Here is a 72,089-nt window from a genome sequence, read left to right as displayed (position 1 = left end):
AAAGCCTGGCTCCATCCTCGTGACACTCCCCCTTTATATATTTATAGACACTTATAAGGTCAACCCTCAGTCTCCTCTTCTCCAAACTATAGAGACCCAGCTCCCTCAGTCTTTCCTCATAAGGGAGATGCTCCACTCCCTTAATCATCTTCGTTGCCCTGCACTGGACTCTCTCCAGCAGCTCCCTGTCCTTCTTGAACTGAGGGGCCCAGAACTGGACACAATATTCCAGATGGGGTCTCACCAGGGCAGAGTAGAGGGGAAGGAGGACCTCTCTCGACCTACTAACCACCCCCCTTCTAATACACCCCAGGATGCCATTGGCCTTCTTGGCCACAAGGGCACAGTGTTGGCTCATGGTCATCCTGTCGTCCACTAGGACCCCCAGGTCCCTCTCCCCTACACTGCTCTCTAACAGGTCGTTTCCCAACCTATACTGGAACCTGGGGTTGTTCCTGCCCAGATGCAGGACTCTACACTTTCCCTTGTTATATTTCATCAGGTTATTCCCTGCCCAACTCTACAGCCTGTCCAGGTCAAAGTAAGAGATAAGAAAGTACAGAGAGCAACAGAAAAGGTTTTCTCAATGGTACCTCCAAGAACAGTGAGCTGAATTCATAAATAATTGAACTGTGACAGCAGAGCTAAACTCAGCCCTGTTTTAATGCTGATGCCACAGCAACAGCTTACTAGTAAAGACAATATGCCCACATCATCCTGGCAACGCCAGGATTTCTTTAGGCCTCCAGATCAATATGACATTATTTATCAATATGACTGAATTTCTTTTTAAATTTGCCAAAACAGAAAAATGAGGCTATGATAGGTACACAAAATAGGCCACTTAGGTACAGATTCCTCAGTACATCCTTAATCTTATGGAGTGACCTGCTGTAAATGTACCTACATGTGTAAGATTTTGTCGAAGTGTCTAGAGAATTTGTGACCCATTAACCACTCTGTGCTCATATTAATTTCTCTTTCCTAGGTTAGAAGGCTGCATCCTTTACTGAGAGGTACCTTGTTGTTATTCAGCTTTACAATCACAATACTTAAGTACCTGAAGCATATGTAAAAGTTGAACTTTAATAAAAGCTTCTTTGTTAATGTCTTTATGCACTTCCCCAGGTAAATTATCTAGTACAAATGTTGGGTATGTTGTTCCAACATTGTATAAAAAAAATACTGTTTTCTTCTTTCAGTCTTGGAAGAAGGAGAAATGTGTATCAAGTTTAGTGAACAAGAAACTCTTCTGAAATGAAGTAGGTATTTTTTAATTTTCTAGAATTCATATTAGACTTCAAAGTTATTGTAATTGAAGTATTTAATATCTTCTTTATACAGGGATTACAGGGAAAAACCTTCTGGGGCTAATTTAACACAAACAAATCCCAATAACTAGCACTGAGAACTCTTTAACCTGCTGGATAAAGTGTCTGCATGAAATTGAAATGCAAATAACAAGGTTATATCCCAAGGATTACATTTTTACGAGAAATCTTTCATACCTTTTATTCCCTCAGTGCCTGTGGTGTTATTATATTCCAGTACAATTATTTTATTACCCTCAAATATAATTTATTTATTAAAATATTTAACAAAACATAATATGCAGCATAATTAAACTAGATTTTTCTGTGCCTAGGTCTCAATACATGCTATTAGGGTATTAACGTGGTTTGAAGTCTGTGCTTATAGGACCAAAATGCCCTTTCACTTTCCCTCTTGCAAATTAAATGAGCCAATATTCATTTCACCCTTCAAAAGCTCAGGAATTCATGCTGTCTGCATATTAGTAGAGTGCAGAGAGGCTGAGGACAGAATTACATTAACAGTCTTGGTTTAAAAAACAATCAGAAAACCAACCCATGAAGAACTGTGTCTATTTATTTGATTTGCCAGGTTTTTAATGCCACTGGGGCAGTTCATGGTAGGTCCCCATCATGCAGACCTGATGGGATGGGGAACTGCAGGTGGGGAACTTGTTAAAATAGCCTTGCTGCCAGAGAAGATGGTGTACCACCAGCACCCTGAGGATCTAAAATGCATCCTCTAAGGTATTTCCCTGCTGTATAGTAATTAGTAGTACATTTCTTTTGTTAACATAAGCAAACAGTAAGAATTAGGGCAGGGATCACCATTTTTTGCAGAGAACAGTGGTCCTGCAAAACTAAGGTGCCATGAGAAATGAACACTTCCGTGCATAAGGAAGCATGTGCATTTGGAGGATGGTGGCTTGCATTATCCAGGAAAATAACAACCCCCACAGGATCAGCTCTGACAATGAAAGGTAAATTAACTGTCTTCACAATATGCCATGTTCCATCTTGGACTGTTAAGTGACTACTTTGTTCTAATTTAAAGAAAACATATTTGAAGATATTCATTCTCTTTGACTTGTTTTTACTTGTAAAATGGTTTAGATTCAATAAATATTCAATACATATTTACTCAAGTGGAACTTCTTCTACTATTCTTGTCTACTGCATACATTTTATAAGTATTTTCAAAAGCTGCCTGAGTAAAAATAGGTATTCAATAGCAGAACCTTGTTCTCCTGCCTTCAAGGATGGCTGGTTAAGTGGCTTACACAGTTTTCTTGTTTTGTTTCAAGCCTTTAAAAAAAAACGTAGTTCTTGTAGACATTTTTATCTGGAATAAGAGATGCTTTTCAACTGAAATTAAGGTGCCAAATACAACCTAAATTTGAGTTAATCCCTATTGAACTGAATTCTGTAATCATAGGATTATACACATCAGAGGTGAGACAGCTTCTAGTTCTTTGTCTGGTTTAGTTTGAAATACTTAAAGAGGGCTTATATAAACTCTGAAACATAGTGCTCTCATGTTCTTGTATGAGACCATTCTGCCTCAGCTTTTGCACTTATGGTATGGTGTCAATTATTGCCCTACCCTTAACGTTCCCTTCTGGAAAACATTACAGCAAAAAAGATCTGGAAAGAGATTAAAAATCAATACTAAATGAAAGAAAGCTCATGTAAAACAAAGTGTATAGCAGATACTACATCTCCCTAAATACATGAAGGAATGCTCCCTCCTAAAACAACTCTTACTTCTTGTAACCTTACTGAACATAATTCTGCTCACTTGTTACCCACCAATGACTATCATACCCTGTATCATGACACCTGATGTCAAGACCTAGATGTTAGACTACATTAAGTACACTCAGATAGCAGGGCATTAAGCTATATAAAAAAAAACTGTGACACTAACATAAAGAGTCATGAACTGAACTTTGAGAGATAGATGGACAAAGAGAAGAAGTTAACATGAACAAGCTAGGGGGCTGGCGTCACATGTAAGGCGGAAATATAAGGCAATGTATGACCAAAGCAGTACAATATGTAAAACAGAAATGTTAACATTTAACAGAAATGTTAACAGTTCAGAGAGAGACAGGATGGTGCACTACCTGGGCAAGGCAACAGGAATTCTGTGCTAATATAGAGGCTCTGGGGAAGAGAAGAGCTCACTCCATCCTGGTGCTTATGTATTCTGACTGTAAAGCAGGAAAACTTTCCAAACTTGCTGGGGCAATGGAAAGGTTTATATTATTAAGAGCAATGGGCTAAAAAGTGTTCATTGTCAGTCTTGGCCAATCTAAGGCACCTCAGGCAGCCAGGTGGTATACTTAGATCAGATTGGGCAATTATGCTGGAAATATCCATGTCAAACCAAAGATGATTCAGAAGTTCCTTGGACTAATTCTGTCATTAACTGCAGAAGACCCTAGCTAATCATCTTATTATACTGGTTAAGCCTTAACTCATAATAGTTTTACTTTGTGGACAATTCTTGAAAAAATCATTTTACTCAGAAAACACTGTATAACTGTCATAGGGCCTTATGAATAAAATATTTGTTAGCAAAATCACTGAATACAACATCCTCAGAATCAGTAAGATAATCTCACCACTTTCCCACTCTTACAGGTGCTTAGAGTTATAAAAGCTGTTGCCAAGTGCGTTCTTGAAATGCAAAGCATGGTGAGGTGCTTACTGCCACCACGTGCTGACAGCACAGATTACCCACCTTGTGCAATAACCCCTTTCTGAGGAGCAGCAGTAGCATCTGGAGCTGGTGAGGGGCAGGAGCATAGCAGCTGGAGGCAGAAAAAGACATGTCATCACAGAATCATAGAACCATAGAATGGTTTGGGTTGGAAGTGAGCTTCAAGATGATCTAGTTCCAATCCCTGTCCAAGGTCTTATTCATATTTTGAATAAGATTGATTCAATTTCTATACAACCCAGGAAGTGTCTTCCTGTAAAACAGGTACAATACTCAAGTTTGCTGTGAAGCACTTGAAAACAGAATTGATTTCAACCTCCAGACAGAAAGAAGGTGCACAGAGCCACCAGGCTGTATTCTCATACTGACTCCTGAAAGGTGTCCTCTGCACACGAAGAGAACAAAGCTTCCCAGATGTTCCAAAACCTGGAAGGGTGAGGATATCCCCAGCTGCAGAAGCTGAATCCATATCTTGCATGCTGTTTGTTTTTTTTGCAGATGTTTTGATCCTCCTTTCTCACTCCTTTAGGGTTGGAACTAATACAGGCTGATGCCCTAATGCACCATATCTACAAAGTAGTTGCAAAGAAGTGCACCAGCATGTGCAGTATTAAATAAAACCACCAATTTCTTCAGTTTCAATGTAGAAAACCTATCCCCTAAGGAATCAACAGTTTGGCTCTGTTGATCATTGTGTTCTAGATGTTAGCAGCTGGGTTGATCTGGGACTGTTGGCTTTTAAAGCACATATTTTGCTGTTCTTTTAAAACATCAATATTCCTAAAACTATCAGATGAGAATGTCCTCATGGTGAAGCATTTGGGAGGATTTAAATGTCTCTAGGTTTGCTGGCTGTCCACTGCTCTAACAGAGATGACCTGTGCATGAGGAGCTGATGCCTGGCAGAGGGCACCACTTCTGCCTGTCTCCCCCAGGCACAGCTGCTGTGGGAGCTGAGGGCTGGACCTGGAGAAGGTCCAGGAATGGCGGGGAAGTTTTGGAAGGCACTCCACACTGCTCTGTCTCCATCGAAGTCTCTGCATTTCTCACATGAGTGACAGAAAGGACAAGTTAATTTGGAATCCTGAAGGAAGTCAGTACATCTGTTGTAGTCGTTGTACACCTGCAGAAATGATGCCCTGGTGCTGTGGAGTGATGGCTGTATGGAGAGCTGCCAGAGTGATAGCAGTGGTGCTGGCAGGAGTGGGGAGCACTGGGTGGCATGAGGAGTTGGGGGGTGCCCCAGCCAGGCAGCCAGGGGATGGGGACAGGGATGGAGACTGGGATGATCCAGCCCAGCCTGGTGTATAAGGCTAATCAGGGCTGTGCATCTGGGTGCAGGGGGCAGGTGCGTGCTGTGGGACCTCATACAGCAGCAGTTGTTTGAAAACTGGCAATCTCCATCTCGCTTCACCCCTACCAATACCCCCGTGCAAAGTCCTTGCATTTCCCAGCCTCCCCCTGTGGTACATCTCTGTGTCAAGAGGCAGCTGCCTCCACTGATCCAAGTTTTGAGTCAATGTGAGCAGCACAGCCTGTGTATCAGCTGGAGAAGCTGACTTGCACAGCTTATCCTTTATCTTTGCTGCAGAATCACTGTGGGCTCTTCCTCAGAAATGGCTGAGTTTCTGTGATTCCTCTGTTTGGTGTATGCAATTAATTAAAATCTCTGGGTGAAAAGCTGTTTTGACTGGGATGTCCTATATAAGTATGTTATTATCATTGCCAAAAATTATTTTGAAACCCTGCTTATCTCTATCTTGTTTTTCCCAGTTTGGTTCCCTCAGAAAAAGGCATAAGAATAATGAATAATGAAGATGATACTGTCTTTTTTATTGCTTTAATTTTCTAGATGTGTCATTATTATCTTTCTCAGTAGTTATCACTGCACTGAGTGGATATAAACTCTTGTTAGGAGGCTGCATTATGGCTTAAATTGCACAGAGCAATCACCTTGGATTTGCTTGTCTGTTCTTCAAGCATATTGTAAGCCAGAAAACTGTTAGCAATAGTTTAGTACTCCTGATGTACATCACCTTTACAAACAATTTAAGTGTTAGTAAATTAAGTTTATTCCAAGAAATAGTGTCCTCTGTTCTTGGAAATGAAACCACATCTTGTCATATGACCCTTTTCTAATAAAAGCTGGACAGACACTTGGTTCATGATTTGGAAACAGCCAGTAAAGGAACAATATGCTTTACTCACCTGCTCTTCACTTCTGAGACTAGTATCAGCTAGAAACTGCATATAAATATTCTGTGTTGTTCAATAAAGAAATGTCAATAGATGCATAGTGAAGGTGGTTCTTGATAAACAGTAATTTATGAAAGACTTCTTAAGAGAAGCTGTTACCAGCAGAAGAGAGTGGCCTCCTGTGTGTTTGTATTTGGTATGAGTTTCCAGTCCTAATTTGCGTAACTGCACATCAGCTTGAAGCTTTCTGGTAACTAATACCAGCAGTGTAACAACTATCTGTGTAAGTGAAGAAGCATGTGGTGGTCACTGTTGTTCTACACTATTGGAATTACAAAGATGTTGCAGTCTCTTAGTAAAACACACTGCAGGTTAGAAGACCAGGTATTTTGGATCTTAAAGCAGTGCTGCTAAAATCTATACGGAGCTTCAGGTGCAGTAACAATTCCTTGGAAATAGATTGAGCAAAATCATTTTTTTAAATTAAAAAAAAAAAAAAGTTGTTTGTTTCTTTAAATGTAGATATAGATCTCTGAACCACAGACGGTGCCTGGCAAATGCTAAAACAAAGACCAAAGGGCACTGGAGAGAAACATCCCTGTAATCTTTTCGCTACTCTTCCTCTCACTTTACCTGAGGCATTAGGCACAGAGGAATGTGCTGTGGGGCAGTACCCAGCAGCAGCTGTCTCTTTTTCTTCTTCAGTTATATTTCTCATCTTTCCTTTGTAAGTCCTGTTGGTTATCTTGTATTACTCATCAGAGGGAGATAACAAGAATAAACCCCTTTGTTCCAGCAGTTAGTTATAAAAGCATGAGAGGGAGGGATGACATCCTCCATCTTCCTTCAAATCAACAGAACTCTGTCTGAGAAAATGCCTTGTGGATGGAGTTGTGGATTAAGGGGGTGTGTTAAGCCAACGTAGGGCCTGAATATGCTGCCGGGATGGTTAGCTTCATCTTCCTGTCCAGCCAGCAGCAAAAGATATGCAGGAAAAAATTACTGCCTGCAACTATTCATATACATTTCTATCCAGAACATCTGTTTCTCAGTGGGAAGGGAAGCAGTGACAAATTTTTCAAAATCACAGAATCATAGAATAGTTTGGGCTGGAAGGGACCTTCAAAGATCATCTAGTTCAGCCCTTCTGCAATGAGCAAGGGCATCTTCAACTAGATCAGATTGCCCAGAACGACATCCAGCCTGGCCTTGGATGTCTCCAGGGATGGCACATCCACCACCTTTCTGGGAAACATGTTCCACTATTTTACCACCCTCATTGTAAAGAATTTTTTCCTCACATCCAGCCTGAAACTCCTCTCTTTTAGATTAAAACCATTACCCCCCGTCCTGCTAAAAAGTCTTTCCTCATCTTTCTTACAGGCCCCTTTTAAGTACTGAAAGGCCATAATAAGGTCTCCATGGAGTCTGCTCCAGGCTGGACAACCACAACTCTCTCAGCCTTTCCTCGTGTGAGAGGTGTTCCATAGGTAGTCAACTGTCCCTGATCCTGCAAGCTGCATACCTGAATCTCCTGTCAGCTTTGGGACCAGTTTGGAGTCAGCAGCTCTCCCAGGGTCCTAGCACTTCATTTTTGCAGGCTGAAGTTACACTGGGCAAGTTGATGACTGCAGCCTTAGCAGCACATTCTGGTTTGCTTTTTCCCATCATGGAGAATTCAAATAATACCCTCAGCGCTTTCTGACCCATGGCAGGGCCTGTCTCCTGCGTGAGGACTGCTATAGGCCCATGAGACAATGCAGATGAAGAGTTAAAAGGTGACCACTCCTGCTGTAGACAGCACTCTGAGCACAAAAATCTCAACTTTTGCTAAATATAGATTTTTCACAAAGAGATGTTTAACATGCAGAAATTAAAGTGAGTATAGGGCCCTTGGTGGTCTAGATCATGAGGCTGAAGTTCCTTCTCAAGAAAGGTATTTTTACCTTACTCGAAAACTAAAGTGACTACATTATCCAGTGTCAGAGTTCTATTTACACTTTAATTTTTCTACTTATAAAAATGTCTTTATAAAACATTGCGTTCTTACAAAGGTCTGCCCCAACCACTGCTCTGGATCAGTGGTGCCTGGGAGCAGCCTATATGGTGATCAACACACAGAAAGAGGGCAAGGTTCACATCCTCTTAAGTCAAGGAGATATCTGACATGAAGTCTTCCCCATCTTAGGTTGGGACATTTATTACCTGAGCATTGTTACCACCAGCACTAACGATTTTGTGAATCTAGTCTGTCACTTTCCATGTTTTTCCTTAAACAAACTTTCAGGAAAAAAATTCCAAACATTTCCTTGGTTACAGAATAAAATATGTGCAAAAACCTGAAAATATTTATTTTATGTCAATATCCCTTCTTGGGGTTTTGGTGGGATTGTTTTAGTTAAGCCACAAGAGAAGAAAGGATATTGTCACAGGCAATCTGCCAGGCAGCAGATTCGAACCTGGGGGTTTATTACCATGAGAGTGGGGGAATAGAGATCACTGGTAGCCCCGCTCCAGATAGCTGGGGTCCCTCTCAGTGAGACTCTTTGGCAGTACATTCAGCTGAATACCACAGATACCAGTTAATATGGGCCTTGCTACAAAGGGCAATTTTTGTTCCCTGAAAAAAAAAAGTCATGCATTTCCCTTACTTGGGAGTCTGTGCACATTCTTTTCCACATCATTTCAAAATACAATCTTTTCAAAACCATTGCCAAAAGCATAAAGAAACAAAATTATTTTTCCTTAAAGACAGCATATATTTTTTTTCTCATGATCTTGATTTGCAGTGGCTTTCTACAGATAATGCTGTACGTAGTACAGTATATGTAAGCAGTATTATTGAAAAGCCAAGCACAGGGGAAGAAAAAATATGAGGTTTATCTCATTATCTTTAGGAACCTCCAGATAAAATTGTAAATGGGTGTTTTCATAAAGCTTTCCAGTTCTCACCACCCAGTACTAATTAAAGCTTTGTATAAATTCTCCATCTTGTCACAGACTAAGCATGGGAAAATGAAAAATGCAATCTTTTCTGAGGTGCATGTGACCTCTTAATTTTGCATATTTTTGCTATCTTTGCTTTGAACAAGAGTTTTTTCTGGGGAACTTAATGCTGTCCTATTAAGAGAGCTCTTTCATATTTGTGTGTGTGTGTGTGTGTATATATATATATATGCACACATATATATGTGTATTACTGTATTAGCTCCAGCAGTACCTGCACTTGGAGCTGAGCTAATACAGACTCACAGAGGCATTCAGCCTCCTCTCAAGAGCCTTGCAATATGATTTAAAATAAGTTGCAAGTCTGAGCAGAAATAATCACTGGGAAGAATGAGGGGAGAGGACAGGATATCTCAGCACTGTGATGCACAAGCCATTGTAGATTTAGCTTTAAGCAGGGAGCATCTGGCTGGGTGGGTATTTCCGTCTGCCTCTGATATCAAAGCAGGGGCCTGCTCTGCCGGGAGCTGCACAGACAGATTTGTTCCTTGGGAGTTTTCGCCCTGCTCAAGGCCACTTAGTGTTTCCAAAGTGGCCCAAAGAAAAGCTTGTCTTCCTGAGAGCCAGGCTGCTTCTTGAACTTAGGGCAGCGCTGGGTTATCATGGTTTCCTGATTACTTGAAGTCTCTCTCTCCTCAGTCAGGGCTGTCTCTGAGTCAGGGAGCTGATGTGCTCTGCACTTCAAAACCTTGCAAAAGGCAGGTGATGTTCTCATTAAAGTAACTGCAAATCCCTTGGGAACATTCTGGCCTTCAAGAAACTCTATTGTTTGACTTGTTTCCTTCAGATACTGTGTTGGAGAAAGTGGAGGAAAGGTTTGACATACGAGACCCACACTGACACATCAGGCAGAATCACAGGAATATGTTATCTATGAACCATTCTATATTAACTCACCTACAGCTCTACAGAGAATATGACTTGTGGAATTCGGTCAGTGTTACCTGAGGTACTGCATAGCAAATCAGTTAATAATTAGTAATCCACTAATAGAGTAATTTTTACAATTTAATAGAGCTCTGTGCTGAATTTACGTGAAAGGTTGTTTCAAGTGGCTATAAATTTCACATATGGATGCATCTGATTTCTCACTGCCTTAGATTTTGCATAACCACATGCATATGTAAAAAATGCTGGAAAGCTCTGTCAAATCTGACTGGTTGGACCGCTTGGACAGTTGCTGATGATCAGGTTGGTAGAGAATCTGACCCTCTTCCGTGAAGACAGTGGTCAAAGACCCAGCCCCAAAGCTTCGTTTGGGCAGTAAAAGGGAAGAACGTGTTTTGTGGTGATTCATTAAGTAATAGTGCATTTATTCTCTATAGCACTTGCTGTAGAGTCTTCTGGATGTGTCATTTTAGCAGTCTTTTTTTTACCAACTCTCAACAGATCATGCAAAAAAATGAATTGTGACTTGGCAGTCACAACGTTAGTCTGCTGCACATTTAAACAGCCTGTTGAGAGAGAATTTTTTAACAGCTAAAATCCAAGCACCTGGCAAACAGAATGTTTTGCAAGATTGGTTTATTTCACTTGACAGTTTTATTAAACTTTAATCTTCTCAATGTATGCATTGTCTAGTACCTGCTGTTCCTGTAGCCTAAATTGGGGACTTTTAAAAAGATGAATGCTTATTTTTCTGATTCTCTAGCACAGTGCAGTTTTTCTGTCTTTCATTATTAACTGGAAACCAGAGACAGAAATTGGTGAGATATAATGAGGCAATAAAACAAAAATTAAAGTGCTGTAAAGACCAGATTTGTCAGGAAGTTAATGAGCTTTGCAATAAAGGGTGCTGATAATTGGTAATATTTCACAATACCATTCATCACTCAACAAAATAATATACTTTTAGGAGACAACTGTAACTGTGTTCTGCAATGATGGAGCTACTTACAGATGAGATTGGTGTGTGCTGTGAGCAGGTGCCATTGCTGCTAATGCTCCATTTAAAGGCTATGAGCATTGCATGAGGTTATTCATCTCTTACCCAGTGTTTGCTTTACAGAAAGCTTAAATAACAGTAACAGAACACTCCACTCAGCTCAAGCTGCCTCCTGCTAGCCACTCCTATGATTTTATGCAGATCCCATATTTCCCCCATTTCCCTCTGACCTCCACATCTTCTCCATGCTGCCGGAATGCATGTGGCATTTGCAGCTGAGGCATGTTCCGAGTCAGTAGCCAAAGGTGCAATGAGGAGGATACTTCACTGGCTGGCTACTGTGGATCTGCCAGCCCTGGTGACCAAACACCCATTAGCAGCCAGGCCTCATGGAGACAACCTTTATGGCAAGCACTACAGGATGTTTAAAGTTCCAGCATAGTGGGACACTTTAATTGCTTTGTCATTGCCCCTGGTGCCTGGGGCACTCCTCTGCCCTCCAGTTGTTTTCTAGGAACATGAAAAACCTGAAGAATTTACTGAAGAACTTAAAGGCAGATTTTTCAGCCTTTAAGATCTTTCATTTGCCTTCAATGCTTTTTTCTCAACTATAAATTTAGTTGTTTCCACAGATTACATTCACTTCACACTTGTTCAGATGAGAAAATGAGGCCAGTCAGATCTGCTAGGTGTCATCCTCTTTTTATTTGCTTTGGTATAATTTAAGGTAGTTGCTAAACTTGTAAAAACAAAAGAGGAATGTGGATCTATCAGCACAATGACTCACACCTGGTGATGTGTGCAAATAACATCAGAAGAGTCTTTGCTTGTCGGGGAACATGCTTGAAAACGGGTCCTTGGTGTCCACAAAGGGCTGTTTAGAAATGACAGTCTGAATAATGAAGCAGCTGACTTCAGTGTGGACACAGCTACTTAGACGTCCAAAGCTGGAAAGCATTTCAATTGCACATACACCTTTATGCTGTTTGTTATTTTTGGCTGCCATCACACAAAAAAAATATTGGCTGGCTTTCTTGTTAGCAGAGGCTCAGAAGATTGCATCAAAGCTAAGCAAAAAGGCAGTTTTAGAGCTGAAAGCTATGATACATCAGTCCAACCCCTAAAAATCCATATTGACCCTGGTGGGCTGTCTCACACAACCAGTTCCTCCTTGTTAGAGCCCTTTTGATCTGAGTTAGGAGAACCAGAGAGTGAGAAAATACGATCACATATTACTTGCAGCTGGCTCCATACATTAGTATTTCTGAAGCTAAGAAAGATGTCCTTTATATGCACTGAGATTTTAATTGGTACCCCAATCAGCAGTATTCAGTATTCCTCAAATATGTAGTCATTGCTTTATTTTAACCACATCTTGTCATTGATCCATGTGATACCAAGACATCAGGGCATGAAGAATGTAGGCCTGAGCCTACGGACTATCATGTGAAGCTATGCTAGATGTTCTGGGTAATTTGATATAGGCAGGGTTAAAAAAGCAAAGCCAACATTAGCTGTGACCATTATCAATTACACCTTACAGTGCACACAGCACTGGACTCAACATTGACAGTGAGTTACTTAGCAGTGAGTGGTCCAGGGCAAGCTTGGTAGCTGTAAATCTGGGACATTTTCTGTTACCCCTGTAAATGTCAGCCAAGGTGTATATAGTATTGCTTTGCTTTTTGATGCATGTAAAATCACTTTTGGATTGAGATTTGTGAAAGTAATCTTCATTCCTTTCTAGGGCCTTCTGGAAGATGCTGTCAAGGTTGTGAAAAAGGCTTACTAGCTCTTCAGTAAAGTCTTGACCAAATAAATGCTGGAGTAAATTGAAAACCTCATTTTGTCTCCAGTCATGGTTAGTTGAAGACACAAATCTCCTGGGATTCATTACAAAATGCAAACTGGTGCAGCCCAGTTCAATACCCAGTAGCCTGGACCAGACTCTGAGCAATAGCTGGGGAGCTTTTGGACTGTTTTTTCCCTTAGGATATTGATAGTGTGCAGACATGATCTTCTCTTTGATCTTTCTGCTGTTTCACAGGGATGAGACCCAAGCTCAGTGCCCACCATGGTACTTATAGCACAGGATACCTTCAGTCCAGTACCTGTGTCACCCCATGCTCCTCAGGACCAAGAGGGGAGCTATCTGCTAGCAGCCATGTTCCTCGGTAACTTCCCATTCTCAGACCACAGTTATTCAGAGCATTATGCCATTTGTTTCAGCCTGGTTTTATTGACTGGGTAAACAGCTCTCTTGATTACAGCAGTTACTGTTTTTCCTGTGGCTGTTTGGCAACAAGCTGCTCACCCTTCTTTAACTGCACTGTTAATTAGTAGGTCTATGTTTCCCTTCTTGTCAAAAGCAACTAAGCTCCCTGCCATTGGAATTCCTTCTCCTTCCTTTCCTAGGGTGAGAGAACAGTGATTGCTTGACTGGTTGCATTTCAAATCATCTGTATGCTTTTAATAAATCTGTAATTAGTATTTTGAGAGGTTTGGTTTGTGTTTGGTTTTTTTTTTCCTGTGGCTGAGGACATCTTGAGCACAACTTTTTAATGGCAGTAAACAAAAAGAAAGAATACTTGATTTTGCTGCCAGCACGACTGACATTCCTTGTAACAATGCAATAGCCTTTGGTGGCTTAATGTGAATGTCTAAAAGAAGTCAGTATTGTATTTGTAACAAGTAACCTGACTTCATTAATTAATCAAGCGTTAGAAGGAAAAATTTGCCCAAATACTGACAAATCTTTGGCGGTGTTAAAATGCAGGGACACTGGTCTTTCTGGGAACATGTGGCAAGCCATTAGTGCTCCTTGCCTAGGTTTTAGAAGAAAGCAGCAATAGTCTTTGACCTGTAAAAATGTATAAAGAGCATGAAAAACTTGAACAGACTCCAGCTGAAGCCAAAGACAAAACTAGACATGTCAATATAAGCAGAAATGAGCCCAAAAAATCAACACATGGGAAACTGATAACAGTATTATTTCTAAATACAGAGTATATATTGCTTATTGCCATCACATATCACAGACTGAGAATTTTAGCCTGTGAAAAAAATTAAACATTAATATGCTTCTAGATACAAAATAATTGCAAGGGAATGTGTTTATCTCACATAACTTGTTGAGATAGTTTCTGTATAAGCAGAGAAGGGCACCTCTTGAGATTGACTCAGCTTTTCAGTCTTTAGGCCTCAGTTTAAAATGATATATGCCCTTCTCTTGCAAGAGAACATAAATTTCAAATTTGCCTTCAAGAGAATAGAATTACAATGGCTTGGGACAGAAATCACAAGATGTGTATGAAAACTTGAGCATGGGAGAGGGTGATATCATACGCTATATTAATGCAGCTTTCAGCATCTATTGTGGAGATACAAGGAATGGCAACTCTATCACATTCAAAGTATGGATTAGAAAAAGTAACAGGGAGGTGGATTGAAAACTGGTTGAAATACCAGACTGAAAGGACTGTAGTCAGTGCCACAAAGTCCAGATGGAGGCAGGTCACTACCAGTGTACCCCAGGCGTCGATACTGGGTCCAAGTCTGTTTAACATCTTAATTAATGACCGGGATGATGGGAAAGAGTGCACCCTAATACAAACCTTGGAGGACTGACTGAAACACCATGTAGGTGTCCTGCCTTTCAGAGGGACCTCAGCAAGCAGGAGAATTGGGTTGGAACAAGCCCAGGCACTATCATGTGCTGGGGGCTGACCAGCTGGAAAGCAGCTCAGCAGAGAATAACCTTGGAGTCCTGGTAGACAACAAGCTGACCACAAACCAGCAATTCACTCTTGCTGCAAAGGTGGACACTGGCTTCCAGAGCTGCCTTAGGAAGAGCACTGCCAGCAGGTTGAGGGAGGTGATCCATCCTCTCCACACAGCCCTAGCGAGTCACACCTGGTCCAGTTCTTGTGCTGTATCAGTACAAGATACAGATTTAATGCAGTGAGTGCAGCACAGGGCCATGAAGATGATTAAGAAACTGAAGCGTCTGACAGATGAAGAGAGGCTGAGGGAGATGGGACTGGTCAGCCTGGAGAAAAGAAGGCCGAGGGGGATCTCAGCAAGGTATAAAACTGTGTGATGGGAGGAAATGAAAAGGAAATCAGGCTCTTCTCAGTGCTGCCCAGTGACAGGACAAGAGGCAATGGGCACAAACTGAAACACAGGAAATTCTGTCTAAACACAAGAAAGCACTTTTTTTGCTACGTGAGGGGTCAAACACTGGAACACATTGGTGAAAGAAGTGGAATCTCCATCTGTAGAGATTTTCAAACCCAAACAGGCATGATGCTGGACCAAACCTGCTGTAGCTGACTCTGCTTTAGCAAGGAGCTGCACTAGATGACATCAAGAGCTTCCTTCCAACCTAAATGATTGTGTGACTTTGTGATTCGTGATCCTTGAAAGTCCTGGTATTTGTAATAGCTTACTGTAAGTGCAGTGGACTGCAACTGCAGACTGAATAGCTCTTTGCACTGTCTTTGTAAAAAGTTTCCAGAAGTTTGGTTAAAACTGTTCCAAGCACATTTGTAGGGGTTGGGGTTTTTTCCCCACAAAATTCTATTACTGCAATGAAAATGACTATAAATATTTCTACATGTATTTTGTTTTGGAATATTTCATTTCAGAAAACTTTGGAACTCCTTTATGTTTGACTTTGTGCATTTTTATTTATTTTTATGTGCTTCATGACAGATCAGGAATGGTAATGCTGCATCATAGATGGAATATTTAATTCTTAGAATCAGTAAAAACAGTTTATACATTTTACTGATTGAAACATCTTAGATATTTTTGTAAGATTAATATCTTAGGTTGTTTCTTTTCAGTGCATAGGGAATCAGAGAAGGCATTCCATCAGCCACAAAGTAGTGATATATCTTCATGATTCTAGAGTAAAATTAAAATAGCAAGTGTATTTTCTCTATGCATATACAGTATGTTTGTTTGTGTTGCTGCATATTACATACTATAATAGGTATTTTATTAAATAAATCAACATTAAAAATACTTGAAACTACATTCTCGATTTTTAAAAGGTTTTTAATATTATTTATGTGAAAATCCCATTTATAGGAAGCTAAACTGTCTTCAGGCAAGAAGGGCAGTTAAAACTATAATAATTTCTAGCAAATTAAGAGTTCTGTTTCAACTCTCTCGGTTTCTCCAGATTCTGAGTGTTATACTAATCTGTTTCATAAGCAGCAACTGAAAAATAACATCCCATAAAAGGAGGAGGACCTGATCCCCCAGATGTTATATGTACATAAACCAGAGCGGAAAGTCTCCTAAAGTCAAATGAGAGCTTCTTGTGTCATGCCACTAAATATGAGAGAAGAATCAGGTGTAGAGGTAACCAGCTGGTTACTTAGATGCTAATTAACCTTTCCAAGACTTCAGTACATCGCTGTTTCACAGGCACACAGCAGGGAAGTCTTTCTGGGCATTTCCAGCTTCAGTTTCCCCAAAAGAGAGCTGTTTGCACACAGTAAAGATGCTTAGAGGCATCCAGGACTGAGTCCAGATTGTCTCTGGTGAAAGAGCTCATTGTGGGATTGCCAAATAACCACACTGGCAATGCGTGCTGGGAAGGGATCTGAGAGAAGGGCAACGGCTGTATGGTTCTTAAGCAGGACTGCTGCACAGAAGAGCTGGCCCTGCCTGCTGCAACTGATCTGACACGAGAGACACTGAGTCATCATTTGCAGGCAGAAATATCATTACCATGTTCCAAAAGGGATACTGAGATTAAATGGACAACAAGAAAATAGTAATTACAGGAGAAGGGGAAAACAGTGACATTTATGTCCTGTTTTGGCATATCTGGCACCAAAGGCTTCCTTATTTGCCCTAAAACAGTGGGATCCCATGTCTCCATGAACCTAGTGCTGAGAGAAATGCAAGAATCAGTCCTGAGATCAATGCAGTAAAGCTGTCGGCAGTGCACACCTACATGCTGGAAAAGGACCACCAGTAAAATTCTTAGTGGTCTTATGGGATATCAGGCATTGCTGTCTGAAAGTAAAATCTGAAACTTGGAAAAGCTGGTGAAAACGTAAAAGCTCTCTACTCTCTTGCTACTAAGCAAGTATAAAAGATAAAAGAAAGTCTGAATATATATGCTAGACATTAAAAATAAATCTAAATTCAGGAAATGAAACACTTCTGTCTGTGCTGTCTCTGATAGTATATTCTATTTTGAGAAAGGCATTTATTTCTCACTATCTTATCAGTACCACAGTGGTAGTCTGTAAGCTAGAGATAAACAGAAATATTTTTTTTTGGCTAACAAATGAATACTCAGGCCTGGGCTGTTTTACAGATAGGGACTCTTCTAAAATGCCTACAGTTCATTCACCTGGATGATTATTAACTACATGAGAATAGAACACAGTTGGCTTCTGGGGTGGAAAGTAGGAAATGATGAAAACAGGGAGAAAGCAGCATCTGGAGGACAGAAGAACATGACACCAATCTCTTGACTATCCAGGCTAAAAAGGGAGGAAGAAGTTTGCAGCTCTTTTACTGTGTTTTCTGAGGAACGAGCTGCTTCCAGTTTAGGGAATTAGGTAAATATAAACATGCAAGTGAAAGCTTATGGGGTCATCTAGTCGCTGATGCTATAGCTCAAATACAGCTCTACAGGAACTCATTTTCAGATAAGAGTTGTTTTGATCTTGGAGGTCAAAAAGTCTGTTAGATCATGTCATTGAGCTTTCTATTAGCATGCCATAAAGCTTTTCCCCTGTTATTCCAGTACATCCTCCAGTAGCATGTATACTTTTTAGATAATGTATATCTCAAGTAAAGGCATACTGAAAACACTGAAAGACATCCTGTTTCCCCCTGGAGGTTTGATGTAATGGGTAATCAATCTCATTGTTACAAACATTAGCTTTATGTCTAATTGAACGCTGACTGTTTTCAGGTACCTGTCATTGAATTGTATTATCTCAGTGTCTACTAGAATAAATGGGCTTTTCAAGCTTGGTACCTTCTTCCCATGGGAGTCCTGATGCAATCCTGTTATCTTTCAGTCTTCTGATGAGATATTTAAATTTCTTCCTGTGAGGCCTTTTTTTTTTTAATAAAAACATCCAGATTTTTTTATTAGTAGTATTTATTTATTCTGTCTTGCATCCCTTGCTACATTTTCAACATCTTTTTTAAAAGCAGTCATTGGTTTTCCATATTAAAATCATAATTCTGTTTTCTACACGATGGAGTCCTTATTCTCTACCACAATGAATATGGAAATTCAAATTCTGTAATCTCAGAGTTTCTCAGCTTTCCAAGATGAATGTTAGTAAGCCAGACATCACAGATTACTACATGAACAGAGCTTTTTAATTTTTAAACAATGTAAAATAGATGTGGTGAATTTTCCAGTCCTCTATTTTCCCCTCCTAATTACCCATCTCTACTGCATACATACAGATTTACTCTCCATTTAGTAACTGCATTATCCTATTGTTTGGATTTCTTTATTCATGCTGTTAGGATTTCTTTTATTCACGCTGGACTTCTAATATCTCTCCCTCCCACAAAGTCATTTTTTCTGGCTATGCACTGCATTTCCATGAGGTATACACTTGTAATTACAGGTGCTCTATAAGTCATCATCACTGTGAATCACAGACATAAATAAACATGGTTGATGAAAGACCTGTTACTGCTATCAGTCATAACATAAAACGGGTTACACAGACAAGCTGTGACCTGTGAGATCAGATTGGTATCTAGAGTTTTAATCTCTCTTCTTGGCTGCAGTAAGGAAAAATGTCTATAATTTATCACTAGCAAAGCATGCAGTAACCAATAAGAATGTATGAGTTCAACTACAGGAACTTCTGTGTATGTACATAAGCAGTGTTGTACCATACATCTAGTACAAACATTTATTAGCAATATGCTGTAATTATGAGCACAGATTCATTATAGACAACTTGATACACCAAAATTCAGATAATTGCAATGGGAAAGTGTAATTGCAATGAGAAATATCATTAACTAATTTACTCAGATAATCAAGGGCCAACTAAAATTACATTGTGGAGAAACGACACAGCATTCCAATTAAAACACATAAACCAAAGAAAAAAGGCAGGGGAACTCTCCATGGAATGGAAGAGTTTGGCTACTTCTATTTCTTCTTTTAGTACACTTTCCTGGCCATAAGGTTAATCTGTTTAACAGTTTGTGATGAATTATGCATTGTTGCAAGCAGGCAAGTATTTGTATTTTTATTTAGTTTGAAAACAGTGAGGTTGCAGTGCTCCAGGGATGATCAGTACAACCTGTTTGCTTCACAGGTTATGAAAGCTACACTAATGGCTTGATATCTGAGGAGCTCATCAACAGTTTTGACAAATATTGTTACTGACTTCTGTATGTAGAAGGGGAAAGACCACCATGAAGACAAAACAACTGGTCAGTGGCTCTGTCTAAGCACGTACCATTCCCTTCATCCATGCATGGTGGAACAAAGTCATGTGCTTACTATGTAAGGCACAGAATTCAGAAGACAGCCTCTTTTCCAGTTTAGTTAAAAACATTGCCAGGCTCCAGCGATGCCAGATTTTTATGCAGAGCTAACTGATAAACAAAGTTGCTTGTCATGCTGCATTCTGATAAATAATTGTAATTCTGATCATTTCCTCCAAAAACAAAACATGCATTGTTTTTCTTCAGAGATTGCTTATGCCTTTACCAGAGATTTTCAATTTAATTTGAAATAAATGCTTGTAATCTCAAAAAGTCAAATTACTGAAAGATAAGATCTGAAAGATTTCTTCCTATTTTAGGTCAAGAAGGAAATCCCATATCAAAATGCCATTATATTAAAAAAAAAAAAAAAAAAAAATGGTTTCAGACAGTTATAGTTACCACATCCCAGTCTGCTCACATCCTTTAGTTTAGCTGTAGCAAAGTTTTATGATATGAATTTTAGCATATGAAAAATACCAAAGAATCACCACCCTGTGAACATTTATTATATAGCACTTCAGACCTCTGCTGAGCTGAAGCCTTCATGAATAGCGTTTTCCCTCACAACACTATAGATGTTGATCATTGCACCTACTTTTCAGAGAAACAAAGATAAACTATTTTCCAAGATTACTGTTGCTATAAATTTTGCTTCCATTTTTGTTATAGTTAGTTGATCTCAATTAGTAATGCGTAAGAAAGTATCTTGTTCAAATGTATACAAGCCACTCCATTTGAATTACTAACACAGTAGAACTGATAGCAACAAATAATAACTTTTCTTTTAATGTCCCGATGCTGCACTACGGGAATTTGTCTATGATTTGTAACCTGCAAAACAGAGCCCAAGAGTTAGCTTCCCTAGGATTATCAAGTCAAAACATTAATTTCTTTTGAAACATTTCAGCCATCAGCTTCTGTGTAGAAATGAACAGCAGCTGTCAAAAGCAGCGGAGCAGCAGACACTGTGAATATAGGGATCATAAATTAGGGGCCTGATTAAGAAAAGATCTACTATACAGTAAGGGCATTTTAGCATGAACTTCAGCAAGACCTGGTAGAAGGCCCTTGCAGTGGAGCTAGACAGTTTAAGGGTGACTTGAACAGTGCAGAAACAGCTCTTTCTGGATTATGCAGAGCTGTTTCAAGGTTCTGTCAAAGTTATGGGTGTTTTCCTGCCTTGTTCTGAAGTGAAAAGCATAGTTGAGAATCAATGTTCTGTGAAGGACATTCATTAAAACATGCACAGTGTTCAAGTATGCTATCAGCTGCTCTGTGATACAGAGAAGGGAATAAAGTAAGCACAGCAGAAATGTTTGATTTTAAGCTTGGTAGCTTCCCTTCACATGCAGCACTAAAGGGTAGTTTACATTCTATGATTGCTTTGATACTGAAAAAGCTAATTTTCTTGTGCTTCTGGGTGAAATGGGAGTAACTACAGTGGTTATGGGCAACCCATATAGTCACAAAGCTAGCAGGAGCAGCCCTAGACTGCTGTGGAGAAGCAGCCCCAATGCTGTAAATGTTTGGAGCTGTATTTGTCACCTGTCACACCACTTGATACAGGAACATCTTTGGGGTCAGCTTCAGACTATTTTGGTGATACCCTATAATGCAAGGCACTAGGACTAGCGTACACTATGATTCCAGTAAGAAAAGCACTCAGACTCCATAAGCTATTGCTTAAAATACCATTTTCTGGAGCTAACACAAGAAAGAGAAAGAATACAGATAATCTCATGTCCCTTCAGGTGCTGGGAACCCCGTGCTGTGCAGTGCCAGACAAACCTCTGCTCAGGGCACGTGGTACAGATCCCACCTATGGAAAGCTTCACTGACATTTTCTTTTGAGACCTCTGACAGAATTTTCTCACACAAAACACATTGTATTTGTCATTTCTGCTGTATGTTCACATGAAAACTTGCTGCTCCACTTTAAGATAAAGACAAGGCCACGCAGGTGGTGTAATCAACAGCACCAAGGGGGAGCTGCCTGCGGGCTCCACTGTTACTAACACCCAGCTGGGTTTATACTGGAGCCAAGAATCCTGTACAGCCCAGCACAGGCCTGAAGCACAAGCTGTAGGTGCAGCACAGTGCAGCACAGCACCAGCCTGTGACTACTCAGGTTTGTTTTCTCATTATTTACAACCTCTTTCAGTTATGGCCTCTTTTTGAGTTTCTGGATGGTGATGAACAAGCACAGCTCTTCAGCTCAGACCACTTCTCCTATGTTTAGGAAGGCTTAGAAAAGCTTAGAGTATTAGGTTGTCTTGTCTGTCAAAGCAAGGAGTCTACATGCCTCCTGCCAATGGGGACTGGTCCCTGGCCATGCCAGCCTTTGGATTATGCTCCTGAACAGTTGAAAAGCACAATCTGCCATGAGCCTCAACTGCATCAAGGACCATGTCAGAGCTATACTAACAATTGTACAGTATAGATGACTGAACTACATAGTAGTATACATTTTTTGGCCCTTTTTAATGCACTATCATAAGCCAAGCAAAACAGACTATGTCTGTGACTGCCTGTGCTTTCAGCAAGATACAGTCCTGATCTCTTAGGCTTCTGGGTACAAACAGCTTTCTCTCATTGGGCTACAGAGTTGTCCAAACTCACTGTTCACTGTGGGGTTTCATACAGAGGAATATTAGGTAAGCTTGGACCTGAGTGGTGTTTTGGGCCTCTGCTAATTGTCCAGTGCAGATTAAGAAAGTGATCTAGCTAATGTGGTGGAGTTGGTAGCTCAACCAAGGCTGTGTCCAACTTCTGATCCCTGGACGCATGTTTTAATTGTTGGCTATTTTTCTGATTTTGGTAGTTCAGAAAAACACTGAAACTCAAGATAAAATCTATGTATTCCTAAATAATAGGAGATCAATTTACTGTTATGATAATCAGAGCACACTGCAGACAGGAGACTATTCACAACTCTAGGAATTATAGCCATATGAAAGAAGAGAGGTCATGTTCTTCACTGCTTTGTCACTGTAAGACCATACAACAAGGTCCTGATGGGACCTTGCAGGTCAGTGAGTCCAGGCAGAGCTCTTGCTGTCATGGAGATTTCATAAACCTTTTTAGAAACTTTCTGAACTCAAAGACTGCTCCCGCAACACATTTTACAGGGTTTTATGCAGCTGTGCATTAAATTTGCTATACATTGGACTTCCAGATTGCTCTGCAGTTAGCTGACCTAAGAGAAGTCTGTGGCACATGTGAACTTTCTGTGTGATTGCTCAGTACATGGGTCTGAGAAAACTTGCCAAATGTTGAATGCGACCTGGCCAAAGTCATAAGAACTCGCACCTAACCTGCCCGAATAGATTTTCCTATATGAACATTGTGTTGTAATTCAACATAAGACTTAGAGACACAAGGCTGAAAAGTTGCAACAGTCTTGCATTAACTGCTTCTCATCTTATGCTTACACAAACAATGGGTGATTTATTACCCATGAAGATGCTACCCCCAGGCTGCAGGCCAAACAGGTGTTTAGGCCAAGCTGAAAACCTAGGGAATAAACCCAGGGACCAAAAAACACTTCAAAGGGTGAAGAGAGAAGGGGACAGTTCACAGTAGTCTGATTTGTGCATAGAGAGAGCTGCTGGGAGCTTCTGAAGCAGCTGTGTCCTTCTCAAGCTGATGAGCGGAAGAAATATGCAGAAAAATACCTTGGGTGAAAATATGCTATGATTTACTTTCAAAAGGCAGTTTTGCTCCATGTGTGCTTATAGGTAGAGTAGGAGTGAATCGTGGTTTTGTTACCATAAAAGTCTGTCAAAGAAACTCTCTAAGACTCAATTTGGAGATTTAGAAAGCAGGCATTCTTTATTGCAGCACTAAGCACACATGCGAATCGTTTCGCAAAGGTGAGCGCACCCAATACTTGCTGACAGCGGCTGTATATTTAGCATAGTCATAAATATTCATAGCTTTTCCCAGGAGCTAATTATAATATTTGCATCCTAATTACGCATGTGCTTTCTTGCTGAATGGGGGTCTTTGGTGGTTGTCTTCCTCAGTCTTACTCACTGTGTTTACTGAATGACCTCAGTGCTTGTGCATGCTTGCAAGGTCCTAGTGCTGAGTTAGCAGTTGGTATGTCCTTGCTTCTGTTCTGTTCCAGTCTTGCTCCATGCTGGGTGCCATTCTGCTACCTTGAAGGTGTTATTTACTATCTCCTTAGTTGTTATCAGTCCCATAATGTTCCTTTGCCCATCAGCCGGGCATTCCTTTCCTTCTACATGTTAGTAAGTTAGAACAGTTTGGCCTATTCTACTATGTTAAAGGCACACACAGTATTGTTAGTTTAAGATTTAAGGTTACAGTTTCAAACTACAGAGATAAAGGATGCTCCTTACAACAGTGACATGATGCTTCATCTCTCCTCCTGCTCCCAGGCACAGACATCTGCATTTGCACAGACAACATTTCTCTCTCTTGTAAGCAAAACTTGCAAAAAGGTTGATAGTGTAAAATATAATTGGCAGATATTTCTGTTGGGATATTTAAAAATAAAATCCAGCTCCCCAGTCTCTGAAGAAGCCTTCTGTGGCACTTCTGGGAGGCTAGACACTGGGGAAGAACTGGAGGCCAGGACAGTCACTCTCCATGCCCCAGATCATGAGCTGAAGTGTGTGAAGAACTCACTGTGTAAAAGCTGGGACTGTCCTCAGAGAGGAAAGTAGGAGCCTATGCCTGGTCCCACAGCATAGAAGAAGGGAAATCCCTTTAATTGAAAAAGGCACTAAATCTGGAAATTTCAACATTCAAAGCAAAAATCTGCAAAAAGGAGAAAGAGCTAAGGAGATAGGAAAGATTCACGAGACAGAGATGAGTCCAAACCAGTCCTTTCATGCCATCTTTTGCAGAGCCGCAAAGGAAGCATCCTTTGCAAAGTCAGGAGTTGCTCTGAATTCTCTTCCTTCATAGAAATCATAAGACAGTAATTACTGCAAGACACTCTAAGAAACCCTCTCAGGAAGGCTTCAGTCTCCTCTCAAGCACGCACAGGGAAGTGCAGAAGCAAATGATTAATGGCCCAAAGCTTTATTTGATCTGCTGCTACAATTAAGTAGTGGCTGGAAAAGCTCACTGGCCTCCCTCAGGTACTAATCCATATTGGGCTGTTTCAAAGAGTTCCTGGGAAAATGGAGCTTAGATAACCTCGTTAAAAGCTATCTGAGAGGCATTTCAGTTACATTAATGTACTATATGACTACTGAGGATATCCGTATGCTGCTCATACATAAAAATATGAATAAGTCATCTGCTGGGTAGCTCAGTTTCTTCAGTTATGTTTAAATGGTATATGGATGTGATGAGTGTTTGGAGATGAAGGATATTCACTGACTGAAAATGAGTTTAGTAAATAATCTCCATCTATATATTTGGGTAGGAGTGACACATGATCTTTGTATGACTGTGAGCTATGTGTTACACCTAATTACAGCATAAGACCTTGCTTGATGTATCCAGTTTTTGGATGATAGCTTTTACATTCAGTCACTTTGGATTGCATCTTGAGAAGTACCACAGCCGCCAAGGCACAGACGTTTTTAACAGCAGTTTCTTTAATGTGCTCTTACAGAACTGCAAAGGAGGGAAATCCCCCAATTTCCCATGCTGTCTGTTCTGGGGCATTATAATGCTAATACCTCACCTACATCTCATGCTGAGGTTTAAGCTGTTACTCTGCTTGCTCCTTTGCCTTCTCTATGGACTTTCAGAGGGCTTGTGTGCCACACAGGCTATATTATGGTTTGTCCGTGCAGGAACAGCCATGAGCATGGCAACTTAAACTCGGTCTGAGGTTCATGATAACCTTCTGGATTTTTTTTTCACAGACCTGCAATCTACCTGGCTGTTCCCCACCCTGCAGTGCTGCAGCTGTTGATTCTGTCTGAGCTTGCCCTCGTGCCTTGGGTGCATCCCACTTTTCCAGAACACTCTTCCAGTTTGTCAAGTTAATTTCACAAACCTAATCTTGCTTCTCAGCACAGTCACAGCCCTTCCCAGCACCACTGGTGGTGTTACCCTAAAATTTAGTAAGTGTGCTCTCTGTGTCATTATCCACACCACTGGTGAAAATCTTTGATGGCACAGGATAAACCGCTTCTTCAATCCTATTACAGGGCTCTGTATTTCCACCGCTCACAGCCGAGAGCCGCTCTCTTATGCAGCCGTGCAACCAGCTCTGCATCTGTCCCCTAGCTTAAGATTTACAAGGTGCTACAGCAGTCAAACCCACGCTTAAATCGACTAGAATCCCGTTGTTTTAACTTTACCGAGGAGCGCAGTCAAACCCTTGTGCCGCAGCTGTGCGCATCACTCCGCAGCTCTCCCTGCGCGCCCTCTCCCCACGTTTCGGATGTCTGGGACGGGCAGCGCGGGAGAGGGCGACGGCGGGGTCTCGGCTCTCGGCCCCACCACTCGTACCCGCCACCCGGGGCGGGTGGTGCTGTGCGCGGGGCAGCGCGGCCGGGCCCGCGGGGGGTGGCCCCCGCCGGGGTCTCCATGACGACCCGCCGCCGCTTGTGTTGTCAGGGCGGCGGCGCCGGGGGTTGCGACCAACAGCCGCCGCCACCGCCTCCATCGGCCGCCGCCTATATAGGGGCGGCGGGCGGGTACCTGGCGTGCTGGTTGCTTCCTCTCTGCGTTCTCGGACGTGCAGCGTTCTCGGTGGGCTAGTGGCGAGGGGGGCGAGCGTGCCCACCCGCCATCCTGCGGAGCGGGAGGGGCTGCCCGAGGGGGTTTATTTTATTGCAGCTTTATTTTGGTGCGTGGTTGTTTTTTGGTTGTAGTTGCCTCCGAAAGGTACCGACTTCTGGGCGATGCGCCGCACCGGGGAGAAGAGCCGGGCGGGGCGGCGGGAGCCCTGCCCCGCTGCCCCCCGCAGCTGCGGGCGGGCCGTGCTGGGGGTGCTGGCGGAGAACGGGCAGCAGCGGCCCAGCGCCCAGGTGAGCCTCGCAGCCCCGCTGGGCGCTTCGCGGGCCGGGGGCAGCTCCCCTGCGGCGGGCATGAGCGGTGTCCGCGCCTTCTCTCGAGGCTGTAGGTAAACGCCCGAGGCGGCGGGGTAAGGAGCTGCGTCCGGCTCCAGCTAATGAGCGTGAGTTGCCGAGAAACCCGCTAGTAACTGTTCGATCCTAATCTCCAGCTGCTTCCCCGTAGATATACTTCGAACAAGTAATCCACCCTGGAGGGAAGGGAGACGTGGTGGGGCTTTATGTGGGCGCATACCCTCTAAAGTGCAGGGCATAGATTAGGAAAAGTACATTCGCTGGTGCTTACCCAGAGGTCCCCTTGCCTTGAAGCTGGCCATGCTCCCTTCAACCTGTCAGAGTCTTCAAGGAGCTAAATCTCACAACAGAGTGTCTGCCTGCATTTCTATTCCTGCAGCCCTCCTGGGGTCTGCTGGTGTGGCAGGAAAAGGGTTACAGTGATGATTTACAGGACCTAAAATAACTACTGTTATATGTACACAATCTCTTCATGGTTGTGACTGTGCAAAGCCCCTAGCTCACTTGGTGGCTTACTGATAGCAGATGATGTAAAGGATTGCAGCCTGGTCACACATTGTAGTCCAAGAGGTTGTAATGTTTGAGCTCAAAAGTTCAAACTTGGATTTGTAAGTCAGCATTAGACGCTGCCTTGCAGGTGAAGTCCTTCATAAATCTGTGACAGTGCCTGAGCACTTCTGTTGTTACTTTAACCTGCTGCACTGGAAAGCAGCTGCTGTTTGCCAGAGCTGAATGTGGAGCAGATACTGCACTTGCCAGCCCCTTAGGAACTGAGCACCACCTTCTCCTCTCTCCCCTTGATGGTGGACACTGGGGATGAGGCTGCTCTCTTGGGTCCTGATTTTCACTACACCTCGCTCTTTTGGTGAGGACTTTGTTGCAGCAAGACTGCAGCAAGCTGAAGCACCAGCTGTAGCTGGTGTTTTTTTCCAGTGGGGTTTTATTATTGGTGTCTGTTAGGCAAGGAGAGTGATTTTTCTCTGCTAAAACAAATGATACTTACTGTTGTTTTCTTCCTGAGTTGCCCTCCCACAGCCTGTGTGCTCTGTTTCAGGATGTTACTGTTATCAGACGCTTCTCTGGCTCTGAAAACACTGTCGCTTCATCTGGAAAAGATGAATTACCCAAGCAAATGGTCAGTGCTGTGTCAAAGCAAGCATTTGCTATCTATGAGGATGAACCAGAAGAGAAAGAAAACTACAGCTGCCAAGTAGCCGAAGAGCTGGAATCAAGCCTGTGTGAACTGGATACTAGTGCAATGACTTCCAGTATTCACCTGCTGCTGGATCTGAGTACAGGTAACTCCTATAACAACTTAGATGGTACCCACAGCACGTGTAGGGTAGTTCTGAATTGTGATGCTGGTAACTTAGTGAGTAGCTTGTTATAAATAAATAACACTCAAGGTAACTTGGCATGTGTCTAGATGAGGCAAATAACTTAATCTTAGACATGGCAGGAGAAGGTGAAGAGGCTAATTACACAAATGTCTTGCTGCTTCCTGTTACCTGTTAGGATCTCCAATGGTAGTCGATACATCCTTCCAGTCCCAGCCTGAGGATCACATGGTAGATCCTGTAACTCTGACTGTGGGAGAGTATGCAGAAGACATTCATGAATACCTCCGGGAGGCTGAAGTGAGTGCTTTGGAACAAGCTTATAGGAATTTGTGGTCTCTGTGATGGGCCACAATACTGCAAAGAGGTATGGCTGTTCCAGGATAACCCAAGGCTGGACTACGGAGGAGAGAAATCAAGCAGTAAAAGCCGTCTCTGAAGGCAGCATGTAGACAAGTGATATTTTTCATGGTTATTCTTGTCCCTGAAAATCCCTACCATTAGAGCATCTCTTGACTCCTTGGGATGGAGAATTCATTCTTACAGATGGGAGTTTAATGCTGCAAAAGTACTAAAGCAGCCAGATGTGATGTCACTGACAGCTGTTTTGCTATAGTGTTTTTCTTCCTACCTTTCTGTATTGGAGCATTAAAGGGTATTCTCCCAGTAAGAAAGGGTGGGGGTGGAGGAGGGGAAATGTGATTTGTTCAGTCTCAGGTCCCTTTGAATGGCTCATATGTGCTTGATGGCAAAGGCTTTCCATAGTTCAAGTTTTTACTATTCTGCTACTAACACCATAGCTCCTATCTCTTCAGTGTAGGACTACTACTTTCTAGAGATTCTACTAGTTTTTAATACTATTAGCACTGTAGTTGTAGTTAGTAATAATGAGTAATTAATAGTGGAACAACTCATGCTCCTTTTGGTATAAGTATGAAGAATGTTAATCAGCTCAGCCATCAATAGCTCTCTTCAGGGTGAGCATTCTGATTCTCCAACTCTCTCCAAACAGGTACGATTCAGGCCCAAGCCCTGCTACATGAAGAAACAACCAGATATCACAACAGGAATGCGTGCCATCTTGGTAGACTGGCTGGTGGAAGTAGGGGAAGAATATAAACTTCGCACAGAGACTCTGTACTTGGCAGTGAACTTCCTGGACAGGTTTCTTTCCTGTATGTCTGTTCTCAGAGGGAAGTTGCAGCTTGTAGGAACAGCAGCAATGCTTCTGGCTGCGTAAGTTTATCTCCTTATCTGGGACCTAAAACTTATTTTTTGGATGAGTCTTCAGTTTAATTTGAAGGACTAAAGTTTGCAGTGGTAGGTAGCTTCTTGTGATATCTCAAGATTAGCAAGTTTGCGGACTTTGATGCTAGCAAAATTAAACATTTAATGTTTATGATGTGAAGAACTGTAGTGGGGAAAAGCATAGCAGCAGTAGCAAAACCACTGTTATGTTAGGCTGCTAGTCTGAAAGGCTAAAGTAGGTTCACAGCTGCAATCTGCAATTAGACTTCAACTGCTTTAAGTAGACAGGTTACCCAACATAGCCTAGGAGCACATGAAGATTTGTCTAGAGCTCATTGTTACTGAGGTGCACTCTGAGATCTTGCTATTAGTAAAGAACCAACAATGTAGTGTGTTTCTATCTAGACTGGCGAGTTAGAGTTGCTCTAAACATCTTTGCCCGAACTTGAAATTAAATTGAACTAGGCTGGAAGGACTAAAATAAGAGTTCTACACAAATTTTAGTGGTGTCATGTGCCCATCCTGATATGGGTTGAGCAGAAAGCTTTCTCTTACCATAACTTTCAAGCTGGCAAATGTCTTCTATATTCCTCCTACAGGAAGTATGAAGAGATCTACCCACCAGAAGTGGATGAATTTGTGTATATAACAGATGATACCTACACAAAGAGGCAGCTGCTAAGAATGGAACACCTGCTTCTCAAAGTGTTGACTTTTGACCTAACAGCCCCAACCATCAACCAGTTCCTCCTTCAGTATATTCAGAGGCATGAAGTCTGTATGAAGACAGAGAACTTTGCAAGGGTATGAGTTATTCTCCTTTTAGGGCAGTGAGAGAAGTGATCTGAAAAGCAGACCCACTTGTCTGCTCAGATACCTTTGTTAAATACAGGTTCTGCTACTGTATTATGCTCTGTGAGAAGATACGCTTTTTCTCATGTCAAGTCTTACCTCGGACTGTGCAGGCCTAAAACTGAATGTTTTGCAGCCTAGTGTCTTCAGTAGAAGGCTTGTGTGATTGCTTGATAAATGTCTCATAAGCCTAATTGAAGATTTCTGTCTGTCTAGTAAAGGGTAATGCATTGACCAAGCAGCTGGGTGGTGGAAATCTGGTGGTTTTTTGAAGAGTGCCTGCATGGCAAGTCTACCTTGGACATGGTGGTACTGTGTATTGCTACACAATGACACAGTATATACCTGTATAGGCAATCCTGCTCAGAAACTGGTTAACCCAAGCTTATGGCGTGTATCTGACCTGCTGCTTATCTGCAAGGTTTATAGGATTATACAATGGCTTTACTTCAGAAGAGCTCATGTTCCGTTTCTTAGAGTTGTCTGTTTATCCCTGATCTCTGAGTGAGATCAACCTGTATAAACAAGAGCCCTGAAGGATGAGAACATACATTTTCTAAGTATCTATCTGTAGAATTACATCAGAGCTGTTGATGGAAACAGAACCTCATATTAGTGTAGATTGTTTAGGCTTTAACAAGCTGTAGTCTTTCTATTTCCACTGAAATATGCTAAAGGGTCTTCTGTAAGATTGACAGGACTAGGATGCTATTTCTACCCATCTGATGTGCAGCTCATGTTTTTTACATGAAACTGAGACCACTGACAATTTTCAGTGCTTGCTGTATTGAACTGATTGCACCAGCTAGGCTCATGCTGTTTGAAAAACTTGTGGGTTTTTTGTTCAGTATCTTGCAGAGCTGAGTCTGCTTGAAGCTGATCCATTTCTGAAGTACCTTCCTTCGCAAACTGCTGCAGCAGCCTACTGTCTAGCAAACTATACGATGAACAGGTCTTTCTGGGTAAGAATAACAACTGCATGTTAATGAGTAGCTCACGCATTTTATGTTACTAGAATTAGGCTGAAAAGCAAAAGTAGTAGCTTCAATGTATGTTATGAAGGCTGAAATCCTAGGATGAGTAGCTTTTCCTGATCTAATGGAAATAACCTGATAAGTTAATATTAAACCAACCTGAAATATCCTGTCTCGTTTCTCAAATAAGAGACCCTGCTGTCTTGCTCAATTTCACTGAGTCTTTATGTAAGACCTTGTTAGTCTTTAACCTCCAAAACTTCTCCCCCAGATACCATTCAGGGGCTTCCTAGGAGGGAGGGGAAGCCTTAATGTGTCCAATGAAGTGATTATATGGAGTGGCAGCTTTACTGCAGGCCTTGATAGCTCTCTCAGCTGAGTAACAGCTTTGGAAGAGGACAGGACCCCAAAGAGATGTAATGGATTCCACATGCTTAGAGCAGAAGGAACTTCTGGTCAGATCTGGCACCAAGAAAGACCTAGAGTGAAACTGATGGCAGAATACACTTGAATTCTTTTCAAGCCTAAAAAAAAAAAAAACTAGCGTGAGCACTGATGTAGTGAAAATGGTTTATGCTTTTGTAGAAAATGCATCTCTTAGATGCATGATAGCTACACTAGAATAACACTGTTTTTTTCTCTTCTGGCCAGCCAGAAACACTTGCTGCATTCACTGGGTATTCATTAAGTGATATAGCGCCTTGCCTGACTGATCTGCATAAAGCATGCCTTGATGCTCCCCATTGCCAACTGCAAGCAATTAAGGAGAAGTATAAGCACTCAAAGTGAGTAACCAGGAAGACAATGTTTTGTAACTTGGAGGCTATAAGCACAGGATAACTCTGGTTTAGCAGCTTAGGCTACAGCTTCTATAGCTGACTGACTTCTCACAGTGGTCCACTTTTATTCCTGAAACAGAAGCCTCTGTCATGGCCTCTTTAGGGGAAAACTTTTGTATCAGGAGAGTTGTTCATACATAAGTATACACATGTAGGGAATAACAGTTCTGCAATGTTGCAGGATGATTCTTTCCTTCCCCAATGTCAATTTCCACTCCAGTGTAAAATGGTATCATTAAATTTGTCAGCTAAACTACTATCTTTAGTGATTGCATTTCTATTCCAGGTACCTGCAGGTGTCTCTTCTGGAGCCCCCAGCAGTTCTTCCTCTACAGTAGAGACTGGATTCTGGACTTGAAGGTTACTTTGTCCCAGTCAGTCCCATAACATTATATAGAGCATTGCAGGTTGTGTATCTAACCATAATGATCAGAATGGTTTTTAGCTAGCATTTTTAAATTGGATACCCCTTTAAAAAGGGAGTATTAGACTGTAGCTCTTAATAAACTGACAGCACTTTTAATAAATATCTTATTACACTGTTCTTCTGTCAGTCTTTCTGGCTCCAGTTAATATCTGCAATGACAGTGAGTGGAAAGGGTTATGGTTTTCTACACAAAAGGGCTTTTACAGTAGCTGGAGTGGATTGTGTGGCTGAAACCAAACTAAAACAACCTGACATCTCCATAGACACAAGTGACTTGATGCACTATCTTCTGATTATTTCTCTTCTGAGACAAGCTCATGTGGTTGTGAACAGAACCTGTTTTCTGCAGCTTGTTTACCATATCACAGCAAAAGCCTCCAGATGCACAGTGTCTGTGAATACTGAATTTATGTGTAGGAGACACCAATGTTGACTAAGAGACAAGCTTCCATTCATGGAGGTGAATAGGAGGATTGTTCTGCAGAGAGCTGGAGGAAGGGGAGATTGTGTCTGGCAGAGCCTTAGGAACCCTTCAAACAACTGGTGAACAAACTGCAGTAGAGAAGAGTGCTGAAAGTTGTGAGGTACTAGAGCAGTGGAGTTGACCTAGATGGCTGTTGTGTCATACTTGTGGTACTGAGTAGTCTTAAGGCATAGCTGTCTGAGATGACCTTTCCAGCCACTACAGCACTGCTCAACATGTCTGCTCTGCGGTGTAGAGAAACCTCACTCTTAGTAGGAAGGAGGGGGAGTGATAGGACAGGACTATCTTATCCTGAGCTGCTATGCTTGTCTTGTGCCCCCAGTTGCTCATGACCTAGTGTTTTTAAAAAAACAAATGAAAAGCTACCTTGAGTACTCTTAAATACAACCCCTGTCCAAAGTTGTTAGGTTGGTCAAAAAGTAGAGAGCAATATTCAACTCATCTAAATGGCAAGGTAAGTCTGAGGCATTTTCTTACTGTAAGAGTTTAAAACCTTCAGTGTTTACTGCTTCCTAAGGGAGTTATCTGTATGGGACATGTGCTTCCAAGCAAAAATATGCTTAACACTTGACATAATATGCAGTTCACCAGACTTAGTTAAGTACCAGCTAAGAAGCCTGTCACTTTAATTTTAAAACCTGGTTATACCAGTGTGTGCCATAAGGCTTTTCTTAGCTTCAGAGGTTTCACTTCCTTCTATGTGTAAGTTTTTACTTCCTCCTGCCTGCTCCCTGTTGCAGATGGTGAATCCTCTTAGTAATGCATACCCTTGTATTTCTCCAGAATGGAGTAATGCTAATGACTGATTAACCTGTCTCAAAATAAATATCCTTTAAGGGAAGGAAGCATTCAGTTTCAGTCTAGCCTATGCCCGTCTTGATCTCTTGCTTCAAACACTTCATAGTCCAGTAAATGAATTTGTTTTGGGTTTTAATGTAATGATGTATGATCAGATACCCCAGATGTACCAGCTCATTTATGGTGTTTCAGGCTGAGCATAAGGTTTCCTGAAATGCCATGTTAATAAGCCTTACTCTACTGAAGTAATAGTGCTTACTGATCTGCAATTTCTGTAGTGTTGAGTATTTGGGAAGCAGTAATCTATCTCACATACATAACTGTTCTCCTAGTGTTAGAGCAGTTTGACTTGCATCACAGTAATAATGGGGAAGAGATGAGTTTTGGTCGTACGAACAGTCTATGACCACAGTTGTGTCTGTTCCTGTACCAAGAGATTTGGTGCATCTAATGGAGTAGGAGGTGTCCAGGTCTGAATTTACTAAATGTTTTACCATGTGATGTCTTCCTAGAGGCCGAACTTCTGTTGTACTTTTTTTAGTCTACCTAGCTGCAAAACGGAAAATAGTTGCCTTTACCTTCCCTGAAGCTTTTATTTTCTGACATACAAAATTTCCTGATACTATTTTTTTTTCAACTACAGTATCTGAAGATGACTGCTTCATCTGCTTTCTTGTTTTGTCATTATTTTGCAACTGAGCTAGTGACTTAAATCTTTTTTTAGATTAAAGGCTAAAAAGGGAAAATGAAAAAAAAACTAGTTAAGGTGAAGAATTGCATAATGCTGCAGTTTGAATGCTGCTAAGTTTGTGCAATATGGATTAAACTTTAATTTGTGAGACAGAAGAAACTGATCTTGAAATGATTTCATCTGAGATCTGTGGGTAATAATGGCATTTTGAATGTTCCTGTTGGGTTCTCGCTTCGTTTTGTTGTATTTGTCTTACTTGGAGCAAGGAAATGTCTTGCTGCTTTTCTGACTGAGCCTTGACTCTTGCAAAGTAAAAACTGGGTTCTATATCCTCTCTCATTCTATGTAAGTCACTGCACTTACCACACGAGGGGTAGGCTAGAGTTATCTCCTCTGTAGCTGGTACTTGACATCAAGGAATAAGAGATGGTTCAGTTGGGCATATTGTGATAATGAAGGTGAAATAATGCTGCTGTAAAAGATTAAAAGCTTAAATGCAGATGCAAACCCACTTAAGAGCACTTAAAAATGATGTACTGAAGATGATCCAGTATATAAAAACATGGATTTATAAGAAGGGAGATGAAAGCAACCCAAAGAAGTTTTAAGCTTTCACTGATCTTTCTGCCTTTGCTATACAGAAAAACTAAGACCTATAAAGCTCACAGCCTTATGTGGTGTTTGAAACAAACAGAACCAGATGTCTTGAAGACAGCCATATATCCTGGAAAAGAAATAAAGGGGAGTCAATATGAAGATTAAACAGAGGTAGTTGCAGTTCTTGACCATCCCATTTGTAGATCACAACCACAAAATATGAAAATTTATTCTGTGGTTTTTTGTTTTGTTTTTTTTTTTTTAGGTCAGGCAATATTTAAACAGTTGCAGTTCCAGAAATGTCAAGCCTGGTCTTGCTCACTTAGATCTGCTGTGAAGATCAGTCTGACTTTCAGCATATGTATTTCAAAGGGGAATAGGTGAATACTGAGTTCTATGTAGGTCACACTGTCTTCCCCCTATTAAAATGTATTTGGACAACACACTGGGAGTAAAGCCTACTGGTGAGACAGCAGGATGAGCACATCCAAGTTGCTTTGAGTAATCATTCAGTTTTCTGGAGTGGGTTGGAACTGAAAAGTGTTGAAGATTAAGTTTGATGTTCAGTTCCAGAGCTCGTTAACACTGGTATTAGAAAGCAACACTAGCTCCCTAATCTTATTCTAGCAGTTTCCATACTATCATGCTGTGACTCAAATGACTCAAATGTGCTGTGGTTACATGATCCCATTTTTTCTATGTTGTAATTTTTGTTTTTTTTTTTATCAATAACTTCTAAAATTAAATATTGTAACTGCATCTGGTGACCTGAGAAAGCTGTTCTTTATAGCTGTGGATGTATTGTGGATCCATTGTTCACTTAAGACTAAAATGGACAAGCAGAGCTCAATCCTCTAGGAAGGTACTGATTTAGCACTTATCATCTGCCTTTGTTTTCCTCTTCTCTGGAGGTGAGTTAAAGACGTCTGAGAGGCAATTGGGTAATTGGAGAGAATGATTTAACTGTGGTCAGGATAGTTGAGCTGTTAATTTAGGACTGATGTCTGCCTTACTGAGAAACCTGGCTGTGTGAATAGTCTGTGTACATCCTGCCTGTTGTAATTTCTACAAATGACTAAAATTAGCTCTGATCACTGAGGTTGGTACTTATTTTAGCCAGTGACCTTGAAGCAGCTTGTGGGACTGCTCTTAAGGATGAGAAACAGGCCAGCAGCATCTGTGATTTCTTCCTGGAATCAAGCTTTTTGTCTTGCAATTTTCCTCAGCACTCACTGCCCCAGGGCAAGATCATCTTGGTGTACTGAAGAGCTGGGCAGGCTCTACTAAGTGGATGTGGCCTGGAGGAGGTACAACCCATCCACTACTACTCAGATGTTCTAAAACACTGTCTGAGTCTTGCAAATGTTGTTAGGTCCTCTGCTGGTTACAGTGGATGTATAAATTTTCCCATTGCGTCAGATAATGCAGAGTCTCACAGAATACTTATTTTTGGCTCTTGTCTGCTTCATAATTATTCTCTTGTATCCTAATCTCAGACTTTCTCTTGGATGTTTGTTCTGATTGCATCCACTTACTGTAAAAAATGCTACAAACCTCTGCATGATGAGGTGCCCGTAATGAACGCACCTGGCAACACATTTATGGAGGATGTGCACTTTATCTGGTGTTCCTGCAGAGACAGAGAAACATTAGCTTAGAAAGCATGTGTGATGAGTAGCTAAGAGAGCCAGTCCCAGCTCTTCTTGTGCCATGCTTGGGGTTTGTTAACATAGATGGCAGCAGCAGTGCAAATATTGAAGAGAATTAGCACAGACAAACTTCCAGGACAATTTAGAGAAAGATACTGAACATACATGGTTAATCCTAAAGAACATGCCTACATTCATCAAATTAACTTCTGTCTAAACTAAGCCAAGACAAGGAAGACCAGCCAGTCCTGGCACTATTTTTCCTGAAGATGCTAAAATTATGGCTCTGTCCTGGAGTTTGTACAGTGCTTGTCTGGCTAGGCTGTGCTGGTACTGAAAAACAATAGTGGGCTGAGCAAGTACTGGTTCCTGGCCAAATGTCTGTCTCTGTTTGGCTTGCTTCCATGATGCTTAGGGCTAGTTCCTTTTCCAAGCAGATTTATCCTGGGGAGAGCTTGTTGGAGCAGGACAAAATTGTTTGTGTGAGCTAAGAGGCTGTGTGGTTGGTTGTGTCCAGTGCTTGTGCTTGCTGTCTGACCCGCTTTTGTCTTAGTAATGTGCTCAGAATGACCAAGTGTCACAGACACTGATACAAGTGAATACCTAGCTAAATTGAAAGAAGTTCTCAGTCCTTGTCTTTCAGACCCTCTTTATTTGAACACAGAGGACTATTACAGAACTTAAGTGCTGTGAAGATCAGGCTAATGATAAAGCATAGAGTTCTGGCAAGAATAGCCTTCTCCTTCCGCCATGTGCAGCCAAGTTGCCTTTTGTATTTCTTTATTATTGTTTGTGTTTTGATGTGGAAATAACTTGGAAAAAGAAGGTAAGAGAGCCCTAGATCTCACAGTATGCAACAGATTAGGCATTTGGTAATAATTAGTGGGCTGCTTACAGCAGAATACTGTAAATGCTATCCTTGTCTGGGTAGAAACTGAAGTGCAACGTACATCTCGATCAACTTACATTTAGTTTTTTTGTTTCTCAGAAAGAGGATAAAAGTATCTGGAAATTAACAAAATGGATGGCAAAACAGACTGCAGATGAGCAGTAACAGTAGCGCTGTTTTCCAATCTGGTAATGGAGTGAGATGTCTAGGGGGCAAACCAGGTTCACTCCAAGCTATATTTGCATAGTACATGCTTAGGAGCAAGATGCCTGTCCCAGTGCTGTGATGTATTGTCACCTCTAGTTACCAAAGAGGCACATAAAAATATTCTCAGTTTCAGCCGTGCAAAGAAATACCTGGAGATTTTAATTGTGTTAAACCAGAAGAGTGAATCGACTTAGTATCACCGGTATTTTTTACTGTATTCTGCTGATCTCCGAAGAATACAGCCAGAAGAGGGCACCAGCGTCCTTGGTTCGTGGCTTGAGGGGACAGTCAGCCTCAGCCTTTCCCAAAAGGATGTTGGGTCAGAGTTCAAGAAGGTTATCTGCTCTTGGATTCATATTTACATGGTTTTTGGGTGCTAGCAACATGTGAGATCCCTGCAACATACGGGTATGTTCAGGTATTTTCTCGTTAAATGTAACCAGAATTTAGTGAAGCTGCAATAAAAGGTGGTCAGCCATGCTGTCTAGCACTCATACATGGTGCTTCAGGGATACTTGAAGAAAATAAATGCAACTTTTCAGAATATCTGTAGTATTGTACTGTGAAGTTTGACTTTTGCACTAGTTTATCCAAGGCTTTCAGTTAGATCTTCTTCCTGGCTATACAAATCAGGCTATCAGATGTTGGCTTACCCTGTCTTAAACAGATTTTAAGTTTAAAACCATGATGGAAGTTGTTAATGTTCATGATGTAAGTGTTCTGTTGAAGCAGGTCTGATGGAGAAGCATCTCTTTATATTATAGGTTGGGCAGATGAAGCTTTTGTAGTATTACAGAGCTTGTATAATGTCCTGGGTTCAGCAGTAGCAGTCATTTTTCCCCTTCTTGGTAGCTGGTGCAGTGCAATGTTTTGACTTTCAGCTCAGGAACAGAGCTGATAACAACGATGTTTTGGTTTGGCCAAGGACTTTGTGAGCCTCATGCTCTGCCAGGGAGGAGGGGAAGCCAGGAGGAAGCAGAGACAGGACACCTGACCCAAACTGACCAAAGAGGTATTCCATACCACAGCACGTCATGCCCAGGATGTAACTGGGAGTTAGCCGGAAGGGCTGGGAGACTGCAGGGTTGGAGGAGGTATCGGTCAGAGCTTGGTCGGGCTGGGGGGGCGAGTTATCGGTCGGCTGGTGGTGAGGTGTTGTATTCTCTTCCCTTGTTATTTCTCTTTATCATTATTATTATTGGTGGTAGCAGTAGTGATTTGTGTTATACCTTAGTTACTAAACTGTTCTTATCTCAACCCGTGGGAGTTGCATTCTTTTCGATTCTCCTCTCCATCCCTCCGAGAGCAGGGGGAGGGCAAGAAAAGGGGGGGAAGTGAGTGAACAAGTTACCGGACTGGGTTTAAACCACGACATATAGCTTGTGCAGGAGAGAGGGGAATTCCTGTCAGATGATTCAGCCCTCTTTGGAGAAAGGGAGAAAATCTATGACTCTTGCTCATTGAAAACTTTATTGTTAGTTCTTGTTCCAGGCTAATCTAGCTAGATGGAGAACGGTTGCTTATGACAATTATTGCCCAGTTTATGGTGTTCAAGTGTAATTTTTCTTAGTCATGTTTTCCTTGTCCTGTTCAAAACTTAAATTGAGTTTTACTTTCACAAGCTTCTCATATATTCAAATATATAGTCTCTTTTTTTTTTTCTTTTTTCCAAAATGTATTTTCTCTTATCTCTAGCCTTTAAAGGGAAGGCAGGAGGTGTGCTGGTAGAGTCAGTAGAAAGCTTGTATCCAGAGCAGTCAACTGAGTGCTGCAGCAATGATCAAAATAATTTAATGCAAAACTTGTCAGTAAAGCATTTTAGTCAAATGGAAATATTTTCTCCTTGGACATATATGTTGCTGAGCTGTGACTGACCCTAGGTGCCTTACACTTTTTGAGCTTTTGGGGTTATCTGTACAGATGTTTGTAAGACAGCTGCTGAACCAGTTGTTGTGCACAGAGGCAAGGGGTGCCTGAGGTGCTCCGTAGACGAGAGGAAAACAGATATTCTGGCTAATAGTAGCACTTTTGGGAGGTGTTGCTGTAAAGGTATGGGGTTCAGCAGAGCATGTTCACATCATGCATACAACCATAGAATGGTTTGGGCTGGAAGGGACCTTGAAGATCATCTAGCTCTAATTGCCCTGCCATGGGCAGGGACACCTTCCACTAGAGCAGGTTGCTTCAAGCCCTGTCTGATCTGGCCCTGAACACTTCCGAGGGTGGGGCAGCTACATGCACATCTTCAGTAGGCACTTGAACATCCATAAACAAATGCAGTTCTCCACAAATGCCTGTACATCTGATAGCTGAGTATTGTACACCTTCCTCTGTCTTTTCATTCGGTGACTACTCATGACTTTTCAGATGATGCAGAATGAGGATGTGGCTCTGCAGAGGCTGCAAGATAACACTGTGCAGGGCTCCTGGCCCAGAGCCAGCAAAAAAATGAATCTCCCATCATGCAGGACTGACACACTAGTGCTGAACAGAGCACACCCACTTTTAAAACCATCTCCCTGCACCAAGTTTTAACTGTGAAGCTGGGTCCTAATCTTCTTTAGCTGGTTATCCTGCATCACCTGGTGAAAGAACAAGCCCAGCAGGGAGTAATCAAGCTCTGATAGCTCTGGTTTGTTTGGTTTTCTTTTAGCAAGTAATCAGGGCAGAAAGCTGTGCTGCAGTTTGCCAGACTATGCCTCATAAAACTGTACTTTCTGTAAATACCTTCTTGTCTTAGTACACGAACACTAGGCCATCATAAAAGTCACAGCACAAGCACTGCCAGTGCTCCCAGACCACTGATCAGGGCAGTATATAGGGGATGTACGAGTAGGTTCTACTTTTTAATACTGTTCTCTGGGTCAATTCAGAGGTTACTGCCTGGGAACTGCTGATCTCTGTAACTTCCACTTGTGTTAAAGCAAATGCTGACTGCATTTGAATGGCAAAATCCTTTATTGTCAGCTGAAATCTCCAGAACCTCTCATAGCTAACTTGTAAAGCCAAAAGCTTATTTTTTTTTTTCTTTTAAACAAGCAAGACCAAAAAATCCGCACAGCAAACTTAAATTGACTAACCTAATTACCAAGAAGACCACATCCTCAATATTGTCAATATTGTATTGTCAATATTGTATCAATACTGTACTGAATTGTTGCTAGAAGAACACAATATTTATTTAACTTAATTAAATAAACATTGATATTAATTAAAAATCTTTGTTCAACATCTTTGTTGGTGACATGGGCAGTGGGAGTGAGTGTGCCCTCAGCAAGTTTGCCGATGACACCAAGCTGTGTGGTTCAGTTGGTACACTGGAGGCAAGGAATGCCATCCAGAGGGACCTTGACACGCTTGTGAGGTGGGCTGATGCCAACCTCATGAAGTTTAACCGTGCCAAGTGCCAGGTCCTACACCTGGGTCGGAGCAATCCCAGGCACAGCTACAGGGTGGGCAGAGAAGAGATTCAGAGCAGCCCTGAGGAAGAAGGACTTGGGGGTGTTGGTCAATGAGAAAATGAACATGAGCCAGCTTCAGTGTGCACTTGCAGCCCAGAAAGCCAACTGTATCCTGAGCTGCATCAAAAGGAGTGTGACCAGCAGGTCGAAGGAGGTGATCCTGCCCCTCTACTCTGCTCTCGTGAGACCTCCCCTGGAGTATTGTGTGCAGTTCTGGTGTCCTCAACATAAAAAGGATCATGGAACTGTTGGAACAAGTCCAGAGGAGGGCCACGAGGATGATCAGGGGACTGGAGCACCTCCCCTATGAAGACAGGCTGAGAAAGTTGGGGCTGTTCAGCCTGGAGAAGAGAAGGCTGTGTGGAGACCTCATAGCAGCATTTTAGTATCTGAAGGGGGCCTATAGGGATGCTGGGGAGGGACTCTTCATTAGGGACTGTAGTGACAGGACAAGGGGTAATGGGTTAAAACTTAAACCGGAGAAGTTTAGATTGGATATAAGGAAGAAATTCTTTCCTATTAGGGTGGTGAGGCACTGGAATGTGTTGCCCAGGGAGGTTGTGAATGCTCCATCCCTGGCAGCGTTCAAGGCCCGGTTGGACAAAGCCTTGGGTGGCATGGTTTAGTGTGAGGTGTCCCTGCCCATGGCAGGGGGATTGGAACTAGATGAACTTAAGGTCCTTTCCAACCCTCACTATTCTATGATTCTAAAAAGTTGCTGTTTCTTCCATCTGTAGAAGAGAAACTTGTGGATGTTTTGGGTAGGGAAAAGCCTCCACAGGTGGTTGGTGAGTGTCTGAAAACACAGTGTTTTTAGAATCCTTGTTTGGTGGGGTTTTGTATGGTGTGACATGAGTCATCACTCCAAGGATGCTCAAAGAGTTTTTGGGAATTTCTTTGTGCTAGTTCATGTTAAGGATACTGAAAAATTCAAGAGTAACATCAAGTGTAATGGTACAAAATTCAATGTAACATTAAAGTTAAAAAGCTCATTATAGTATTAAATGTAATGAATCTGTCTGTCCTTGATCTATAAGTGACTTTGCTAAAGGATTAAAGGCCATTACTGGACTTTGTTTACTACACTTGTCAAGTGGCACTATCCTGAACTAGTGAAGTCTTTGCTAAATCTCATACTGTCTTCAAATGGGGCCTGCATTTCACCTGGAATGTGAATGACCTGAAGTCAGCAGCTTATTGCCTTTTTCTAGAAACCTGGGAAGGCTATTATGAATACTGGACCCAACAGCAAATGTCAAAGAAATATTTAATATAGTGCAACTAGCTTATGATTATTATTGTCTATAGAGAGTTGATTCTGTATCAGCTCATAAAATGTTAACTACAGCTTGTTTACCCCATGGTCAAGGTTTAAGATAGGAATAGGATTTACAGATATTTTACTATCTGTGCTCTGTGTCCAGGACTGATGTGGAAATCTCTGAAAGCCCATCAACAAAAGAAGTGTTGGCATGTGAGTCTGCTTTGTTTGGTAAAAAGCTTAGCTCCTTGTGTTTTTCTCTAAGGAAAGCTTTATATGTCACTCTGGAGAACCAAACAAACACAGAAGCTTGCTCCAGTGTTCGCTGTTAAGCACTTGAAGCGAAATGAGTGGGTGGCCTTATTGTGGCTGATCCTGTTGTGCAGGGGCTGAACAGGAGCATGGCTTCCTCTAGTTCAGGGAGCTCCTAACATTGATCTCTCTTTTGCTTGATTCACTGAGTCTCATTTGTGCTAATGCTGGTTCTAATAAATGTGTTGTAGTGTCCTGTTGAACAGAATGCCTTTCATTTGTTCTGCCAGTGGTTCTGCTCTCTACGTTTTAAATTACTCTGGGTATGCACAGTCTCACAATGTATTTCAGCTATAAAAGAAATAAATATATATATATGAAATTTGAAACAAGTAGCATGTTAGGATAGTTGTGGGCAATGGTTAACTAGAAGGCCTGTTGCAGTTCATACTTTGCCAACAAAAAGTGATTAATTTTTTGCTAAATATAGTCAGCGTATAGAAGCCTTAATTGACACTGTCCGTAGAAGCATAGATTTTTAAAGTCAAAAGACATTGTCAGGTTCTGATATTTTCTAAACCTGTTTAAAACCACATTTGCTGCTAAATCACCCTTGATACTAAAACTCTCTATTTTCACGTCTACATGTCTCAGTCTAATTTCAAGTCCTTTAGTTTTAATTTTTCCCAACTAGGCTAAAGAGGCCTTCAGTAACTACATTTTCTTTTCATATGAAAATGTAACTACAATGATTAAGTTACCTTTTTTTTTCTTTTTCTTTTTTCTCTTGTAAACAAAAGGGAGCTGAGATTTTTGTTACTATGCTCTTTATGGTAATAAATTATTTCTAGATCGTGTTTATAGCACTCCAGTTGCTTATCCTCTTAAAATACGGGCACTGGAGGATGGGGTGAAGCTCTCATTGTGGTCAGTAGGTGTAAGACACAGGACTGCAAGGCCCATGGTCACTGAGGAAAGTAACTTTCTAATTAGTATTGAGGTTAAGTGCTGGCACTTACATGCTGCTGAGGATAAGTCTTGCTGAATCTTGCTAGAAATGGAAGCTGATACACCAGTAATTTTTTTGCCAGTGTATACAAATCAAAGGCAGTCTCTCTGCCTCCTGGCAAGTTACCAAAGCATCATTTAGGCTAGCAGTTAGCCAGATGTCTTCTACGCACGAAAGCACTGCTAATATATACTAAGTGCAATTATTATGTCAGTATTAAATATCACCATCTGGGTTTTTTTCATTTTAAGTCAATGCCATGAAAGGACTTCAAGTTCTTCAGGTATTTCTTCACATTTCAAAGGTGACAGCATGGATTTTTAGTCCCTATTTTGTTTCTAGTAATGCTGATCTTGGTGGTTCTTGGGTGATCAGACGTGGCTGGGACTTCTTAACATTTAGCTGGCAAATGAAGTTGCTAAGCCGCTGGCCATCATATTTGAAAAATCATGGCAGTCAGGTGAAGCTCCCGACAACTGGAAAAAGGGAAATATAACCCCATTTTCAAGAAGGGGAAAATGGATGACAGAGGGAATTACAGACCAGTCAGTCTCACCTCTGTGCCTGGCAAAATCTTGGAGCAGATTCTCCTGGAAGGCATGCTAAGGCACATGAAAAACAACAGGGTGGTTGGTGACAGCCAGCATGGCTTCACTAAGGGGAAATCCTGCCTGACCAATCTGGTGGCCTTCTATGATGGGGCTACAGAGCTGATGGACAGGGGTAGAGCAGTTGATGTCATCTACCTGGACTAGTGCAAAGCATTTGACACTGTCCCACATGACATCCTTGTCTCTAAATTGGAGCGACATCAGTTTGATGGATGGACCACTCGGTGGATAAAGAACTGGCTGGATGGCCGCACACAAAGAGTTGTGGTCAATGGCTCAATGTCCGGCTTGAGACCAGTAACGAGTGGTGTCCCTCAGCGACTGGTGTTGGGACCGGTCTTGTTTAACATCTTTGTCGCTGACATGGACAGTGGGATTGAGTGTGCCCTCAGCAAGTTTGCCGATGACACCAAGCTGTGTGGCTTGGTTGATATGCTGGAGGGAAGGAATGCCATCCAGAGGGACCTTGACACGCTTGTGAGGTGGGCTGATGCCAACCTTATGAAGTGTAACCATGTCAAGTGCAAGGCCCTACACCTGGGTCAGAGCAATCCCAGACGCAGATACAGGCTGGGCAGAGAAGAGATTCAGAGCAGCCCTGAGGAAGAAGGACTTGGGGGTGTTGGTCAATGAGAAAATGAACATGAGCCAGCTTCAGTGTGTGCTTGCAGCCCAGAAAGCCAACTGCATCCCAGGCTGCATCAAAAGGAGTGTGACCAGCAGGTTGAAGGAGGTGATCCTGCCCCTCTACTCTGCTCTTGTGAGACCTCACCTGGAGTATTGTGTGCAGTTCTGGTGTCCTCAACATAAAAAGGACATGGAACTGTTGGATCAAGTCCAGAGGAGGGCCACGAGGATGATCAGGGGACTTGAGCACCTCCCGTATGAAGACAGGCTGAGGAAGTTGGGGCTGTTCAGCCTGGAGAAGAGAAGGCTGCGTGAAGACCTCATAGCAGCCTTCCAGTATCTGAAGGGGGCCTATAGGGATGCTGGGGAGGGACTCTTCATTAGAGACTGTAGTGACAGGACAAGGGGTAATGGGTTCAAACTTAAACAGGGGAAGTTTAGATTGGATATAAGGAAAAAATTCTTTCCTGTTAGGGTGGTGAGGCACTGGAATGGGTTGCCCAGGGAAGTTGTGAATGCTCCATCCCTGGCAGTGTTCAAGGCCCGGTTGGACGAAGCCTTGGGTGACATGGTTTAGTGTGAGGTGTCCCTGCTCATGGCAGGGGGGTTGGAACTAGATGATCTTAAGGTCCTTTCCAACCCTAACTATTCTATTCTATGATTTCTTTTCTGTAAGTCTACTGGAAGCAAATAATTATGGTAAAGGAGGATAAACAGTTTATGCATGTAACACTGAAGGGGACGGGCAACTTACTGATGAAGGACACAGCCAAGCCCATGGTGTGCAATGGTGTTTTTCCCCTTAGCCTTTCCTGGCAGGATTGTGCTGAAACCTTCCATGTCTCAGAGGGCTGGGGGAATGGAGGGCCTGCAGTAGAAGAGGACTGAGTTGGGGACCATCTGATTACATGGCTATCTATATAGGGTGTTTGGGACAAGGTGTTAGCAGTGAGGGATCTACAGACAGTCTCTGTGAGGGGAGGCTAGGGCTGGACACAGCTGTTCCAGCTGGCTTCAACAGACCCACTGCTGAGCCTCTCAGGCAAGATGGTGCATCTCTGGGAAAGCGTATTTAAGAAAGGGAGGAAAATACCAGACAGAGGAAGCTGAGGGAAGATCAAGGTTTTAGGAAGCGGATGTGCTCTGTGGCCCTAGAGCAGATCCTCTCCTGCAGCCCATGCAAAAGATCTACACAAGAGCAGGGGGAAGCGTGAGGACGGTAGAGCAGCAGAGGGACCGTTACAGACTGACTACAGCCCCCTGCACTGCTCCATGGGGGAGCGGGAGTCTGGAGTGGAGCTGAGCTTGGGAAAATGGGGAGGAATGCTGTTAGAAAGTTTACCTCTTTGCTTCCTGCTAGTCAAATTAGTAGTTTTTATTCTATTTGGCAATAAATTAATTTTCCCAATCTCAAATCTGTTTTACCTATGATCAAGGAGGTGGGGTTTGTTTAGCCTGAAGGAAAGGTGGCAGAGGAAAACAGCTCCAGTTGACCGACTCAGCAATGGAAAAGGTTTTCAGGAGTGCCTGAAGGACCTAGAAGCCTAGGTCTTCTTTAAGAGACCTATACTTCTGAATTATTTGGATATCTAAGAACTGTCAGAATAAGTGGTGATGCTTGAAAGGGGTTCACTGGGCACCTTGTTCTCATTTTGAAATGCACTAAGAATTATATTAGCTAATTGAAACCCCTCTAACTTATTTTAACTGATTGCACAGCTAGTGTGGTAATAGGTTATTGTAAACTGTGTATTGTAAACTGTGCCAATATCTGTTTCATGTTACTTAGGAAAAAATCTTGTGAGTATTGCAGAAGCTGAAGTGTACTAAGGTATCAAGAGCAGAGATGTGGCAGTCTGGAACCTCTGCAGAGGTTTGGGGTTTTCGAATAAGTGCCAGATTCCATTGCTAATATCTTCTAAATCAGACTCCTACTGCAATTTTTTTGTCATATAACACTTTGTTAAACATCTTGCAATTCATCTTGGCAGCAACTTAAAATATATGTTCTTCAATTACTATGTAAACATGGTTACTTAAACACAGGAACTAGGGCTGTAGAAAGGCCTCAGCAGTAACCTAACAAGAAATACCTATTCTGTTCACTCCAGAGTTGACAGTTCTGCATATATACATATTGCCTCTGCATTAATAATTCTAGCCGTAATTGATTTCCTTTTCTAGAAAAGACTGAATATTGCATTAGATGTGTCAAGCAGGTCTGCAGCTGCAGTGTTTATAATCTCTTGCCCTTTCGTGTGTTTTATGGGAAATGGCTTCAAGTCCATGTTGTTATTACTGAAGTGGAGTAGCTTCATGTATTTCTGTACATTTGTTTTTCCAGAGCTTTTGCACAATTGTTTAGAAAAATGTTGTAACTTTAGAAACAGTTGTAGTATTTACTGACTAAGAGGAGTCTGGGAGTTAGATTTTAAACTTCTTTGAGGCAGAAAATTCAGGTGGGGTTTTCAAAGACACCCAAGTGTTGATCTAATCTTTATTCTTGTTGAAGTTAGTGGGAGTGTCAGAGCTCTCAGGCCTGCTTGAAGGAATGATGTAAACCTTTTTACAGTAAGTTTGGCCTCATTTTCTTACAGTTTCTCTGCAAAAAATGAGGGCAGTAACACTGCATCACAGCATGCCACTGAATGTCTAGTAGAGGGAACAAAAAAAAACTTAAAGTTTAATACAACAGGAAAAATCATATGCTGGTAACTCAAATTTTTCTGGTTTGATGTTAGAATGATCTAAGTTTGCCTCCCTTTCACAGAAACAGGGATCAGAGCAACTGGGCAGATAACTGGTACTGGTGATGTCTGGTCAGAGAAGGGGTCTGGTCAAGAACAATGGCAAGTAGTAACGTGATGTATGAGGTGTAGAGATAGGTGGTTGTTTGAAGCTCATGAAGAACGAAGGATTTAAGGAGCTAGGATGATTTAATCTGAGGAGGATTAGTCTAACTGCCATTAAATAAGCTATGTAATCTTCCCTTCCTCTCATGTGAAGCCTTCCCTTGTGCCAGTTAGAGAATTCAAAACTGCTTACGCAACGGGGACAAAACTGAAGAGGTTGAAAACTCCCCCAACAACTAGAAAGTAAAATCCTCCAAATCTTTTGGTCTTGATGCCAGCTCCACGAGGGGTAAAGCACTTGCTGAGGAAAAGAGGAGGGTGAAAAAATCTTCTTTCCAGCCTTATAGGACTGTTTTGTCCAGGAGCATCTCTGGATAAAAGCTGTGTGGCAGAGGCACCTGCTGTTGATGGCTTACATGCTCTGGTGCTCTTGAATTCAATTCTGTTCCTTAACCTGCTAGGGCAGTTTAGGCCTCTTCACTTTTTCATGGTAATTGTGACAAATGGAGGCCTAGGGGCTCAGCTCTGTTCCTCTGAAAAATCTGGCTTTCTGTGTGGGTGGTTGATAAATGGAAGTCTGGAAGCGTAAAATGTCCACCTTCTGCTCTTCTGTACCCTTTTTTCCACCTATAAAGGTAAATCTATTTCAGCATAGCTTCATGAACATATTCTGAGGCTTTTTCCTGAGCAATTAGCAGGTGTAAAATTGTATACAAGATAAGAAAGAAATACCTTAGTAGTAAGAGTGTGAACATGAAAGTATTTTTATGGGTACCCAAAGGAAAGAAAAGACTACTTACCCACCACTGAGGCGGGGAAGGCAGAAGTGTTAAATTCCTTTTCTGCTTTAACCTTCACCCTTTGGTGGTTGTAGTTGAGTTGCTGACTATTGTTAGCGGCAACAAGATGAGAAGTCGGGTGCTCTGACAGATGTAATATTGAAAGTGTGTCATTAGCAGTCCCCTCCCAGAACTGCAGGGGAAGTGAGTTTCAGAAGACCATAAAAAGCAAGTTTAGGGGTTTTTGAGAGCAGGGGTGAAAGAGAAAGGATATATTAGGAAATGATAGATTACTTGGCTTCAGTTTTGAACAAGGAACAGAGGGAATGTTAATAATCAAAATATAACTTCTATCTATTAAGACAACTCAGGTGAATGATAGCCAACACTGTTAGATGCAAGCTAATAGTATATCAGCCTAATGTCCTCCTAGGATGGGTGTTGTAAATAAAGAAAAAGTAAATCTGTAATTTTTTTGTCTTGATTTCTAGTAAGACTTTATGACATGTAAATAAGGGGAAACCTAGATTTCATGGAACTGAATGAGATTATGTGATTGGTAGGGAATTGTACTCAGATGGTAGTTGTTCCTAGTTATCCAAATGGATAGTCATTAATGAAAGTTATTTTCACTAGTGAGTTACATGAAGTAAAGAGCATGTTTATAAAGGTGCAGGCAGCACTAAGGTGAGAAGTGATGCAGATCCACGGGGGGATAGCTTCAGTGTTCAAACTGTCCTGCAAACCTGAAATGGTGTGCAGAGAATGCAGTTCTATAAAGGCAACTGCATGTTTGCAAGGAGGCAAGTGCAGGAAAGCTAGGGAATAGAGTGGGAACTGATTGCTGGGGGAGGGCCGTGTTTCAGGCAGGAGTCAGCAGTGTTAGGCTGGAAGGTGTTAACAGGGGCATGGTCTGCCAGGTGTAAATGCATTCCTTGCATGCTGCTCAAAGCAGTAAGGGAGGCTCTGAAGGGCTCTGAAGGGAGCCTGGCCAGCTGCCCACTATGCACAGCTGTTGCAGAATGCCTTAGAGGTGATTAAGGTCCTCAAATACAGGTAAGGTCCTCAAATACCTACACCACAGGTAAGGGAGGAAATAAATCAAAGAGGCAACAAGGAATAATAGGCTTACAGTACAGCAATGGAGGTTGTAGTTCTCTCTCAAGGAAAGAGCTGTGTAGCAAGACAGCTGAGCATGGAACGTGGTCATGTCAGTTGTATTGCTTATGGAAGTTTATAAGAGCAAGGCAGGTAAGTATCATAGAATCCCATCACTTGAGAGTAATACAGGTATGGGTGCTGCTGCCTCAGGAATGGGAAGGGCACAAGGAGGTACTCCTAATGCAATAATACGATTTTTATGAAAGTACTATAGAACTGGTAGGGCAGAACTCATATATGACACTGTTCTCTCCACGTTTTCCCAGAATATGAATAAAAATGTGGCTCTTTACCACTTCTGCCAAATCAGGATCTAGCTTGAAGGCTTGCTGACTCTCCAGTCAATTGTTTTTGCTCATGCTGGCACTAGTTAAAACACGGTTTGGAAATGCTGCTGATGTTGGAGAAGAGAATAAAAGCCAGCTTATACACTCACGGCTGTGTGGACTCAGCACTGTTCTGTGTATTCATACTGTCTGATGCAGTTGCAAATAGCCCTGAGCAACAGAATGGCCATATAGCTAAAATAAATATTAACCATGGAAACTTGACCCTGCTGTACTTGTACACCAAGTACTCTAAACTAAATAATATTAATAATGAAATTGTGATGGATAAACATGGATATCTGGCAGAAGTTCTGCCTTAATGCTTGAGATCACTATAAAGTGGATACTAAAATGCTGGCATGAAATAGCTGTGTAAAAGGGCAGGTGCTATGTCTCTGTGCACCCTTTGGGGAAAGAATGTGAGCTGTCATTCAATAAGCCTAACTACATAGCAGTCGGTGTCTTGCCTTTCTGTGCTGGCAGCAGTGATAATTTACATCTCGAGGCTTTTCACACATGAAATGTCCAAAGGCATCTCAGATGTGTTTTCTTGGAAACATCAATGGAGCACATAGTTTAATATTACTCTGCCCAACCCCCCCCCCCCCCATTTTTCCATTTTGGTTTGACTTTATGGTATTAAAGGTCTTTTCCAACCTGATTCTATAATTTTAATTTGGTTATGTTTTCTTTTTCTTTCTTTTGGAAAAGAGGGAACTGCAGGAAAGGAGACGGTAACTAAAGCTCTAGGACTCTGGTTTTTGAAGGCTGCTCAGCTAAAGCCTTTCTCATGTAGAGAAAGAATGCAGAGAGTGAATTCTGAATTTCTGTACTAAAGGAAAAATGATAGACTTCTCTCCTGCTCTGTGTAAGCTCTGAGGAATTCATCACATCTCAGGATAACTTAGTAGTAAGGTGTCTCCAACCTCTAGCATGAAGTGGGATCAGTCAGGAATGCAGAGCTGGCTGCTCAGAACTTTATTTCACCACTTGGTTTTGAAAACCTCCACTGGCGGGGATGGCACAGTCTCTTTGGGCAACTTGTACTGCTGTTTAAGAGTCCTCACAGTGAAACAGTTTCTCCATATTAACAGAGAGTTTGTGGGTCAGGGTTAAAGGGAGAGCAGCTATGGGAGACATTACTGTAGGGATCTGTTACAGACCGCCTGATCAAGGAGAACCTGCGGATGAAGCACTCCATAGACAGATAGGAAAAGCCTCACGCTCACAGGCCCTTGTTCTCATGGGTGACTTCAACCACCCTGACATCTGTTGGAAGGACGGTATGGCCCGGCACAAGCAATCCAGGAGGTTCCTCGATTGTGTGGAAGACAACTTCCTTCTGCAAGTAATAGAGGAGCCGACACGGAGAGGTGCCATGCTTGACCTCATGCTCACCAACAGGGAAGGGCTGGTTGGAAACGTGACGCTCCAGGGCAGCCTTGGATGCAGCGATCATGAGATGCTCAAATTTGAGATCCTCAGGACAGTGAGAAGAGCGTGCAGCAAGCTCACTGCCCTGGACTTCAACAGAGCAGACTGGCCTCTTCAGCAACCTGCTTAGGAAGGTTCCATGGGATATAGCCCTAGAGGGCAGGGGGGCCCAAGACTGTTGGTTGATATTCAAGGATCACCTGCTACAAGCTCAGGGGTGTTGCATCCCAACCAGAAGGAAGTGCAGCAGGAGGGCCAGGAGACCTCCTTGGATGGATAAGGAGCTCCTGAGGAAAATTCAAAGGAAAAAAGAGGCTTACAAAATGTGGAAGCAAGGACAGGCGGCCTGGGAAGAATACAGGGATGTTGTCCGGGAAGCTAGGGACCAGGTTAGGAAAGCTAAGGCTCAGTTAGAATTAAACTTGGCTATGGATGTGAAAGGTAACAAGAAGGGATTCTATAGTGTCGTGGTTTAAACCCTAGCCAGACAGCTTGTTCACTCACTCCCAGTGAGTGGTGCCGGCCTGAGAGCAATCGAGGCCCCCCCCCCCCCCAGGGCTCTCCCCTTCCCCGCTCCCGGAGGAACGGGGAGGAGGATCGAAAGAGTGCAACTCCTACGGGTTGAGACAAGAACAGTCCAGCAACCAATGTACAACACAAATCACCACCGCTACTATCAACTACAACAATGATAAGGGAAAATAACAAGGGAAGAGAATACGATACCACTGGCCAAGAAAACGAGTTCCACCCGGAAGCCCGTGTCCTTCCGGGTAACTCCCAGTTACCCCCCACCCCGGCCATGACGTGCTGTGGTATGGAATACCTCCCTGGCTAGCCCAGGTCAGGCGCCCCGTCTCTGCTTCCTCACAGCTTCCCCTCCTCCCTGGCAGAGCATGAGCCTCACAAAGTCCTTGGTCAGGGTAAACATCACTTAGCAACAAGCGAAAACATCGGCTTCACCAACACTGTTCCCAGGCTGGAAGTCAAAACACAGCACTGCACCAGCTACCACGAAGGAGAAACATGACTGCTACTGCTGAACCCAGGGCATATAGTTACATTGCAAATAAAAGACAGATTAGGGAAAAAGTGAACCCTTTCCGGAAGCTATCAGGAGAACTGGCTACCCTGGATTTGGAGAAGGCTGAGGTTCTGAATGACTTCTTTGCCTCAATCTTCACTGGCAAAGGCTCTGAACACACCACCGAAGTCCTGGAAAGCAGATGCAGGGACTGTGAGAATGAAGACCTTGGGCCCACTGTAGGAGAGGATCTGGTTCAAGTCCATCTTAAGAACTTGAACGTGCACAAGTCCATGGGTCCTGATGAGATCCATCCACGGGTCCTGAAGGAGCTGGCGAATGAAGTTGCGAAGCCGCTGGCCATCATATTTGAAAAATCATGGCAGTCAGGTGGAGTTCCCGATGACTGGAAAAAGGGAAATATAACCCCCATTTTCAAGAAGGGGAAAATGGATGACTCGGGGAATTACAGACCAGTCAGTCTCACCTCTGTGCCTGGAAAAATCTTGGATCAGATTCTCCTGGAAGGCATGCTAAGGCACATGAAAATCAACAGGGTGGTTGGTGACAGCCAGCATGGCTTCACTAAGGGGAAATCCTGCCTGACCAATCTGGTGGCCTTCTATGATGGGGCTATTGATGTTGGTCAATGAGAAAATGAACATGAGCCAGCTTCAGTGTGCACTCGCAGCCCAGAAAGCCAACTGTATCCTGGGTTGCATCAAAAGGAGCGTGACCAGCAGGTCAAAGGAGGTGATCCTGCCCCTCTACTCTGCTCTTGTGAGACCTCACCTGCAGTATTGTGTGCAGTTCTGGTGTCCTCAACATAAAAAGGATATGGAACTGTTGGAACAAGTCCAGAGAAGGGCCACGAGGATGATCAGGGGACTGGAGCACCTCCCCTATGAAGACAGGCTGAGGAAGTTGGGGCTGTTCAGCCTGGAGAAGAGAAGGCTGTGTGGACACCCCATAGCAGCCTTCCAGTATCTGAAGGGGGCCTATAAGGATGCTGGAGAGGGACTCTTCATTAGGGACTGTAGTGATAGGACAAGGGGTAATGGGTTCAAACTTAAACCGGGGAAGTTTAGATTGGATATAAGGAAGAAATTCTTTCCTGTTAGGGTGGTGAGGCACTGGAATGTGTTGCCCAGGGAGGTTGTGAATGCTCCATCCCTGGCAGTGTTCAAGGCCAGGTTGGACGAAGCCTTGGGTAACATGGTTTAGTGTGAGGTGTCCCTGCCCATGGCAGGGGGGGTTGGAGCTAGATGATCTTAAGGTCTTTTCCAATCCTAACTATTCAGTTTGAGTATCCCTTGTTTCAATTACTGTCTCATCCTCCCATCGCACGCCACTGAAGAGCCCAGCTCTGTTGTCTTGATGACCTTTTCACAGATACTGTACAGCCCTTTTTGTCCCCCATTTCCATTAGTAAAGTGATTTTTTTTTCTTTTGTTCAGTTTTCTCTAATGTATTTGTTGTTGGGTGCCAGGAAGGCATCATTGCCTCAATTTCAACAGCTAGTGAGCTGATCTCAGCTAAGTGAATCTGTTAGATTATTTGGGTGTCCTGTTGATTTGACAGTAAAGTCTAACACAGTTCCAGGTTTAGGCATGTAAATTTAGGTTTCTGCATTGTGGATGCCTTCACATGAAGTGAGTGTCTAAGCTCCCATTATATTCAGTGGAGGTGAAATCAAAAAGCTATCAGAGCTTAAAGGTCATTTGTCCCACAGCTTGGTATGCTCACGTCTTGTTCTCTGGATTTAACAAACTATAGTAACAAACTTTGGCTGCAGTGGCATTGGCTCACACCCATATGCATTTCAGAGACACAAACTTATTCCTGAAGCTGGAACTGAATCCCAGCATAAGAAACTGGCTTAAATTGATACAGGAATTGGTACTACAGCATCAGTTGAACTGCCATTTCTCTAGTCCATCCTGGGTGTCCAATATGCTGGAAAATCCATTTTGTTTCAGAGGAACTGTGTGCCTTTGTGCTGTGAATATCAGAGTACAGCGAGGTGCAGTTCAAAGCAGCGCTAACAGTTTAGAGAATGGTGCAGAGTGTTTTGTTGGTTTTTTTTTCCCCCTGTGTGCAAAGCTTGTTTGACAGTTCTGCAACAGCATTTTCTATGCTTTCTAGTTCCTTGGCATTGGGTCTAAACACTGTGATTTATTATTTCAAGTAATTTACTTAAAACTCTGACAGCCTCCTTTTGGACTGACATATGGAAATGACAGTGAATTCGATATTGAGCAAAATTAACGCCTGTTACAGAGATGAATTCAATGCACATGAAAGCAGAGTGACAGTTGTAATTATGTAACACTTCTAAGGAAAGAATAGTTGCTCTGATCATTAAAAGCTTTAGAAATGCTAATTCCTTTTGTGGTTACTGAGATAAGAGTGCACTATTAAATATATGAAATAAAAAATTACTGAAAGAGGTGTAAAATACCTTTGCTGTTCAGAGGATTTTGCTCTGTGGTATTTAGCTGTACATTGACGTCTCTCTGTTCTCTAGCTCCTCAGGCTCTATCAGATTGTATTCCCCAGCACTTGTCTGACATTGCTACTTTCGTGGTACTCCAAGGAGTCTGTGCCTTTCAGGATGAGGATTTTTGTTTAGCCAAGCCATCAATTGGAAGTGAACGCAGAATGTAACTGGGTTTTGCTAGGGGCCAGGAAGAGTGATGACTGCTGTTTGGAAAACCTCTGTCTTTGGAATTCAAATGTTTTGTTATTACTTGAAAAATAGCTGTAAGGAGGCATAGTCTTGTATGGGTATAGGGAGAGAAGGCAAAGACTTCTCTTACACTTCTAATATCCTGGAAAGATAAAGTTGGCAGAATTAATAAAACATTGCAATACAAGAAAAAAAGAAGCAAGTAACTCCATCATCTCTTTGTTACTTCTAACACACCCAGGTCTCCCTTTTTCATTCCATTTCCACTTGTCCTTTATGATTAATATTCTGAAACAGAAAAAGCAAAAAAATTAAAATCTTAAAATGCATAAGGCTAGATATCTGCAATGTACTCAGTGTGTTAGTAATTTCATATATGTACAAGTCTGGTTGCTTACATTCAACAAAGTTGAAGTCTACTGAGCAAGAAAAGGTTAGTAGAATGGTTGGTCCTTTCTGATTTATCTATACTGCAGAAGGAAAGTAAAACCATCTTTCCTATTTTCTTAGATTGGCATTCAACTCCTTGGAGATACAGTATTTATTGTGGCATAGACATTAGGAGGGAAACAACCTCTTGAAGCTAAGAAGCATGAGAAGTTGGAACTCAGAAAGTTTATCCTGGTTCTAGACATTGCAGAAATGAAATCCTGGGACATCCTTCCACTAGGAGCCATCAGCAAAGGAGCATCTTCAGGATTATAGCAAGGGAGCATAAAATGTGACAGCACACAGAAAGATTATGTCTACTTTGCTCCATGAAGGAGTCCAGGGAACAAGCCCAAGCTTCCCACTCCTGTTTGTTATTGGCTTACTTCTTGGCGCTGCTTTGGAGTATGGCAACTGTCATTCTCAAAGGTGACATCCAGGCATGATTCCAGGACAGTTTCCTTCAAGGCTTCTACCCAAAAAATAGTATAAATGACTGCACCAAGGTGGGTTCCCATGGTTCTCCATAGTTCTCTAAGGCTATCATAAGGGTTTTGCACTTGCAAACACAGTCTTTTGCCACACCTAGGGAAGTTCAGCTGCTGCATGGTGTTTTGCAGGCTCTTGTCTCTGGCGTCTGTCTACCCTGTGAGAAAACGGAGGTCTTCTAATTCAGTACCTACAAATCATCAGACTCACTTAATGGTCTTTTGACCACCCTGGAAGAGGAGGTCACTCATTTCAGGTGACACAAAATTAACGTCTGTATCTGTATAGTTAATGAGGCCCCTGTTCCCAGCTAATGGAAGAAGTGGTAAGAGGCCATGGAAAGGCTCAGGGTCTAGTGGAAATGTTTAGAAGGCAGGCAGCCTGGGTCCTCTCAGTGTGTGACACAGCATCTTCCCTAATTTTCCCTGCTAGGAGAATTTATTATCAATTTCAGTCAAGCCCATGTGCATACCAGTATGTAGGGAGTAGACACTATGGGCACTTGCACTCAAATACTAACTGGAAAGCAGCCAAATGCAATCACTTAGATATTGCAAAACCCCAGAATGCTTCTTCAAGTCATATGATCTCTCTTTCTAAAGGTGGATGCTTAGTGAGTTCCCAAATGACTGGCTTAATTTCTAACTTATCACTATGCTCAGGCTATGCTGGGACAAACTTTGGTGTAAGGGAGAGGCTTCACAGAGTGGCTTTGGATAAGGGACTATCACCTGCCATTGATTTTTCACTTTCTGCAAATAATTGCTAGTGGTTAGGTGTTTGTTCAGGGCAGCACTGCATGCAAAGCCTGAGGCACCAGACTGCTTGGTTCAGCTCCAAGAGTGAGTTGTGTGACATCCAGCTGACTGAATAGCTGCTATAGGTAGTTCCCAGATCAGCTATTCACTCTGACATCTTCCTGAAACCATCTACCAAGCAGTCTCAGTTAACGGATGCTTTTGCAAAAACTATGATCTTACGCAGTTGTGAGCAGGAAAAGACCTACATTTATGGGATGCTCTTGTTAGTAGTTCAACCAGTCCAAAGACAGGAAGAGTGTATTACACAGAGGTCTTATGTTTTATTCCATTTCAGCAAATGGTATTGTTATTTTACCCTCATTTCTAGACAGCACTAATTTCCCTACCCTTAGATATATGACCTTTTAAAGTGGAATGAGCCACTTGATTTCTTGGTGGCTCAGGCAAAGACAGAACTGGAGGGATAGTGGCCAGCTGGTGAATAGTAAATGAGAACTGATGGAGAAGGAATGATGGGAAAGTATTTGAAAACTCTGACTTTTCTCTTTTCCTGTTTTCCTCTTCATTAGTGCTAGCAGGTGGCAGTAAGCCATAGCCTATGGTGATTAATCATACTCGTGGACCTGTGAGGAAGCCCAGAGGCAATTTGCTCAGAGATAAGGAAATCCTTGCTAGGTTTCCCATTAACATTGACGGGAAAGCAGTGTGAGACCTTCCCATGGGGAAAGGGCTCCATTAAGCCCTGCATTTGAGAAGGGCACAGACTCACACTTCATCTATTGTTATCTATGTAAAACAACAGTGTGCCCTCAAATTTGTATTTTATCAGAGCTTCTGGCTGTAAAATAGTGAAGTTCCGCCATTGCTACACTGCTGCCTTTCAGGATTGATTGATTGATATTTTGGGGTATGTGCAGCCAAGGCAGATGTGGTACTTAATTTCATTTTAGAACAGTGTAAGTGCTGGTAGCTACTGAAATTTATGTAAGGTTGTGATGTTTATAGCTCATTTTTTGAAAAGCTGAATCTTGTTCTAGAATATTTTAAAGTCTTTCCTTCCTTTTTTTACTATACTAAACCCAGTACTTTCTATTTACTCATTTTATCAAGCCTCAGTTTTGACTTACAGAAACAGAAATAAAGGCGGCTATCTCCTGCCCTCTTTTCTTTAAACAAAACTAATATCATATGTGGCTTAACCAGCTAATGCATCAGGTAGCTGGAACAGATTTTTTTATTGATGTCAGGTAAAATCAGAAAAATAATCTTATTAATGAAAACTATTATGTACTATAAAATATAATACTTTATAAAAACTTCATACATATATATTGTTTTATATATGTCACAGGAAAAGTGGCCCACAGGAAGTGTGCATAACTCCTTTGGGATTGAAACAACAGCTGGATGGTCTTGGAATGATAATTTCTTGAAAAGGTGATCTTTTCTTGTGATTTTCTGTTTAACAGAAATTCAGATTGCATTAGTTTTAACTTTAAGATTTTATGTTTTCCTCATATCCAGTCTTGATTTCTTACATATGTATTTAAAATTGAAAGGTCTAAAGCTTGTTGTCCTTCTAAAGTCCTTTATTCTTCCCTTCTCCTCATAGAATCATATATAATCTCTGTTTTACATGAGTAAAGTTTCTTTATCATATGATTGCTGTTGATGCTATGTATTAGAATTTGGTGCAGTAAATAAATGTATTAAATTCATACATTAATGTCTGAAATTCCATTTTCATTTATTTTGAAGAGGTTTGAGAGGAAATATGGAATTTTCAAGCAAAAATAAAATAAAAGCCATGTCTACCCTTTGTATGTTAAGGGTATATGTCAGGATAGAGGCACTATGCAATCCACTTTTATAACAAGATCCTTCAGATTTATTTTGCATTTAATACAAATTTCATCACAGTTAAAAAGTAAAAACATCCTTTCTTTTTGAATAATAACAAATTCTGACTACTTTGTAATTATTATAAGTGTCTCTGAGATACTCTGAAATCTGACCATTTGTCCAGGTAATTGACCTAATATATGCAGGCCAATCATTAATTTATGGGAAGCGTCTTCTTGGATTTTAATCTGACTTGAGCAGACAAGAAGAATGTCTTATCTGTACTCCCAGGAGGAAAAGTCCCCTCCCTTGCATTTTGATTACATTTAAACTTACTACTCGTGCTTTAATTGAATTTTTTATCAAATGACTTGAAGCTTCCAGGCAAATTAACTGAATTTCAGTTTTGTGTTTATTATCAGCTAATACGAAGGACACACAGTTATCAATTTGTCCTATTTTTCTTGGGCCAATAATGTTATAATTTTTGCCAACAGAGACAAGCATGCCTTATGAAAACCAAATCATAGAGCCTAGGGGCTAATTTGCAGTATCTGTTAGCCATACAAGCATGCAGACTGTCTTACCCTCCTGGAAAGCAGCAGTGACTTTCTGCCTTTGGAAGCACTGGAGGAATAGATCATCTATGGCAAACCAGGGCTCTCTGAGAGGAAATGAATTCCATCAGTTTTGTATGATAAGCCAATCCATACCTCCAGAGTAATATTCTGCACATCACCAATGCCTTCAGCATTGAAATTGACAAGCCAGTTTCCCAAGAGTAACTGTTAGACATAAATGTTTTTCTCAGCCATATTCCATGATCCCTGGTCCTGGTCCCTGCATATTTCATGGTCCCATTCTTGTTTCTGTACCAGGTGTCTACCAGTTGGCCTCTGGCCCTCCTGAGATTTTTATGTGGCCCACATAAAAAAAATCAAAGGATATGAATTACAGTGGTCCTAAAAGGCATGATTTTTTTCTACTGAATGAGGTGGCAAGGCACTGAATAAATAGTGACATGCGGTTATTTTAGGACACCTTCTTTCCCTCAGCTCTGCTTAGGTCTCCTGTTGATATCTCTAGGATATATTATGTTTTGGTCTCAGGATTGAAGAGCTCAACATTCCTATGCGTCTTTCCTCCTAGGTAACTTGCATGCCTCTTTTCCTTCTTCCCCAGCATTATCTTGTATCTCCCTGCTGCCGTCTCTGAAGTCTGGATGTGATCCTGATTCCCCAGTTTCTGTCTCTGATCTCTTACTTTCATAATTGTACCTTCTGAAAGTATTAGAAGCCATATGCCACAGGATAAAAGTGACCTGTTTCTCTTTACCCTCATATTTCAGATCCTTGCTCATACTTCATGAGAAGCTAAATGCAACTGCCAGAAGATCAGTCTCCTGAGTGCTCTAAGATCTTTGTGAAGCATCATATGACCGTTTAGAGTTGATCATCCAGTGCAGTGCACCTGAGGAGCTGACACAGTGTTAATCAAAATATTCCTCCATGGAGCTAGGCTACCGTGTTCATGTAATGAAGATGAGAGCATGAGGTTCATTGACTGTTGTGTCTCTGTTGGGGAGGGGGAAAAGAGAAAAGGATATTCCTTTTAATTTCTCAGTAGATCTCTAACCCTCAGTAGAGTTGAGAGGGGCTTGATATTTTAGACCCCACATTCTCATCAGTTTGGAAAATTATACTTGAGCTTGTTATCCTGAGTCAGTGATGTCTTAAGGAACAAAGAGTTTTTGCTTGCAGGCTGTGGCAGTGCTTCAGACACCCCCTATGGTAGGTGGCTGAGCTGTGCCTACACCTCCCGTCAGACTCACCAGTAGTGCTGCCTGCCCTGGTGGAAGTGGCATTGTTCCTCCTACCTGCCCAAGACACAGATTTTTGCAGTTCTCCACAGTTAAAAAAAAAAACAAACAACAAACCAAAACAAATCCAAAACTGTGCTATCTTAGGGAAAAGTTTAATTATAGGTTTGGGTTTTTTAATCTTTCTTTATATTTTTTAGGATTTTTCTTACTCTTTGATACCTGAAGGCTTTGCTCTTTAGAAATGCTCAGTAGGCAACAGGAGACTGCGGAAACAGTTTCTGTCTTTCCGTTTATGTGTAAAAGGAAGAAATGCGTGTTTTTCCATTGAGCCAGAGTGGGTTGAAGTCGATAATCTCTCCTCCCTTGACTATGACAACTGACTTTCTGGATCTACTTAGTCTCATAAGATCCTGTTCATAGATCTTGAAATGGTGAGCATTATTTTACCAGTGATAAGAGATGCACTTCCCTCTGACTCTTCAAATCCAGGAGGATTCGTGGAAAACATACCTCATATCCAGGGTGTGAGCAAAAGATGTTTATTGATACAGAATGAGCAATTAAAAGTTGCTAACAGTTGAATTAGGTGGGCACTTTTGGTGCTGAGAGACGCAAAGTGATGGCATTGGATAGACCCCTTTGTTTTACAGCACTGCATAGTCCCATCTGCAGTGAGGTGTGGCCTGACAGGACTTCCCCACATTTTTCCCAGCACATGTTCTTTTTACACTTCTTCCTTTGTAGCAGAACCAGCTTATATACCATTCATTTGCATACGGTTTATGCAGAGCTAACTACTGCTAAATTTTCGCTAGACCTTTGTCCACAGCCACTAGACCATCTTGGTAATGAACACCTTCCACATTTCTGCTACAGCTGCCATTTTATAGAAGCTCTTTCTCCCATAAACATTTGTAAGTTTGGATTTCCCCTCTGTACCTTTATGAATATTAGTCATAATTCAGAAGCTCAGAACACCCACATTCACTGAGCTAAAAGTAAGCTGTTTTTTTTTTCCTTTTTGCATTGGTTCCGACTCTAGATTAATTTTTGGTGTGTATATGAGTGGGACATTGCAAAACTCCCTGTTATTTTAACATTGTGACCGTCCTGCCAAAAATATCTTTGGCATCTGAGCACTGAAATTTCTTTCTGATGACTAGTTAACAGACCAACTGGACACCTCATCATGACATTGGTTTACTTCTGTTGTGGTAAGAGAAGTGTGAAGAATCACTGGAGGAACTGCAAGTTCTAACTATCAGGTTTATTTTAATCTTTGTAGAAGCAACTCTGCTTCATTGTCACTGAAGTTCTTGTGACAGATCCACAACATAAAGAAATTCTATGTCTCTCCTTTGAAAGCTTTTTTTTTTTTGTCTCAAAAAAGTAAGCCTAAGGGAAGACAATGTGATATCTTATAGAATCTGCGTGGAAGAATGCCTTTTTGGTTGCTGCTGCTAAAAAAAGAGAAAGGAAGAATGAAAAACCTTCAACCACCTCACTCATTTCTCCTCCTTGCTCTCCAAATTTAGCATTAACCTAAAAAAAGTTGTAGCCTAATAAACCAATAGGATTTTTTTTTTCTTTTGAAGGATCTCATGCCTTGGTTGCAACTCTTTATGTTCACCTAAAAATGCAACAAATCATGAGATCTGCTTTTAGAGTAAGAAGTCTCTCCTTGTATGCCATCAGGGAGATGCTGGTTTTCAAGTCACTACCACTTCCTGTAGGAAGCATGTGCAATGATACTTCTGTTTGCTATTACACTGTGTATTCAGTATTACAACACATACTCCAGAACTCAGAATTACTTTCTTCCTCAGCTACTCATGGTTCCTGTGTCAGATTAAACAGGATTTTCCTTAGCTCCAGCAGAGTTCTAGAAACCTCCAGAGTTCACACACCTCCTATACCAATACACTGCTCAAAATGTGTGAAGTTACAGGAGAAGAGTTTTTTCCAGTCCATAGCAAAGAGTATCTGAAAATCCAGAAATCCTTTCTCTTCTGTTTCCACAGGGCATGAGGGCAGAGACAGTAAAAGGCATGTTTCTCTCCACTTTGGAATGTATATAGTTTCACACATTGGTAGAGTACTTTCTGCAGAATCAGAGCTGAAGAGAGAGCAAAAAAAAAAAGGAAATAAATAAGGATGTGGCTGATGGCAAAGGCTCGGTAGCGACTCACTTTATTTTGTGACATATGTGCCTGGTTCCTCTGCATGCTGTAATGGAACTGGAAGGAAAATTACCTCCAACGGTACTTATAGGGGTAGTAAAGGTGCAAGAAAATGGCCAGGTATTAGAATAGAATCATAGAATCATTAAGGTTGAAAAAGACCTTTTAAATCATTGAGTTCAACTGTTAACCTGGCACTGCCAAGTCCACCACTAAACTATGTCCCTAAGTGCCAATCAATGTGTCTTTTAAATACTTCCACAGATAGTGACTCCCCCACTTCCCTGGGCAGCCTATTCCAATGCTTGATAACTCTTTCCCCAAAGAAATTTTTCCTAATATCCAATCTAAAACTACCCTGGTGCAACTTGAGGCCATTTCCTCTTATCCTGTCACTTGTTACTTGGGAAAAGAAACCAACATCTACCTCGCTATAACCTCCTTTCAGGTAATTGAAAGGATATGGATATAAATCAGGATGCTTAAGTACCTTTTTTCCAGACTCAACAACCCCAGTTACCTTGGACACTACTCAAAGGACTTTTCTCTAGACCCTTTACCAGCTTCAGAGATCTTCTTTGAGCATGAACTGAGTTATGTCAGTGATGTTGGTTATCATTAGTTTCGATTGTGAATGATAGTGAAGTCTATTGTAGGAACAAAGCAGCAAGTCATGCATTTAAGATACCAGTAACAGATATATAATCTGGGTAATGACCTAAAGAAAGGGACAAAATCATTGAAGATCTCTGACTCCCTATCTTTGTGGGTTCTGTGCTTGTTCTCAAATGCAAGAACTAATTTTCGCAGGCTTTGTGAGTGAGCTGGAGAAACTTGTGCTGTGGAGTGTCATTTGTTGGTCAGAGGCCAAAAAATCTCAGTTTAACATTAACATGGTCAAACAGTGTATTACATGTTGTTGCTTTGCACTGATGGTATCCCCAGGGGAGGCACTAACAATTCAACGCATTCCTGGTTTGTGGATTGTTATTTTCCCTTATACAGGTCAACTTTCAACATGTGTAAATAATGGTGGTGAGCAATACAAGTAGCTCTGCGACCTCAGAGTGTTTCTGAGCTCTTCCCATAGGAATTCCAAATCATACTGGAGATAAAATGATTCATTTCTGTTATGTCACAGTGAAGAATACAAATAAATTAGTCAGCTGCATGCTCTGCAAATTTCCTAGAAGGAGAATGGATTTGTGGTTTGAAGCTTATCCTCTGAATTTCATTTAAAGTATGATTTTTTTTCCTAGTTTCTTGAGGTGAAGTGAGAGGGGAAAGAACCTTGCTCAGATCCCAGTGGGTGCTCCAGGCATGGCTTACCATGGGCATCTTCTCCAGAGAACGTGCACACAACTTGGAACAAGCCCAAAGGGATATAATGTGATGAAAAGGAAAATGTTTTTCTTTTCTCTCCTGTTCTACCCTGTTCCTGCTTCACTCCCCCTCCCCACTGCCCGCCCCTCCCCCCCCCCGCCTCACCCCAAAATCACAATTGTTAAACTAAATGCTTAGGTTACTAAAATATGATCACCTATTATCTTGTAATTCATGCAATGTATTAAGATACATTTTCTGCAGCTTCCAGTGCCTTCATTTAGCGGAACTACATATGACAAGAGTCCTTGAAAACAAGGCTATAGATTAAGCTGTCCTTCAAGTATATACACTACTTTGCTTGGTGGTCACTAGTGTAAATCTGTATAACTTCAATAAAACCAGCAGATCTCCAATAGCAGATTTAATCTATTTCAGTTATCAAATTTAAGAATGAGTGTTCACAGGTACACATAAGTTTGCTATGTAGTTAATGAAGTCAGGATGCTTTTAAGGAAGTCAACCCTGTAGGTACACACTTGGTTAAGCTGGGTTTGTGCTAGCATTCCTTGCTGCCTATGACTGAATGTTTTGACCTTGTAATTGCCTAGGCTGCATTCCTGTATTTGTGCAGTATGTAATGCTTTCAAATTCAAATGTTAATACCCAAGAAAAGGATCTATATGTGAAAAATAAATGAGAATCAAGCAATAAGATTCCTAGAAATTGCATGTTATGCTGAGATAACCCAGACCTCAAAGGTGGTTCATGAACCAGTTGTCAGTGACCTGACAAACGTGTTATCGCACGTGAACACAGTCCTTGGGGTGTGCTGTTGGAATAATTAACTAGCATCTAGAAAAAAATACTGTGTGCAGGACAACATGTAGCTAATCTTCTAAGAAGCATAATTTAATTTTCTATTTGATGTGGTTTAACTGAAACTTTTGAATTTTGCTCAGGGAAAAAATGTACACACTTTAGATTCTTAAAAGTATTCAGATGCTAGAATGACAATGAAAAGCTGGCCCTCAGTCCATGTGTTTCTGTGGAAATGCAAAATGTTTAAGTTCTGTTCTGTTCATTTCTGCATAATTACATATCCCCCCAAGGAATGAGCTTTAGTACATTCCATTTTTGCATATTAATTTCTTAGCTAGAACATTTAATCATAAAGTTGAGAAAGGAGTAACACTTCACCACCATTACAGAAGTGGAAGCTTTAGGAAAGGGACAGTAAGGCATACAGACACTGATGACCTGGGGAGCCATTCACTTTTGGGTTGCTCTCCCACTGTGGTCTGCTTGGGAATAACCAAGAGCTGTTCCCATCTCGTGTTTCCTTGCTTACTGAAAATGAACTTGTAGTCTGAGGCCACTACCTTTGCCTTGGCTGTAACCTGGCAGCTTCAGCAGATGGTCAAAAGCCTGGCTACAGAAATCACAGGGTTAGCTAGAGGAACTGGTATTCCAGGAAAGGAAGCCTCACCCATGTGAGTGTGTCTTGCTCCATTAAATGAGGTTTTGTACAGTTTATGTGTGCAGTGGCAGCCTGTGCCATTGGCCAAGTCCAACCCATAAGGCTGAAAGGAGCTACCTCAGGTATACTACCGTCCAATAGGTCTTGCTAAAAGAGCTGGCTGTGTTGAGGGAAAAAGTGTGCATTCTTTAACTGTGAGAAAGGCTGCAACTCTTGAAAAGGTTCATATCTAATGCACACTTTTTCACTTGCTAATCTGAATCAACCTGAAGACAGAAATCCAGAAGAAAACAACTTGCATTAGTTCTGCAGCGCATCAGCCCTCGGTTGTAGTTGCTTCAGTGACAAGCCAGAGACACTATTTGATATGTCTGTGTATATTACACAAGTCAGATTCTGAGCTAGTCCAGATATAAAAGCTTTGTGTGGTATTTTATGAATCATACTATTTAGACATGTTCAATGTTATCAACCACTTTCTGTCATCAAAGGAGCACAACCTTTTCGTTTGATCTTCAGAAGTAGCAGATCCAAGGGTAAGTAAAACAAATGTATTTTTTTTTTAATTACTGAGGCTGAGTAAAGCACACTTTAAAGTCTCTAAAGCTGGTAGTGACAGTATAAAGTTGAAAAATTTTACCTCTATCATCTTGCTTATGTGGGTCTGTCACAAACTCAGATGAGGTCAGTGAATTTGAGACATGGAATTAATGAACATGACAGATACAGAATCATAGAATCATTTAGATTGGAAAAGACTCTTAAGATCATTGATGTCATGTAGCAGGTTTTTTAGTCCTCAGAATTGGGTTTGATGCCTTTGCCTCAAGGGAGGAAAAGTAACAATTTAAAAAACTCAAGTTATGCGAAGTATTAAAGTGCCTTTCACCTTGTGCTCTTTCTGCTGTGCAACTGAAATGAGGTGGCATTCATGTAATTTAAAATTCATTGCATTTTGAATATGGGTGAAATTAACTGAAACATGGAAGTGCATTTTCTTCTGTAGCATTCTGGAAAATAGGCTGTTGGAATCAGTCATTTTATGGAGGAAAAAATATCCTATTATGCTGAGTCTCTTATTTGATGCTGAGCTAGTCTGCTTGGCAGAGTTAATCAAACATTGATTCTTGGACTAATTTTCACTTTACTGTCTGAATGTGTGATATCAGAGAGAATAGTCTGTACTGATGAGGTATGTACGCTGGCTTGCTGTCAGTCTTTGCCTTTGCAAAGCTTGGAAAGCTTTGAACTCAAGCCATGAGGGAGCTAGAAGGAATTAAGAGGCAAGTTCTGTGACCAGAGGCAGCAGATAGCACCATTATGTGCAGTCTAGACATTTATCACGTACATATTTAGTGCAAGAACCCCCCCCCCCCCCTGGCTTGTGTTGCTTTCTGATGTGGATGCCTTTTGGGGGGCTCTGTGTGGTTAGCAGCCACAGCTTTTCCTCTGTTTTTCCTTTTAAAGAGGATAATTCTCCCTAAGCAACGTGAATTTTTGAGCTGGGGTTGTTGCAAAGGCACAGTACTCTGATGTCTGAACACTGCCCTTGGACTGAAATCATTAGTATTGCTCCAAGTCAGGTAAACATGGAGTCATCCAGGCATCAAGTCATTGCTTGTTTCCTTTGGGAAGCAGACCTGGGATATTCATTGTCTGCAACTTCTCAGTGGGTGTGCAAAGTGAATAAAACGTTGCTCTTTGTGACATATTCTCCTGCTGTAGGTGATGCTACGTTTCTTTCTATACAACTATCTAAACTCTTTCTATGCTGAGCCATTATACTTCCCACTGTCTCTTATTCCCTGTGCTACTGCAAAAATGCATGTGCAGAATCCCATGCAGTCAAAGAAACTATTGTGTTTTTCAACATTCCCTTGTCAAGTTATGTCACCTTTTAGTCTTCTCCCTCTTCCTTTCTCTAGGTTCATACTTTGCACTGGCTTCATTTCAGTCCCACCAAACAAGCTTGTAATTGTCAAGGGAAAAGCTTTCTTTGAAGTTTCTGCCACCTGGAACAGCCTTCTTGTAAATGTCTGCCCTATTGACTCTTAATTTATTTTTCTGGTCATATGAAAGCAAATCCCTCTTCCTATCTCTTTCTCCTGCTTCATCTCTCCTTCCAAGATGCAAGCTTTAACTATGTTTTCACTTTGTATCTGAGGCCTGAACCCCAAGTGTAATATTCAGAACCTTGGGCTGTTGTCCTTCCTCAGTGTATTTTGGAGTTGGAAAATGTTAAACCTCGGCAAAGTTCTGTTAGGTGGTTTCTGAGAGTAGGTTAAAAAGAAACTTACAAATGTTTTAATGAGATGTAAGACCAGTTGAAATGCTCCCAAGTGTTTATTGTACAGTTCAGGAAAGAGTTTGTTTTAGGAGAAACCTGTTTTCTCCTTCGATGAAGACAGCATTTTCAGAAACCTGTAAAGAAGTAACTAATAAGAAAAATCATTACTATGGGACATTACCCAAGTGGAGGTGAATTGAAAACATTACTAATTAGATGAAAAACAAAAGATGAAATTTCTTCTCATAAAAAAAGAAAAAAAGAGTTGTCACTTGTTAAAGAGATGTCCCTTCTCCACCTTCATAGGTACAAAAGGCTCAAATCAAGGCTTCACTCACATTCCTTCATTGTAAGATATGAATAAAATGCCTAGTACTTTCTGTCAGTGCCTGTGTCTCTGTAACGCTAATAATGGTAAAAATGTTCTTCCATTAGGGCATGAGGGGTTTAAATCCATAAATAACTTGAATGAACAGAGATGATTTCCCATCCCTCTAGTGACCAAATTGATTTTTGTATAACTTACAAAGAGGAAAGGTGCCATTAATATTGAATGGAAACGTGTCTGAATGGTGATCTCATGATTTCTGCAAGAAAGGGCAGCCCCTCTCTGAAGCCAGGGAATGCCTGCTGTACCCTTAAAACACTTTACAGCCTTTATGTGCTAAGGTTAGCGGTGAGGGCTAAAGCAGCAAAGTCAGTACATTTGGTAGATCATATGGAATTCATATATGTTTGTAAGAAAGTCAGGGCCTCACACTGCCAATATTTTAATGAACTATCACAGGCGCTTTAACAAAAAAAAAAGGTGATTCATTCTGTACCATGAAACTAGAAGCTGATGAAATGAAGAATGAGATGAAACATCTTATGCAAAGTGTTTTATCACATATTCAAATTAGTGGCTTATTCATCCATCTTTCTGGCTGTATACGAGCATGATAGAGGAGCAGTACCCCAGAGAGCTAGGTTGCGTGCCCTTTGTTCTGTTCGATGCACACAGGCTAGCTGTAACCTTGAGATGCAGATTTTGGAGGACAGTTTCAAGATCAGTTTTTCTGGTTCAACTTCTCTAACTGGAGCCTTAGCTGACTGTCAAGGTGTGTTATACGGGGTCTTGCCAGCCACTGCATTGGTATGAAAGGAGTGAAACCTGAGGATGTGCTGTGTTTTTATTCTGAAGCCATCTGTGTGGAAGGACAGCTAATTAATTCAACATGAAAATGAAAAGGCCTAACTGGAATCTGTTAGAGAAGCAAATAGACTCTATAGCAGACTGTTGTCTGGAGAGGCTCTGCAACCTGACTCTTGGCTATGAGACTACCACCAGTGCAGTGCCTTCACCATTAAGTGCTTGGGCACAGTAGATATCTTCTGCTCACATAAGCAGGGAGACCGCCCCTTACCCTAGCCTCAAATCCTTCCATCACCAGGGCTGTGCAGAGCCAGTTCTTTCAGCCCTTATCAGCCTTCCCACATTGCATGGCAGGCTGCTGTAAAATGAGTCTTTTTTATTCATGTAGACAAGGAAAGTCCCAGAGCCTAATAAGCAACTGTGGGTGAATACAACACAATACTTCACCTCCATTTGCAGATTGCCACTTGCTAGTTTATTTTTGTTTCCTTCTTGAACTACTGTCAGCTCCACTCCACAAAAATCCACACACTCCTACTGCTGGTAATGAAGTACAAAACTCAACTAGCTGACAAGGTATTTTCCAACTGAACAGCATTTGTGCCAGGGTATTTCTTTAATATGGGGTTGCGCAGAGACCTAACTATGAGTTTACTACTACTAAATAACTGAAATGCCACATGAAATGTCAGTGGGGATCTTGAAGTAATTACACCCACTAAAATCCTCCAATTAACATGTTAATTACTTTCCACCAGAGACAACAGGCCAGATTCTGTATCCAGGGTAACTCCACAAAGCACTTTAGAGACAAACTGAATTATACACCAGCAAAAGACAGTAGAATTGATATTATTAATTCCTTTTTATGGTAGCAGCCCATCAGGAACCTGGGAAAGACTTGCCAAAGTTATGTATATGGTAAACTGAGGTAAGCTGAATAAAGGTATATTTTACAGGACAAAACCGGTTAAGGAACATTGACAATAAATTTAGATTTCTTATACAGGAGATTCGTTGTATTCTGTCTGTCCTGCACCTTGCTGAAACTGAGATCACTGCAGTTAGACATTTAAAAAATCTGGGCCATGACCTTTTCTAACTTACTGTCACAAGGAAGAGCCAAAAACATAAAAGCTGAAGCCTTCATCTTTAGAGCATGTTCAAGGTGGCAACACAAAGTGCAGATCCACTGCATTTTATCTGTGCAACACAATCCTTTATTTCTTCAATTCTCTTGATAACAAATACAGTAAATAAAAGATATATATAACCAGATGAAAAGCATGCAGGAAAGAAAAGAGGAATAGCAAATTTAAACACATACAAAAGTTATACAAACTTAATAAAACTTACATACTCATTTAATAAAAATCTACACAATGGCAAACCTTCCCAATACACTCCTGAAACAGGGCGTTTTCAAAGTCTTGCTAAGGTGATTCCTGTTCATAATTAATTTTGTCAATGTGACGCCAAACAGAGAACTTTTTACTTTACAGCTCCACAGAGCTGTTGTGGTTACACATCTAGTAGTGATATGAAGGTTTATGTGGATACTAATGCAAGGGACTAGCTCAGAATTTAGCTGTAGGTGTCCAAGAACTTATTTATCCAGGAATATTGCTGATCCTTCACCCTAGTGACACATCATGCCCCCTTAGCTCTGGAGCCTTCACTGTCCCGTCTTCAGCTGCCAGCTGAATGCCACAGTGCTCTGGAGTGTGGTGGTGACTCAGTGAAAGGAGTTCAAGTTTCTGTCAGTTTCTCTTTTCTGTTTTAGATTAACAATATGCAATTGCAAAATTAGCTCAATGTTCTATGGTTCTTTTCATACAAGGAATTAATAACATTGAGAAAATTAACCCCCCCCTCCCCCCAAAAAAAAACAAAAAACAACAAAACCAAAACAAAACCCACAAAAAAACCCACAAACCAGCAACAACAACAACAACAACAACCAACCACCAAAAAAATCCCCCAAACAAGCCAAACATATTGTGGAGTAATAGCTGCTTTTCTTTGACATTAACACCACTTTAGTTACTAGTTCTTTTCTTTCACACACTGTTGCAGAAAACCCACAAAATAACATATCATGCAAAGACTTTATTCAATTTTCAAACCACTCTTTTAGTCCTATAGGAAGTCAGCTGAGAACTTACATACATTTCTCACTTCCTCTCCAGATTTACCTGCTGTCAGAATCAGTGAACCTGCACAATCACCGCCCACTCATCCATGGCAAAGACATTGAATAATCTTTGAATGACATGTGAGGTAGGGCAGTAGCTGATCTCAAATGATGTTTCTATTGAAGAATCTTGTAAGATTCTGGCAAAGCAATTTAACCTGTTATGACACCTGTATTTGGATTCTAATCACTGTAACAGAATAAAAATGTTTAACATGCAGGTTTATAGAACCAGTGCTTTCCTCTTCCCTCTTTTGACAATATTTTCAACCAGAGTGACACTGATCCTATGAAACTACTTGTCTGCAATTTTTGAAATGAGTACTTAATTCTTTCTGATCTGTTTTTTAGTATTCCTTGGCAATATATATATACTTCCCATTAGAAGAATTATCTGATCTAATTATTTTAGTCCATGCCACCACTTGCTTCCAATTGCTTCCCTCACCTTTGAATTAAATAATTGCAAACCCTGATGCTTGATATCCACTAATCACCTACTTGAAGTATCTATCTGAAACCTGTATGTCTCCCAGAGATGAGAAATCACCACCTAATGACTTGATTTATGCAAAGAGAAATGACTGGGAAACATGCCATACACTGAATTTTATACAGGAAATGGCATTACCAGAGGCTTCACCTGCCTCCCAGCTGCGTCTGAAACATAAAAAATATCCTCCAGAACCCCATGCATATACTCTTCGCCCATGGCTGTAGGCTCTGGCTTTTGGATCATGTCCCATTTAACAATTAGCAACAATACCTTTTCCCCTTTCACAGCTTTTAGAAATTTATACATGAATAATCAGAAAAAAAACCTTGATGTTTTTATTTCCTCTTATGTTTTTAGAAGAGTTTCTTAATGGGTTGGAATCAGAAACTATTTTTTTTCTGTTCATATATAGACCCATGTAAATAAACCAGGGAGAGACAGAAGTTCAACAAATGAACTGTCTCCCACAGAGATCCAATTAAATCTTGCTGGGTTAGGTTTTATTCTGGGAAAAAACCCAA

General features: G+C 41.5%; 1 protein-coding gene and 1 long non-coding RNA gene across 2 annotated transcripts in view; both read left to right on the top strand.

The window, feature by feature from the left end:
• The window catches only part of LOC134161790 (uncharacterized), a 3,381-nt gene extending 1,095 nt beyond the window's left edge, over nucleotides 1–2,286 (top strand). The window contains exons 2-3 of the long non-coding RNA XR_009964084.1: nucleotides 563–1,128; nucleotides 2,151–2,286. This is a non-coding gene — a long non-coding RNA (uncharacterized LOC134161790). The remainder of the gene's footprint in view (nucleotides 1–562; nucleotides 1,129–2,150) is intronic.
• Nucleotides 2,287–26,131: 23,845 nt separating this feature from the next.
• On the top strand, nucleotides 26,132–32,443 carry CCNA1 (cyclin A1). The gene is made up of 9 exons (XM_062614992.1): nucleotides 26,132–26,311; nucleotides 26,434–26,589; nucleotides 27,704–27,947; nucleotides 28,165–28,286; nucleotides 28,999–29,222; nucleotides 29,834–30,038; nucleotides 30,935–31,048; nucleotides 31,712–31,845; nucleotides 32,186–32,443. The coding sequence occupies exons 1-9, from the start codon at nucleotides 26,147–26,149 to the stop codon at nucleotides 32,235–32,237; spliced, it is 1,416 nt and encodes a 471-aa protein (XP_062470976.1). The 5' UTR covers nucleotides 26,132–26,146; the 3' UTR covers nucleotides 32,238–32,443.
• Nucleotides 32,444–72,089: the final 39,646 nt, after the last annotated feature.

Source organism: Pezoporus occidentalis, unplaced genomic scaffold, assembly GCF_034315485.1.
Source record: "Pezoporus occidentalis ecotype Australia unplaced genomic scaffold, CSIRO_AGI_Poc_V1 ctg18, whole genome shotgun sequence".
Lineage (NCBI taxonomy): Eukaryota > Metazoa > Chordata > Aves > Psittaciformes > Psittacidae > Pezoporus > Pezoporus occidentalis.
The sequence above is the reverse complement of the archived record's forward strand: the minus strand, read 5'-3'. Positions and strand labels throughout refer to the sequence as shown.

Excerpts from the sequence above, each read along its gene's own strand:
- CCNA1 (XM_062614992.1), top strand. The coding sequence starts at position 26,147 with ATGACGACCCGCCGCCGCTTGTGTTGTCAGGGCGGCGGCGCCGGGGGT. Across the intron at positions 29,223-29,833 it reads GCAGCAATGCTTCTGGCTGC|GAAGTATGAAGAGATCTACC; the intron begins GTAAGTTTATCT and ends TTCCTCCTACAG. Across the intron at positions 30,039-30,934 it reads AGACAGAGAACTTTGCAAGG|TATCTTGCAGAGCTGAGTCT; the intron begins GTATGAGTTATT and ends TTTTTTGTTCAG.